The sequence below is a fragment of the Phocoena phocoena genome, chromosome X, assembly GCF_963924675.1.
Source record: "Phocoena phocoena chromosome X, mPhoPho1.1, whole genome shotgun sequence".
NCBI classification, from domain to species: Eukaryota; Metazoa; Chordata; class Mammalia; order Artiodactyla; family Phocoenidae; genus Phocoena; species Phocoena phocoena.
The window spans coordinates 114032192-114093139 of NC_089240.1; the positions used below are offsets into that span (position 1 = coordinate 114032192).

Genomic DNA, 60948 nt, shown 5'->3' on the forward strand with positions numbered 1-60948 from the left:
ACACCAGAGAACCCACACAGGTGAGCAGCCTTATACTTGTAGCATATGCAGGAGAAATTTTAGCAGGCGGTCAAGCCTTCTTAGACACCAGAAACTCCACAGGAGAAGGGAATCGTGTCCAGTGTCTCCAGTCTGAAGAAAGCCAGCAGCTAGAGCTTGACCCTAGAGGTGATAAAAGAATACAAAATGATGAGGCACCCAGTGATAGGAATCTATCATCAACAAAATTTGGGAGGGGCACATGTCATGTTTCATAAAAAGGAATCTAAACTCTCTTTTATTCAGCATTGTATCCTCAGTGCCTCCTAGCACAAGACTGATCCATAATGACTTCTTTATAAATAAAAGAGTGAAATAGTTCTCATATATCTAAAGTTACCTATCTATCTATTTCTAACTATCTGTATCTGTCTGGTTACTCAGCTTCCCCACCCTCCGTGATCTAAATTCTTCAGGTATCAGGTGCTCAGCAAATATGTGATGGCCATGAGTCCTACTCCCATTCTTTCTCAGGAGAGACGGAAAATAAGTATTCAGGTCCTCTGAAGGGAGCTCAGAGAGAATTACTAAGTTTGAGGCAGTTTCTGTGGCTACCATTCTGGCTACATGAACAACCAAACCAGGGTTCAGGGAACTTCATTCTGGAATAGGAAGAGAGGGTTCAGTGTTTGCCCTGGGAGAAGTACCCCCATTCTAGTTGCCTCTCTCCTGAGCAGCCACTACTGCTGCAGTGTTTTCTGTCAAAGGAATTCCAAGCAGCACGCAGAGGCCTGAATGCCAGCACAGACCTAGGGACCCTGGAAGCACTTGATATCTTTCTTCCTGCTGGTCCTCTCAACACTGAGGTATTCAGAATGAAATGATGAAGGAGGTAATCGGGGCCCTCATCCAGGTATCTGTAGAAGGCAGAGGGCAGTGGTGAATGGCCTTTTTTTGACTTTCACTATGTGGACTGGAAGGCTTTCAAGTTGATGCCACCCTGCTCCAGGACCTAACAGGAGGCCCATTTTTATGGCTGTTCAGCCACAGCCCCATATACATGGATGCTTTGCAGGAAGGTCTGGAGATTTTGCAAACTGATTTACTAGAGTGGTAAGGAGAGCCACGTGGCCTCATGGCCTCGTAGCCTCGGTGAACATTGGATGTGAGGAGGGAGTGTCCAGTCAGAGCAGGGTGAGGCCTGTGACTTAGAGTGATAGCTCAGTGAGAGCCAGGTCAGACAGAAACTGGTTTGTTCATGGTGGTTCCTCTTCCTTCCCCATTGGCCTGAGGTTGCGCAGTTGGCCCTCTATATCCACAGGTTCCACGTGCACAGATTCAACCAACCGCGGATCAAAAAAATTCCAGAGCTTAGGAAAGGTAAAACATGAATTTGCTGCATGCTGGCAACTGTTTGCATAGCATTTACATTGTACTAGGTATTGTAGGTAATCTAGAGGTGATTTAAAGTATATGGGAAGATGTGTGTAGGTTATATGTAAATACTGCACCATTTTACATAAGGGACTTAAGCATCCTCAGATTTTGGTAGCTGCAGGGGGTCCTAGAACCAATCCCCTGCGGGAGAGACAACTGTATCTCCTGAGAAGACGATGTGATGTCAAGGGAAGGGCAGGGAAGTTGGAAGACATGGGTTTATACCTGTGTCAGATCCTAGTTTAGGATGTTGGTCAAGCCTTCTATATACTTATTATTTCAAAATTTTTATTCAAAAATTTTACTTTTTAATGAAAGTAAATGAAAACGGCATTTTGTTTCATAAGAGATTTAAACATCAGACAAAATTCCATTGTTTCCATATTACCCAAAGATGACCAGCGTTCACTTTTTTAGAATAGGTGTCTTCAGATAATTTTTCTCTTTTTTTCTTTTTTTTTTTTTTTGGCCACACCGCACGGCATGCGTGATCTTAGTTCCCCAACCAGGGGTGGAACCCGGGGCCCGGCAGTGAGAGTGCTGAGTCTTAACCACTGGACCACCAGGGAATTCCCCAGATAATTTTTCCATGAAGAGTCCTTTCTAAGCTTGTTTACATGTTTATAAAATGGAGATAGTGATTCCTTCCTATCAGGGCTGCTGTGAGAATTAAGAGAGACTGGTGAGATTGCCTAACATTGACTGGTTACAGAAGATGGTCCATAAACATTTGGAACAGTCTATGTTCATGGTCCCTAAACCATGTTACAGAAGATGGTCCATAAACATTTGGAACATCTTTCATCTTGTTTTAAAAAATCAACTGTCTACTTATTCAGCTTTTAAGCATCCTTACTGAGTTTTCCAGCTGTTTTTTTTAATATAAATTTATTTATTTATTTATTTATTTTTGCTGTATGCGGGTCTCTCACTGTTGTGGCCTCTCCCGTTGCGGAGCACAGGCTCCGGACGCGCAGGCTCAGTGGCCATGGCTCACAGGCCCAGCCGCTCTGGGGCATGTGGGATCCTCCCGGACCGGGGCATGAACCCGTGTCCCCTGCATCGGCAGGCGGACTCTCAACCACTGCGCCACCAGGGAAGCCCTGTTTGTTTATTTTTGCCTGTGTTTGGGTCTTCGTTTCTGTGCGAGGGCTTTCTCCAGTTGCGGTGAGCGGGGGCCACTCTTCATCACAGTGCGCGGGCCTCTCACTGTCGCGGCCTCTCCCGTTGCGGAGCACAGGCTCCAGACGCGCAGGCTCAGTAGTTGTGGTGCACGGGCCTAGCCGCTCCGCGGCACGTGGGATCTTCCCGGACCGGGGCTCGAACCCGTGTCCCCTGCATTGGCAGGCGGATTCTTAACCACTGCGCCAGCAGGGAAGCCTCTCCAGCTCTTTTTAAAGCTGGCTCATGATGGTCAGAAGGGTAGCCTTCTGGTGTGACATTCCTTTCTAGAGATGCTCCTCTCTCGTCAGTGGTAAACAATAAGCTAATGTCCCCATTCAGCTAGGTACACTGCTAATGAGTAACAACCACAATATATTAGATTCCTTAAACTTGAGATGCTTGAAAAAGGAGGGCAAGTGATGGCTAGGGGTGGAAATTTTGTGGACAGTATTTACACTATTAGGTATATCCTCAAACTCATGAGAGGTGACTGTAGAATGGCCACTAAAAAGAATGAAAGAGTTAATCTCACAGGAGGAAGTGACCCGGAAGGAAAGGAGACCATTATACTGCAAAAGGCTTGGAGAAGGACTGCCCCGCCATCCCTTCCAGGTCTCTCTGTGATTGTGCCCTTGGAACTAAGGGGAAGTTCAGCTTCCTGCAGAGGGCACTTTCTGTGTGAATCCATGTTTGGTAGCACCCTAGATAGCTGGTATCATGCTGCCACGCAAAGGACATTTATTTGTGTAGCTTTTTTTTTTTTTTTTTTAGCCGCGACACGTGGCTTGCGGGATCTTAATTCCCCGACCAGGGATCGAACCTGCGTCCCCCTGCAGTGGAAGCACGGAGTCCTAACAACTGGACCGCCAGGGAATTCCCTGTTTAGCATTTAGGAAGAAGAGATGGATTCAAAAGTTGAAGGAAGTACCGCGTGGATGGAGCCCGCAGATACTGCCCCTTCATGAGATTCAGCAAAGTTCCTGAAAACGGGTCAGCAAAAGGGCACTCTGTTTTCCCAAAGCTGCCATCCCGTTACAACACCTTTTAGCTTCAGAGCTCATCTTCCAGGTCCTCGTCTATGCTGACCTTCCCAGGAGAGGTCAGAAGCATGGAACATGGGTCCTGTTTTAGAGATTATTTTTTTAAGGCAAGTGGCAGGAAGACCTTTAGATGTGAATGGGCAGAAACAGGAAAAGAATCGAGGATTCCTGGTTCCAAGTTCAAATAGTCCAGCACCCTTTGAACACAGGGGCTCCAGGAAGAATGGACATTCTTGTCCCAGCTGTTGTGGCACAGGATGTAGAAGTTGGGGCTCCTAGCTGGCTCATTAGTACCTCTTCTTCCCTATCAACCCTCTGCCACAGCCTCGCAGGGGCTCCTTGCTCATGCATCTTGACCACTCACAGCCCTCATCATCTCAGACAAAGAAGAGACGTGGGCACTAAGGAAGGAAATGGCAGGAGGGAATGGAGGGGAGATGTCATTCTGCTTCATACTCACCTGCCACCTCCCCAGCGTGTGGCTGAAAGACGAGAACTCTGATGCTTTTCTTGAGGACACAACAGGAAGACATCACACAAAAGCCCAGGGGCTGGAGACACAGGCCGGATATTCACTCAGGGGACAGAATGGAGAGGCAGAACACTCCAACTTCAGATCCCACAGGCAGAGATGGCACTGAGGAGACGAAAGCTGACCTGAGCCAGGTGTGAGGGGTGTGGGCTCCTATCCCCACCCCTGTGCTCCGGCCCTCAGCAACTGAGGGACATCAGGGAAAAGATGGGCTGAGCAAAGAGGATGAGAAAGGAGCCAGGAGAGCAGAGGCCAGCGGTCCTCTTGCACTCTGATCGGTCTGCATTTGTGATGCCTGAGGTTGGGAGTCAAGGGGTCGGGGAGCAGGGGGCCGCTGCCCGCTGTGGCCGAGACGCTAGTGCGTGTCTGCGTGTCCAGGCCAGATCTGTCCAGCTGCGTGCAGGGCCTGGCTCTTCAGCTTCTCCCTCCCAGAAAACAGCGAGGTGACTGCTACTCAAGAGCCTGTTGTGTGTGGGGGGGTCCGTTCCAGCCCTTCCCCCACTCCAGCGGCCTCTTCCTCCTTCACTGCCTGTCTCCCTCTGCCATGGCCACTGCCAATAGTGAGTGTAAACTGTCCCACTGTTCCCAGAGGAACGGCCACGGTGACTGAGAATGGGCAGGCAGGGCGGGAGAGAGAAGAAAAAAGGAATCATGGTCTCATCTTTGTCAGGAGATTTAAATGCTCTCCTTGCTACCTTCCCTCTGTGTCCTTTGAAAATCATTAAATGTTAGGTTGTCGGTCATGTAAAGGAGGGGACTCCCTGCCAAAGTCTGTCCCAGGCTCGGCAGCCGGACGTAGTCGCTTCTAAGCCCTTCCATTCCCGTGGCCGTCTTCGCCTCTCTTCCCTCCCTCTGTGCCCCCTGCTTCTTACTACCATCGTGGTGCCAGGCAAGGGATGCAGCTGTGGACAAAGTGACAGGGAGTCAGGGAAGCCCTCCCGAGGGTCAACAATCATGAGCGTATGAGGGGGAGAGGGCGGGAGGCGAGGTGAGAGGAGTGGTGGTGAGCACCCTTCACCCTCAGATCTGGACAACCCGGGGGAAGGAGGGAGGGAGGTGGCCAGGCCAGCTTCCGGAGGGAGCTCTGCTCCAGGGTTGGGATTTAGGGGGGAAGTGGAGAGGAAGAGCCACGAAACACCAAGAAACATTTCCCTCGTCCCTCCTTAGGCTCTGGTATGGCCGTGTGCGACTTGGGGTGACAAGAAGGAACTGACTCCGACCCAAGGGCTGCAGACACCTCAGAGGAACTCGAGTTTGGTAGCAGAAGATGTCATGGCTGAGAGCATTCTCTCTTCAGGTAGTACCCATATATCTGCCATCCCCAGGCCTCCCTTGGGGAGGCTCTCAGCTTTCCTAAAGGGTGTTATTCTGGGTTTTCTTCTTCACCTCGTGCCCCATTCACTGGAGTGTCAGCACCTTATTTTTTGGGCATTCCCCCTGTTGGAGCTGGTGCAGGATCTCACACAGAGTAGAGGTAGTATGGGCGTAAGCTGTCTGCAGATTTTTGTGTGTGAGAGAAATAAACCTAAAGGGATAAATGTAACCCCCTGCCAAGATTGAAAAATAATCATCTCAACTCTACACATTGTTTGCTTTTAAAATCCTTGCTACAACAGGGAAGCGGGAATGTGAGCTGAGAAAAATACAGCAGCATAGGGCAGTCTATATGGATTATACTCTGCTTTGTCCAGTCCCCACTCCCACAGATCCTGACACAGTGGGTGAAATCTTCCTGAAAATTCTCAAGAATGGAGAAAATTCTCAAGTCTTCAGGCTCAGTGGACATAGGCCTACCCAGGGCCAGGCTCCTAATGGTCCTTGTGCAAAGACTCTCCCCCTCCCCTGCCAAAGGGATCCAAAGCCTTTTCCACCCATTTTGCTGGCAAGGGCCCCTCTGGGAGCTGGGCATACCCACGGGATAGATCAGCACACAAAAAAACATTGGATTGGCCAAAAAGTTCGTTCGGGTTTTTCGTGGCATCCTATGGAAAACCCGAACGAACTTTTGGGCCAACCCAGTATATCAATATCTTTCCTTCAGTGGTCTTTGACCAACCTGGGAAGCAAGGCTTCCTCATCTGGGGGTCCATGGATGACTTCAAAGGGCCTTCAAAGTTTTGAGTATGCGGGCAATTGTCCAAAAAGCTAGCCCGTACCTTTGTGGGGTTATCAAAAGTCTTCGTGACCCCCAAGCATTTAGGTACAATTACAGCTGCAGTTACTTAAAGCTGTATCCCCAACTCCCTCAAGTCTTGTAGTGCATTAGGGTTGAAAGAGCCCTTGGAGAAGCCGTGGAGACCATGCCCCTGGTTTTACAGAGAGGCAACTGGAGCTTAGGGGGTTTCCTTTCCAGGACCTTGAGGCAGAGGGGGGATTGGAATAGAGTCTCCCAAGCCCCAGGCCTGGAGACTAAGGTCCCTCTTTCTACACATCACAATACCTTCACCTCCTGGCAGTGGCATCTCAGGAAATGTTATCACTCTCAAATTATGATCTCTTGGCTGTCTCCCAGGGGCTAGGAATTCCTTTTTAGTGATGGTCTGTTCTGTTCTAGGAGGGCTCCAAACTATTCTTTCAGGATAACCACTCAGGCAGGGATTCCACTCCTGAGCTCTTTAAGAAAGGGCTTCCCTGTTAATGGGATACTGTGTCCTTCAAAAGTACGTCTTGTCCCTGTACACAGACTGTGACCAGATAATCATCCCCATTCTAACGCCCGAAGGGGTCTGGGACTTGTGGGAGAGTCACAGGAAAAGCTGGACAAGAGGGGCATGTCCCTGGAGAGGCAGACTCTCCTCCAAATACCCCCTCCTCATTTTTATTTTTTGGCTGTGCCACGCGGCATGTGGGATCTTAGCTCCCCGATCAGGGATCGAACCCGTGCCCCCTGCAATGGAAGTGTGGAGTGTTAACCACTGGACCGCCAGGGAAGTCCCCCACCTCCTCGTTTCTGTGCTACATATTCATTAATTGTCCTCAAGCACCATGGTCACCAAGTCACTCTTCCACTCAATTTTCAACAGCTCCCATATCGTTTAAGTCCCACTCCCTGCTTTGGCTCAGTAGATCACGTGGCTTCACATGATCGCCAACCCTCTCTCCTCTCTCCCAGCTCACATATTGTTGCTGCTGAACCAGGCTGTTAGTCTGTCTTCAATTATTCTTTGCATTTAGCCCCCAGTGTTGCCTCCTGGCCTGTCCAAGTCCTTCTTTCAACATCGCATCCCCCCTTCCTCCTTCTACCTCCGCCCCAAACTCACTCCATACTGACTGTCCTTTCCACTAGAACAGTATTTAAAACCCAGATTTTGCTAAAACACTGATTGCTGGGCCTCACCCCCAGAGTTTATGCTCCAGTTAGCTGGGGGTAGGGCCAGAAAACTGGCATTTCCAGCAAGTTCCCCCGTAATGCTGATGTGCCAGCAACCCCACTTTGAGAACCTCTGCCTTAGAACCTGTCTCATGTACTTTCTCCTGAGGGCAGAGGTTGTCTTAGAAGCTTAGTAACTCTATCAGAGGCTGGCCCAGGGCTGCATAGCAATCGAAACTCCCTGAACAAATGGGCCTGACCACTTTAGGGTTAAATGTGATCTTAATCTGCGCTTTATTTCTTTCTTTTATAAATTTATTTATTTTTATTTATTTATTTTTGGCTGTGTTGGGTCTTCGTTGCTGTGTGCGGGCTTTCTCTAGTTGCAGCGAGCGAGGGCTACTCTTCGTTGCAGTGCACGGGCTTCTCATTGCGGTGGCTTCTCTTGTTGCGGAGCACAGGCTCTAGGCGCGCGGCCTTCAGTAGTTGTCGTGCGTGGGCCCAGTAGTTGTTATGCATGGGCTTAGTTGCTCTGTGGCATGTGGGATCTTCCCAGACCAGGGCTCGAACCTGTGTCCCCTGCATTGGCAGGTGGATTCTTAACCACTGAGCCACCAGGGAAGCCCTGTATTTTTTAAAGTTATTTTCTAAGTGTTTACCCTGGGGACTACACTTGACATATTAAACTTTTAACAATCTAGTTTGAATTAATAGCAACCTAGTCTCAATAGTATACAAAAGCTTTGCTCCTATACAGCTCAGTCCCCACTCTTGTACTTATTATTACAAGTTAAATTTCTATTTATTGTTTCCATTAACATAGATTTGTAAGTATTGTTTTATGTGTTTGCATCTTAAATAATGTAGGAGAAACAGAGGTATTACAAACCGTAAATATGATAAAAGTGGCTTTTATATTTACCTGTATTGTTATCTTTACCACTGTTCTTTATTTCTTCATATGACTTACATTTACTGCCTAATATCCTTTCATTTCAGCTGGAAGAATTAACTTTAGCATTTCTTCTAGGGTGGGTCTACTAGCGATGACTTTTCTCAGCTTTTTTAAAATATGGGGATGTCTTAATTTCTCTTTCCATTTTTTTTTTTTTCGGTACGGGGGCCTCTCACTGTTGTGGACTCTCCTGTTGCGGAGCACAGGCTCCGGATGTGCAGGCTCAGCGGCCATGGCTCACAGGCCTAGCTGCTCTATGGCATGTGGGATCCTCCTGGACCGGGGCACAAACCCGTATCCCCTGCATCAGCAGGCAGACTCTCAACCACTGCGCCACCAGGGAAGCCCTCTCTTTCTATTTTGAAGCATAGTTTTGCCAGATATAGAATTCTTGGTTGAGAGATCGACAGATTTTTTTTTCTGTCAGCACTTTAAATATGTTATCCCATTACCTTCTGGTCTCCATGGTTTCTTCTGAGAAATTGACTGCTAGTCTTATTGAAGATTCCTTTTACTTGATGAGTCACTTCTTTCTTGCTGCTTTCAAGATTCTATCTTTGTCTTTTTACAGCCACTGTGTCACCATGAGAGAGTTCTGAGTTGGGTGAAAAAAAACTTGCACCTTGTATCTGTCCTCAGGGAAACCCTAGACGGGTCAAAATAGACAAATACAATTCCTTGGGAACAAGGTCTATGCTGTTCCTCCAGAACAAGATACCTACATCAGGAATGAGGGCTACTGTCTTCAAGACTATCACCATGGAGGGGAGGGGAAGGGGGCAAGGCTCAGTTAAAACACCACAAAGCCCTCCTGTCGAAGGCTTCTTTTTGTTGATTCAGCATTCATTTGGTTGCTTCAAACCTTTATTTCCTAGAGTCTGACCAATTTAGTTCTGACAGTGTTTGCTCATTTTGGTGTTTCTGTGGAAGGACAGGCCCTTCAAATTCCCTACTCTACTACTTTTGTTGATGCCACTCCTCTGTATTCTACCTGTCTATTCTTGCCTGTTGTCTATTTTTTTTCCATTATAGCCCTTAACATATTAACCATAGCCATTTTTTTATTTTTTTAATTTTTTACTTCATTTTTTTATTTTTGCTGTATGCGGGCCTCTCACTGTTGTGGCCTCTCCCGTTTTGGAGCACAGGCTCCGGACGCGCAGGCTCAGCGGCCATGGTTCACGGGCCCAGCCGCTCCGCGGCATGTGGGATCTTCCCGGACCGGGGCACGAACCCACGTCCCCTGCATCGGCAGGCGGACTCTCAACCACTGCGCCACCAGGGAAGCCCGATAGCCATTTTTAATTCCCTGTTTGACCATTCTAAACTCTGTGCCATATCTGAATGTTGTTCTGATGTTTGCTTTGTCTCTTCAGACTCTGAATATTATTTCATTCTAACATGGATTGTAATTCTTTGTTGAAAGCTGTAATGATATATTAGATAACAGGAACTAAGGTAAATAGGCCTTCAGAGTGAGGTTTTATGTTAATCTGCCTAGGAGTTGGGCTTTGTTTAGTGCTTGCTCTAGCTGTAAGTGTCAGACACATCAATTTCCTCTAGCATCCTTATTTTTATCTCCCTTGTTGGCTTGGTTGTCCCTAAAAACTCCTTCTTAGAGGCTGGACCTTGCAGCCTTTTCCACTGCAGTGTAACAGTATAATAATCCCCTGTTCTTATACTAGATCCTGTTACTGTGGTGTCATTATGTGGGGGGAAGCGAAGTATTATGTTATCAATCACCAGATCCTATGGATTCTGCTTCCTTATGTTTTCCTTATCTCTTTTCCCTCTTCATTTGCTGTAGCACTATTTTTTGTGTGTGTGTGGTACGCGGGCCTCTCACTGTCGTGGCCTCTCCCGTTGTGGAGCACAGGCTCCGGACGCGCAGGCCCAGCGGCCATGGCTCACGGGCCCAGCCGCTCCATGGCATGTGGGATCTTCCCGGACCGGGGCACGAACTCGTGTCCCCTGCATCGGGAGGTGGACTCTCAACCACTGCGCCACCAGGGAAGCCCTGCAGCACTATTTTAATTCAGGCTTTCACTCTATTTTCTGTCTAGATTAATGTAGTGGACCTTATCTTAATCAGAACTCCGTGCTTTTAGTCTAAGAAATCAGACTGTGCATATTAGTGCACAGAAATCAACCACCTTGTTTTCAATGGCTGCAGTGTAGTCCATGGAATGAACTCACCATGACTCATTCAGACAGGCCCCTATCGAGAGACATTGTATCAATCCCAATTTATATGTCGCTGGCAAGGGGGACAGGCAGGTTCCAGGAGGATGGCAAGAATGAAAAAAGAGAAAGTGAACACAGTCTAGTTTTTTCATTGAAGAAAGTAAACAAGGAAAAAGCATCTCGAAGGGTAGAATTCTTACTAATGTTTTGTTGAAAGAGATAACACAGAGAGATCCTGTAACTTGGTGTTTCTAAACTATTTTCTGGGAGAGTGGGGCCCACAACACACTTGGATCAAATAAAATCTTTCTTGAAGGTCCAATATGCAAAACTAGTGGACAATAGGAGCTGCTCTGGCAGAAGGATGGGCTAAGCTTAGAGCCACCCCTACCAGCTTCCTGCAGATAGACTTCAGGTAATCTATGAGACCTAAGAGAGAGATAGGAAGTTATTGGTGCATGTGCTTTTTCACTAAGGAAATCCATAATCCCCATGGCCTATAATTTTCATTTGATTTTAACAAGGAACACTGATATGCCAAAGTTTAAGGATCTGTTCTCTAGGGGTTCAAGGGGCATATTTTGAAAACCAATACTCTAGTCCAAATCTCTACCCATTTATAAATTAGAAGGCTAATAATGCTTGCATTTGGGTTGAATGGCTTATTTCGTTCATAGCTCTTGCTGTAATTGGAAATTGCTGTTTCTTTATGTATGGTGTGTGACCCCCCGCCTCGCCCTAGCCTGTTTGTTAAGCTCACTGGAGCAGGGGTCTTGCCTATCATGTTCACTGTTAAACTCATGGAACATACAGCTGGCAGTGTGAGGGGTACATAGGAGACTTTCAATAAATATTTGAGGTAAACGTGAATGAGTAAAGGGCATTATCAAGAAAGTGAAAGAGCAACCCACAGAATGAGAGAATATATTTGCAAATCATATCTATTAATAGAAGCAAGGGTCTAGTATTCATAGCATTATTATTTGACGAGATTGGGGTGTTCCCTGGAAGGTTCCATTTGCAAACCTGATTTTATTTGTCCTGACTTGGAGTTAACCCAGGGTGAAAAGCCTTTCCTGAGGCCATTTGTCGAAAAGAAAGTTACTGGCAATTGGCTAATTTTATGGCTGCCTGAGGCTATGGTACACTTGAGAAGGCTGATGCTTTTGCTCTGGCTGATCTTGAGTTTCTGTGTAAGCAAGAATTGAGACTAAAGTAGACTTGTAACCTGTCTACATGTGCATTGAAGGTATGACCTAACATGAACACAAAAGTTGGGAGACTTATTGATTCAAGATATTTAATAAAATCTATTTCCAGTTGTTTGTTCACCACAAAGGTAACTGAGAAGAAACTTCAGTGACCGCAAGTGACAAAGAATACAAACAGTAAAAATTCATTCGGGAAAGTCACTAAACAAACAACAACAACAAAAACGATAAAACAAACTCCCAACAACAACAAACCTGGAAGAAGGGGAAAATGTGACTTCCAGAGTTGGCACATTATAGTATTTGAAATGTATAATTTAAGCAAAATGATCGAGGCATGCAAAGAAGCAGAAATGTGTAACCAATACAGAGGGGAACAAAGCAGTTCATGGGAACTGTCCCTGACAAGGCCCAGATGTTGCCTTACTAGATAAAGCCTTTCAAGAGCTGTATTGACTGTGTCCAAAGGTATAAATTAAAACATGCTTAAAAATGAAAGGAAAGTAGGAGAGCAATATCTCACCAAACAGAGAATATTAATGAAGATGGGGAAATTATTAAAAAAAAAAGAACTGAGTGAAAATTCTGAAGTTGAACAATACAGTATTGGAAATGAAAAGTCCCTAGAGAATCTCAAAAGCAGATTTTTGCAGGCTGAAGAGAGAATCAGCAAGTGTGAAGACAGCCTAATGGAGACTATCCAGTTTGAGGAATGGAAAGAAGAAAGGATGAAGAAAAATGAATAGACCCTCAGAGCACAGCAGAAGTGATGCTTTATGAATTCCAAGGTGAGGTCATGTAAGACCATGGAGTGTGCATTTTATTTTTCACTAGGTATACAGTGGAGAGATTTTGTGTCCCAATTAAAGAGTCTGTGGCTACATTAACTTAATGCCTGTTCATAATCTGTATGTTTATATTTACTTTGGAGGTAGAACCACACTGTTTTGATTACTGTAGCTTCGTAGTAAGTTCTGAAATCAGGAAGTGTGAGCCCTCCAACTTTTCTTCTTTTCAAGATTGTTTTGGCTATTCAGGGTCCCTTGAGATTCTATAGGAATCGTAGGATGACTTTTTCTATTTCTGCCCAAAAAAATGTGTTTAGGGTTTTGATAGGGAGTGCCTTGAACGTGTAGATCACTTTGGGGAGTACTGACATCTGAACAATATTAAGTCATCCAGCCCATTTACATGAAATGTCTTTCCATTTACTTCTTTAATTTCAGCAATGTTTTATAGCTTTCTGTGTACAAGTCCTTTGCCTTCTTGGTTCAGTTTATTCCTAAGTATTTTATTCTTTCTGATGATGTTGTAAATGGAATTGTTTTCCTGATTTCCTTTCTGGACTGTCCATTGTTAGTGTGTAGAAACACAATAGACTTTTGTGCTTTGGTTTTGTATCCCGCAACTTGGTGAACTCAGTTATTTGTTCTAACTGTTTTGTGGGGGAATCATTAGGGGCCTCTGCTTTTTAACTGTCTTCATATACTATACCTTCAAGAGAGATTTCTTTGACCCAAGTGAACTGCAGCCTTTACCCATCCAAAAAGTAGCTTAGAAATACCCACCTAGATATATACCCACCTATCCGTCTCTACTTATAGTTCCAACATTCCATTTGTGAACCTCCTATGCAGCAAGATATTTTCTCTATTTACTTTCTTCTTTTAAAAAAAAAGATTGTGTTCACCTGCATTTTTTCAATGGCCTAATGGCAGTCTCACTGGCACTATTTCTCTCAGATCGCTCATCCTGCTAGAACATGCAGCTGCCCACCACCCTGGCCAATGTGTTACAAATTGGAAACACTTAAGTGAATATCAACAGAGGCCTCCCTGAATAAACTATAGTGAATCCATTCCACAGACTACACTGAAGACACTGCAAACAATGTGATGGATTTCTGTGCACTAATGTGCAAAGATGGCCATATATATTAATGAATGAGAAAGCAAGTTTGGAAGACAATGTACATAAAATAATACCATTTTTCTTATACTGGAAAAATATTTTTATGTTGAAATATCTGCATAGATACCCAAGATATAAAAAGGGCCCCTCTAGAGAGTAGAATTGGCGGGGGTGGGGTTCAGCGTGTACTTTTCACTCTGTGTTCGCTGCACATTTGATATTTTTCAGAGCTACTAAAAGTTTTATGTCATGCTAAACATAGCCCATGAATATACATATATAAACCAAAAAATATAGTCAGCTAAATGTCAGAGGGGACCTTTGATGTTTTTCTCTGTAGCTCATATAGCCTTAACTTGTTAAAATCTCATTACTGAGATATTTGCTGCACTGGGATGCAGAGGATGCAGAAAGTGACTGTGAAAAGCAGACACTGCCCATTGAGAAACAAATTTGTGAAGTTTTCAAACTAGGATGGAACTGCGTCTCAAGCTCAAATAAGTGACTTTGAGCCATATGGAAGTAAACAGAGCACAGACCTACCTCCAAATTGTCAAAGACTCTCCTGTGTCTTTCCGTGGGTAAAAGGGAGGGTGGCAATTCGTGGACGCTGCAGTGAGATGTCAGCTAACAGCTCCGCAGCAGCCTCGCGTCGCAAACTTCACTAAGCCTCAGCCACCTCTGCGGGGTTCCAACTCCTCGAGCTCTGCTGGCAGAGAAGCTGCAGGGAGATTCCGGCACCTGGAAGCCGGGGCCCTGCTGAGGGAATAATGGTGCTCAAAAGCCGTCTCTGGGGGCTTCCCTGGTGGCGGAGTGGTTGAGAGTCCGCCTGCCGATGCAGGGGACACGGGTTCGTGCCCCGGTCCGGGAAGATCCCACGTGCCGCAGAGCGGCTGGGCCCGTGAGCCACGGCCGCTGAGCCTGCGCGTCCGGAGCCTGTGCTCCGCAACGGGAGAGGCCACAACAGTGAGAGGTCCGCATACCGCAAAAAAAAAAAAAAAGCCGTCTCTGGCAAACTGCCATCCTGAGCAAACGCCCGCCCGGCGCACGGACTCCCGGGCAGTAGGCGCCCGGGGCGAAGCGCAGAGGTCAGGAAGCGGCCGTGGGGCTTCGGGGCCTCGTGAGACTGGCCTGTGCCTGCCCTTCCCTGCCTGCGTCTCCCCGACCCCGCCGCCAAATGGACTCGGAAACACTGCGACTTGTCTCCGGGAGTTGCTTGAGGGTTAAAGGACGTGGATGCCTCTCAGGCCCTGAGCCCAGTGGTTGGCACAGATGAGCGCTCAGCACCCACGGAATCAATGCAACCAGAGCACGGACGCCACCCTCCCCAGCAAACCTCAATTTAACAGATGCCCGCCAAGAAAATGACGTCTTCTCCGTGTCCCCCGAGTCATCCCCTCGGTGCCAGACTCTGGGGCAGGTTTCTAGGGCAGAAAGGTGAGCAAGTTAAACACGGCCCCTGCCCTCCGACGGGGACAGATATATGATTCCTCCACTTGGCTTCAAATACGTACGCGTTTGTCAAGTAAAATCAGGGTCACCCTCAGATCGGGCCGATGCACCGTAGGGGAAATCTGGAAAGGCATCTGCTGCAGGAGCAGCTGGGGAAATGCAGGGTCGGGAAGCGCCCCCGTGGGCCTTCTCTGCGAGGGTGCTGTGGGGGGACAAGGGGACTGAGAGGTACCTGGTGGGAGCGCTGGCTGCCCGGGGCACGCCCCCTCCGCGGGGTCCCCCTCCTCCAGAAGACGGGCACCGCCCTGGTCAGAGGCCTGAGCGTGGTCACCGCAGCCTGGGCACACGCCACACGAGATGATGCACGAGGCTGACGCCGCTGCCTCGCGGATGCCCTCTGGTCACAGCGACCTCTCGGGGCCTGAGCCTCCTGCTGTCTGTCCTCAGCCTCGGTGCCCCAGCTTCCACCCTAGTAGGTGACACGGGCCCCGTGCTCCAGTGTGTGGGTTCATCACATGCAAGGCCCACCCCTGTGGCCGTCCAGCCAATGAGGGTGCAGCTGGCGGGCTCCTGTGGCGGCTGTCTGGAGCTCTCCAGATGCGGGAGCAGCCTGTGCAAAGCTTCTGAGGCCAGAGTGTGCCTGATGCGTTCAAGGAAAAGCCAAGTGCTTGGAGCAGAGTAGGTGAGAGATAGAATAGTAGGAAATGTGATCAGAAAGAGAATAAGGATTCAGGCTTCTACTGTACATGAGATCTGAAGTCCCTGGAGGGTTTGGATCCTTAGAGAGGATTCTGTCTTATGTTTTGGAAGGATACCTGTGGCTGCTTGACTGTGAAGAGGTTATAATGGGCTGAAGAGTGAAGCAGGAAGGCCAAGTAGAAGGGTACTGCTTCATGCCTGGGCACTGTGGCGGAAACTGTGCGCCCTTCATGCCCTGCAGAGGGAGACGGCAGAAGAGCTGCAAAAGGGATCATCTGATGGAGGAGATGGAAAGGGAGACGCCCGAGAACCAGGGGAGAGCAGTGTTCGGACAACGAGGGGAGGTCTATAGGGCGTGGGGGGCGTGGTGCTGAGTGCAGGGGCTAGAAATGTCTGCTGGGCTTAGGTGATCGCCAGTGGCTGTGGGACGGATTTGGGCAGCAGCAAGTCACAAGGGGAGAATAGAGTGTGGTCTGTCCTTTCAGCAAGTGTCAGCCTGAAAAAGAATGAGAGAGATGGGGAAGAATGAAGGCAAGGTTTTTCCTTAACGTGCTAGTCGTGGTTGAGCCTTTCGAGTGTGTGCTCTGTGCTCGTACTGTGCTGAGCGCTTGACGTGCAGCAACTGATTTCATCTGCCGAGTTCTTCATGGTCGGCGTTATTATTATTATCCGCACTTTATAGATGAGGGTCCTGAGGCTAAAGGAAGTGGAACAACTTGCCTGAGGGTGCCAGCCAGGGGGAAATGGGATGTGTGCCTGAGCAGTCTGGCTCCATCATTGGTGCCCATGAGCACAGGGTCACGCTCAGCGGCCAGAGCCTGGAGACACCCGTCCTTCTACTCCTTCCCCCTTCGTTCCAGAAACACTCCCCAAGAGAGTGGTAAAGACCCCGGGGAGAGGGGTTGGTTGACAGATCAGGAGGATGTCTGGGGTGTGTGCTAGCATCTTTCCCTGGCTTTCTGATCCTTGTAAGCTGTGAGTCGGTGTATTTGCTTCTTGCTCCAACTTTAGGGGCAGTGGTTTTCCTTTAACATCTGATGTATCTGAAAAGAGTTGTTGATTTTCAATTTGTTCATCTTTTTTTCTTGTTATGAGGATGAGAGTCATGACTTCCAAGCTCCTTACTTGCTGGGTAGGAAACCTGGTTTTATTTTTATGTCGGAGAATGTTCTGGTTTTTAGGAGATATGTGCTAAAAAAAATTAGGAATGAGGTGTCATGAGGTTAGAAAATGTCTTTGAAAAGGTTCAGCATGTTGGGGAGGAAGAGATTTTCCTCTACCCTTCTAGCTTTTTCTGGCTGGTCTAAGAATTAAACTTTTTAAAATTTTAATTTTATTGGAGTATAGTTGATTTACAATGTTGTGTTAGTTTCAGAAGTAATAAGACTTAAATTGACATGAGACTGATTAACAGGAGAAAATCACAGAAAAGTTTAATAATGTGTATACATGGGAGAGACCCCAGGAGAACTGAGTAACTCCCCCAAATGGACAAAACCTTCATCTTAAATACCAACTTCAGCTAAAGATAGAAAAGGATGTTGGGGGTAGGGGTTTGGAATGTAAAAGGGGAGGAAGGCATTCCACATGAAGATGGAAAAGCAAATGTTTGGTAAACAAATGTTTGCTGGGTCCTGCAGAGACAATGGGACCCGGGGTGGACTCTGATCTCTAAGAGTTGCCCCCCCCAGCCCCAGCCCATATTCTTACAGATGTCTCTGGTGATAGTTCTATTCTGAGAACAAGCCCTGTATCTAAATTCTTTAGGTGGTTAGGGGGAAAGTCAAAGTTTCTTCTTGAGTCTTTTGGGCCTAAGAGACATTTTGGAGTGGCAAATTTTGCTCTCCTATGTGCACAGTGTTCATGGCAAGAATGTTAATGACAGTTGTGTTTAGATGGTGAATATTTGGGTGTTCATGGTGCTATTCTTTCAATATCTCTGTATATTTGAAATTTTGTATATCATTTTGAATTTAAAATCGAAAGGAAAATAGGAATCTAATCATGTGAAGGAGCATGGAAGTGACTATTTCCCTAAGGGAAATTGTTAGCCTGGTGAGGTTTGACATCCTTAACTGACAAGGTGAGAGAAACCAGAGGCACACAACATGGGGATTCTAACTCTGCCAGAAATGACCTGGGCCCCCAAGTTGTTATGATCTAACGGCTGGGAGGAACAGGAAGTGGACTTAATATTGGGTGGAATTATCGATTACTTTCAAATACCCTGGTTTGTGTAGGGGCCTCAAGTTTTGCACTTGGTTTTCTTGGACCCCATGTAGAATGACCCCAGGCATCTGGCAGAAGCCAATGAAAATCCTCTCTGGAGTAAGCTGCTAGCATTCTAGGTCTCAAGTTATTCTTACCAATATATTTGAAACACAGTGGACAGCAGGAGTGCAAAAACACGTAGGCACAGATAGAAACAAGTCTCTGTGAATGCAAACCAGCAGAAACGGAGTCACTCTGCCCCGTTTGACAGGCACTTGCCAATGGGTTTGTTTTAGGCTGTTCAGGCTGCTCTAACAGAATATCATAAACTGGGTGTCTTATAAACAACAGAAATTTATTTTTCATAGTTCTGGAGGTTGGGAAGCCCAAGATCAAGATGCTGACAGATTCGGTGTCTGGTGAATGCTCACTTCCTGGTTCTTACACAGAGGTTTTCTTGCAGTGTCCTCACATGGCAGAAGAGAACTCTGGTCTTTTCAGCTCCTTATATGGGCACTAATCCCATTCATGAGGGCTCTACCCTCATGACCCAATCACATCCCAAAGGCCTCACCTCTAAATACCATCACACTGGGGGTTAGGATTTCAACATCTGAATTGGGAAGAGGGGGAACACAAACATTCAGTCCATAAGTTTGTTTTGTTTACTCTGTGAAGGTCTCTTTGCCACTAATATTTTATTTTCTCATTATCATATTCTGCTTCACAGGAAATAGTTTGCATAGTCAAAGAAGGAATTACTTTGATGATTAAAGGCTGTTTAAAAATGCAGATTTTAAGTAGGTAAACATCAGGTAGATCTGGGTGGGCCATATTCCAAGTCTGGCAAAATCCACGATTAGACAAATTGTAAAAGAGGCAGCGAAGAAAAAGACATTAGGTAATAAACTTCTAATTGCATATTAATTACATGTTGATCATATGTAATATTTACTATGCCTGGAAAGCATCTCCAAACGACTTATTCTGTAATGACTGAATAATAGAGATGTGGTTAGTGCTTTCATTTGCAAGAGCGTATCTCCAATACTGAATAAGATAAGCCTGTTCTAAACTTTTAAGGTATAAGTAATATTTTAAAAATATTATACGTGATTATACTTACCAAAGGAACATTAAGTTTTTTTAAAAAATTCTTTTTTGAATTTTAGAATTTTATTTTTTTACACAGCAGGTTCTCATTAGTCATCCATGTTATACATATTAGCGTATACATGTCGATCCCAATCTCCCAATTCATCCCACCACCACCCCACCCCACCCCCCGCCGCTTTCCCCCCTCGGTGTCCATACGTTTGTGGAACGTTAATTTTTTCCCTTTGTATTAAATATGGATTTAGTCTTTTACCTAAAAAGGAATTAATGTGATCAAAATGATTAACCTCCGGGACTTCCCTGGAGGTCCAGTGGTTAAGACTCCGCACTTCCACTGCAGGGGGCGCAGGTTCTATCCGCGGTCGGGGAACTGCAATCCCTCATGCCACGCTGCAAAAAAAAGAAAAAAAGAAAAAAGAAAGAAAGATTAATTCCAGCCATCACTGTTGATTCATACCTAGTATCCAATCAGTCTCTGAAACTTTTGCTTCTGTCCTCCTCATTGCACGGTTGCCGGAGTCAATGCGTTCAGGTGAATTTGGGGGAAGACCAGTAGGAGGCTCCACAAGAGCTACAGGATGTCCTTTCCTCAGGGTGCCCTGGTGTTCCAGAACCTCTGGGTCTGCATAATGGCTCATGGCTGGTAATTGTGTGTAAGGATGATTCCAGGGCAAGGTACACTTACGTCCTTGTACAGTTGACTTATAATTTGCACCTGACTATACTCAGCTGGCAGAAAAACACGGACACAGTGGGTTAATACTTCCACATATATGGGGGGGGGAAGTCAACCCATAACCCCCTGTTTTAATTTTTATTGGGCTGTATTAACTATTTTCTGTGGGATTGAAGGTCCAAGCGCTTCCATTTTGTAAAACCAATTGTGCCAAAGACTTTATCTTTCATTGAATCAGAGCATAGTTTTGGGTAATGGCCATTTGACTGTGGGGGAATTTATGCAAGGCAACAGTTCTGATGGTTAGGGTGAGGCATATTTTTGTCCTTTATTTTGTGTTTGATAACGCTCTCCTAAAAGTATAATTGGTACCTTTTTAAGATTTAGTGAAAATCTCCAGGTATAACTGTATTCGTGTCCTAAGTCTGATGCTGATTAAGGCTATGAAGCTTTGCCAATTGGTACATATTGAGATGCTAAAGTTAATTCAGAACCTCTCTTGTAGAAGTACAAAAGCCAGTTAGCATAATTTAATCTTTTGTTGCATAAATTCTTTTAGTAAATTTTGGATTTCCAATTGGGTAAAACTATGAACCTCTATTTTAGTTTTTTGTCCCCCTCACCATCCAGCGTTTTGCTTTTTGAGTAGTTACTGGATACTTCCAGGGTCCTCTCTGTTCTGCTTAACCCCAAATTTGGTTTAGATATCAAGACAGGTTACGCCTTACATGCATTAAAGCACTAGTAACAGGATCACTACTCACATATTGAGGCTTTCTTGGGAGACCAGGGCAGCCTCCCCAAGTAGGTCTGAAAATGGCTTGAGTGAACAGGGAAAGGAAATTGACTTTGGGTCTTTATTATGCTTAGGAGATGGAGCTGGGGTGAGGGATTTTGCTTCCACTGGGTGGGGCTGGCATGGTTTGAACTTCTGGCTTGCATCAAAGGAGGGAATATATGTACCACATCTTCTTTAAAATGATGTGGTCCATGTATACAATGGAATATTACTCAGCCATTAAAAAGAGTGAAATAATGCCATCTGCAGCAATATGGATGGACCTAGAGATTGTCACACTGAGTGAAGTAAGTCGGACAGAGAAAGACAAATATCGTATGATATCACTTATATGTGGAATCTATAAAAAATGGTACAAATGAACTTACTTACAAAACAGAAACAGACTGATACACTTAGAGAACTGAACTTATGGTTACCAGGGGGAAAGGGTGGGGGGAGGGATTGGCTGGGAGTTTGGGATGTACACACTGCTATATTTAAAATAGATAACCAACAAGGACCTGCTGTATATCACAGGAAACTCTGCTCAATATTATGTTTCTAAGTGGGAAAAGAATTTGAAAAAAAGTTGTAATAAGAGGGAGAAATTGGGAAATGTATTCCACAATGAATGCATAATCCAAGTACACAAAATGCTAAATAAAAACTAAGAAAAAACAGAGACATATAAAAAAAGGAGGGAGTACTCAGGCTCTCTTACAGCTTGCCCACATGTAGGGGAGAAGGGGAAGGGGTAGTAGTAGGGCTTAAAATCTCTCAGCAAACATTCAAACCGAAGTAAAACACGTTACTACAGACGTTTCCTTGACAAACTCTGGGGTAGGAGCAATTATGACCTTCACTTTACAGATGAAGAAATGTGGCTTAGATAAATCATATTCTCACAGTGATGGGATTTGAGCACACATTTATTTTATGTCAGTCAGTGCTTGTGTCTTTAACTGACCTACGGTAAAGTGGGGAACATTTGCACTAACAACGAGTTGATTTCCAAAGCAAGTGAGCAGAGTGTTCTTATTATGTCTGGATTCCTGTAAATTAATGAAAAATGTTGCACCAGTTATGTACAGTATACAATTACCCTTTAAATTTCAGGATGTTACTGCTGGTATATGAATCCTTATTCCAGTTGGACATGAAGTTCACCTTTACATCAGTGCCTCGTACTGCATTAATGAAAATGTTCTGGCCCGAGGACACACATGTCCCTCGCTGCCACCAGCAATGCTGTAGACAGAGGCGGTAGGTTGGTGTGTCTGTAGGCTATGGAACTTCACAGTCTTGTGCCTGACTTGGGGCAATGACTCCCTGAGCACCATTAGTATCACCAGCAGCAGTGCTTCCGGCCTAGATGCCCATACTGGCACCCATCCTGGTCACAGGCATACCTCGGGATCCCCAGTGCCAGCGGGAACTGGAATTGAGGTCATGCATGGCTGCAAGAGTAGTTGTCCTAGCTCTCTGGGAATATGGCACATGCCGAGTTATTCCAGCAATGCTTCTCAACAGCAGATGCTAGCAGAACTTTCAGGGATACAAATGGAATGTTCTCCCCTGAGAGAATACAAGTAATTGCATAGCCAAGGACCTGACCATCAGCGTGATGTGGAGACCAGCTCAAGACTCGGGAGCCCCAGCCCTTCTGATACTGCAAGGAGCATGAGTTTTGCCTCACTCCAAGACCTCTTCTTTGGAAATGGGCTGGAGAGGAGGGGAACAGTGCCACTGGGGAGATGAACTTTGAAGGGATTGGATATACAGTAGATCCAACCAAGACTGAGCCAAATCAAAGAGGTTGGCTGAGATGAGAACTCTTAAGGAAGGAAGTGTTGTCCTCTCCGTTTTACAGAGGGGGAGCCTGTGGATCAGAGAGTTTAAGGGACTTGCCCGAGATCCCACAGAACTGGGATTGGAAATTAAACGGTCTGTTTCCTGAGCTTGTACTCTTAACACTTCTGTGTGCAGCATCATTTCCCTAATGTGGACAAATGGTACTCACATAACTATTACCCAGCAGGGCTGGAGTTTATCAAAGCCAATTCATTTTGTGATGGCAGATAAAGATGCTACGTTAGCTAGATGTATCTGAGTGTTTTATCCCAGGAGTTGTTCTGATAAGCCACATTTCTCACAGCAGTAACAATTGGTCTGGAAGAGAGAGCAAAAAAGGGGAGAAAAATTCTTTTGCTCCTTCTCCCACTACCTTTCTCTAAGTCCCAGGACCTGATTCATTAGGCACCAAGAGGAGTCATGGTGACGCACAATGGCTCAGAACACTGTGGCCACATGCAATGGCAAGATCTGACAGTGGCTGCCACCACCTGAGTTACTCCACGTTCAGGGCTGAATACGCTGAATTAGAGGTGCTGGAAGGCAGGGCAGACATTACCTATGTTTGGGTACCACCTGTGTATCTGTTGCCTGGACACTCAGCTCTCTTCTCTCAGGCTTTTCCTTGACTTGAGCAAAATCTCTCCATTAAAATTTCTCCCATGGGAGGAATTACAAAAAGTGTCCTAACAGTGTTCATTGCATTTCAACAGGTCCACTGGGTACTGTCAGCGATTGTGGTCTCAAGATCCAATTACCCCGTGAAAGCTGCAAGGCAATTCAGTCCCAGGTAGGATTCTCTACACTTCCTTGATCTCTGGATCCAGCCTTGGCAATGACTCTCACATGACTGCTTTTTGTTAAACACCAATTCACGTAAATGGGGTGTTTAATTGTAGAAAATATGGTTGTGAGTGGTCAGACTTCTCACGCCATATTACCTTGTGAGTGTCTGATATAGAACAAGTATATAGTTAACATTAAAGTGTGTGACCCATGTGGATATTGTCTAGAAGTAGGACGTGGATTTTTACAGGATGTTTTTACTAACAGTGAGGACAGGGCTTTGTGTTTCTTACGGTGCTGCTGTTTAAGGAACTAAAATGACTATTACGATGAAATGTGCCTTGCCCCCATATTGGCTGTCCTACTCAGTCTCACATAACAACTGAGGAAATTGAGACACATATGTGGAAGAGGGATCCAGGTCACACACACCCTTCCTAGAGTGCAGGGAAGGCTCAGTCATCCAGGTTTCTTCTCACCCATGTAGAACCATGTAAAGGCACTAAGATACTGTTTTCAGTGTTCAAAACAAATAGAAGGAGGGGAATTGTTTCTTTGTCTTCCACGAGGATCAAGAGGAGGCAAACTGAAGGGGTGGAAGGCGGGGGCTCTGAAGCCAAACAAATTGGGTTTACACCCTGGTTCTGCTACGCACTAGCTATGTGACCTTGGGCCAATTACATGCCTTTCCCGTACCCCAGTGCCCTGCTCTGGGTAAATGGGCATGACAGTGGCACTCACCAAACCTGTTAAGACATGAAATGAGCCAGTGTATGTTAAGCCCCTTGGAGAAGTGCCTGGCGGGCAGACTCCCTGAGCAGACGTCTGCTGCTGCTGCTGTTGCTATTCTTATCATGAGTGTATTCCTGGTAAAATGGGGAGGACAAGGAAGCCTAAGAGACTGCAGAATGGGTGTCATCACCTCCACTTTCCCTCCTGAATGAGAACCTCTTAAAGCCACAGACAGGTAGAGAGTCTTCCCTGGCTAAGTCTGTGCTCTTGCCTTCAACTCCAGTTACAGGTTGGTTGACTCTTTGTTTGGGGGTTTTGATGTCATTCTTCTGAGCCCCAGTGCCCTTCCCATGGAGAAAACAGGCTGAATCTGCGTCAGTCTGCCTTGGTGTTTGTACCTGTCTGCGTCTCAAATGTATGCTTCTGAGGAATCTTGTATTATTTAAATAATTTTACAGAATTGACTTATATTTTTACATTCCTATAGAAAATACAAGTGAGAATTACATTTATAGAGATCAACTAATAATCCATCTCCCCACTCCTTTCTTATATTCCCCCATCTTACACACCTACACCAGAAGAACTGCCATTAGCAGTTTGCTGTAAAATTTTCAGATCCTATTCTTCGCATTTACTTTTATTGATATAGATGACTCTGAAGAAAGACAAATGGGATGATAAGACACATTGTTTTTCGAGTTTCTTTCTTCAACTACCATTTCTTGGAGATCTTTCCAGGTCAGTACATAGAGGACCCCTTTATCATTTTCAATAGCTGTAATTTACATCATATTATTGATATACTATAATTTATGTACATAAGGAAATTGAAAAAATTGCCTTTGTCTTCTTGAGTGTCTCTTTAGAATAACAAGTCATTCAACCAGATATTTTGCAAAAAAGTATGATTGGATACAAGTTAAACACAGAAGATATTATATACTTGAAGAATAAAATATGAAATAACAGAAATGATATGTCCATTTCACACTGGCCACAAAACACATGTGAATATCATTTTTTAAACTAGAGGGAAATATGCTTGAAACGTTTTTATGTTTCCTGTTTTGAGACTAAAAATACCATTTCTTGCAGGATAGGAAAACTAATTATTGTCATCCTATCAATTCTTCCCAAAATACATCTATGAATTCAGTGTAAACATAGTCATGAACCTCAGCAGGATCTTGCCATGAAATGAGCCGACTGAAGAGACTCTATGTGGAAACAGCCATGATAGTGAGCTGTTTCAAGATATGAAAATCTACATTATAGATTTAGCAATTAAAACAGGAATCAAAAATTTGTCCATGGAACAGAACAGAGATTCTCGACACAGACTCATGTATATGACAGAATGAAGGAAATGATAAGGTTGACATTTCAAATCAGACTATGCCCCAAAGCAAGGTCTTATGACCACTGCTGGAAACAAGTGTGTGTGGTGGGGAGGTGGCCTGGGGGCGGGGCAAGAGGCCCCAGGGTCCACTGGATTAAGTGGGTTTCATCATCTCTTTCAGGCCACCTCGGTCGGTTGTGCTCTCTTCCTGAAGCTGCCTGTGGCGTCAACCAGTCATGGATAAAGGAGCCTCTGAAGTCACTCCCAGGACGCCCCACCCATCGTCAGAAGGATGACAGATGAATACCTAAAACCCTCCCTGGCCTCCAAAAACATAATGAGTTTTTTACTCGGTAGGCAACTGGGGAGGCACAGAAATGATGTGGATTTGTCCAAATGGCTATGGATGCTGACACGAGCTGCACCAGGATGGAGTTGGCCATTGCCAAAAAGTCGTATAACCTACCTGCTTATGCCTATCTGTAATTTTGGAAAATGAAAAAAAATGTAGAGGACTTCCCTGGTGGCACAGTGGTTGAGAATCCGCCTGCCAATGCAGGGGACACGGGTTCGAGCCCTGGTCCAGGAAGATCCCACATACTGTGGGGCAGCTAAGCCCGTGCGCCACAACTACTGAGCCTGAGCTCTAGAGCCCATGAGGCACAACTACTGAGCACGCGTGCCACAACTTCTGAAGCCCGTGCACCTAGAGCCCGTGCTCCACAATAAGAGAAGCCACCGCAATGAGAAGTCCGCGCACTGCAATGAAGAGTAGCCCCCGCTCGCTGCAACTAGAGAAAGCCCGTGTGCAGCAACGAAGATCCAACACAGCCATAAATCAATAAATAATTGTAGAATAACAAACTCCTCCCTTGTTTCACCTGTTAAAATAAAAGGTGCCTGTCACTCCTTTTCATTTGATATGTTGTTATGTCGATACAGTTTTCCTGGGTTACACTGGAGAGGGGATTCTATTCCTCCTAACAGTCTATGCAGGGGCTCTCAGACACAGCGGAGATGGTGAGATCACACTGCATGTCAGATTTCTTCCATCTTTAATCTGAAAAAAAATGTAATAGTTATGTAGTTCTAGGTCACTCAAGGAAGACATCCACTGCGAAGCAAGCACACTGCTTCTCTGCTGGCCCTGAAACTGCCCTCTCCGCCCCCAAGAGACACTCTACTGCTGGGAGGCACCGGCCACAAAGAGCCCAGGCCCAGGAAACATTCCCCATTGCCCACTGGCAGGGGCTCCTGCCTCCAGAAGCATCCCTTTCTCGGAGGCAGCAGGTAGAATCCCTTCCCCCGCCTAGAATGCCAAGGTGGCCCGGCCTGGGGAAGCTCCTTCCATTTCCCCAGGCAGCATCCCCAGCAGCCTGCGGTAAACCAAGCAAACCAAAACAGCACCGCAGAGGCTTGGAAATTCATGCTGTCCTCCCAAGCACAGCTCACGGCAGGAGGCCAGGGCCTGCTCGCCAAACCTCAACAGGGGGACTGCAAGCTAGAGCAGCGGTCCCCAACCTTCTTGGCTCCAGGGTCCGGTTTCCATGGAAGACAATTTTCCCACGGACGGGGGGAGCGGGGGTGGTCCAGGCGGTAATGGGAGCCGTGGGAAGCCGCAGACAAAGCTTCGCTCCCTCGCCCGCCCCTCACCTCCTGCTGTGCGGCCGGGTTCCTAACAGGCCTCCGACCAGGATCGGCCCTCGGCCTGGGGTTTGGGGACCCCTGTGCTACAGTACCCAGCTCCAACAGAACCCAGTGTCTCCTGACACGACACCAAAATGTCCAGGACAGAATGGAAGATCATCCTTCATACAAAGAACCAGGAAATTCACAACCTGAATGAGAAAAGACAATCAAGTGACACTAACTCCAAAGTGAATTAGGTGTCAGAATGATCTGACCATGATTGTAAAGCATCGACCGTAAAAATAATTCAGCAAACAAATGTTCACATGGGCTTACTTCTAATAGCCAAAAGCTGGAAACCACCCCCCAGGTCCTTCAGTGGGTGACTGGTTCAACAAACTGTGGTACATCCATACCATGGGATGCTACCCAGCAATAAAAAGGAACAAATAATTGTTACACAGAAGGATGTGGATAAATCTCCAGTGAATTATGCTGAGTGGGACAAAAAAAGCCAATCTCAAAAGGTTACAGACTATATGATTTCATGTATAAAACATTCTTGAAATGACAAACTTCTAGAAAAGGAGAACAGATTCGTGGTTGCCAGGGGTGAGGGGTCTGGGAATGGGCAGGAGAGGGGTGGATGGGAAGGACAAGATGTGGGTGCGTCTACAAAGGGGCAGCAGGAGGGCCCCTTGCAGTGATGAACTGTTCTGTATCCAGACTGTATTCATGTCAATATCCTGGTTGTGCCTTGTGCTATAGTTTTGCAAGATGTTACCTACCACTGGGGAAAGGAGGGAGAGGGGAAAGGAGACCTCTCTATTTCTTTCAACTGCCTTCCACTCTACAATAATGTCAAGATTAAAAGTTTAATTTAAAAGAGGGACTCTACTAAGAGATATTCCCCAGCCCCCTTCCAGAAAAACCCCAAACCACCATTTCTGAGGTCTTTCTCTCTGCACTGAGGAACCTTGACTTCAGAAACTCTTTCTTGTTAGCATCCATGCTCCACCCTCTCGGTGTCAGTGAGGCCATTCCACAGCCCTGACTGCTGACCCTAATATACAGCTAACAGATTTGGCCACGCGGCTGTGGGATTTTGGTTCCCTGACCAGGGATCGAACCCGGGCTCTCGGCAGTGAGAGCGCAGAGTCCTAACCACTGGACTGCCAGGGAACTCGATGGCTAAGAGTTTTGTTTGTTTGTCAGGGCGGGGGTCTTGCTCTGTTGCCCAGGCTGGAGGGCAGTGGCTAGTCACAGGCGCCATGTGGCTACTGATCAGCAGGGCAGTTTTGACCTGCTCCATTTCAGACCTGGGCCTGTTCACCCCTCCATAGGAAAGCTGGTGGTCCCCCGCTTCCTGAAGGTTCCCAGATTGAAGCTGAACTTAGTGCAGACACCGATCACAGAGCGCCCTACAGCCCGGAAGTCCAGGGCTCAAGCGGTTCTCCCGCCTCAACCACCGGAGTAGCTGGGACCACCGGCGTGTGCCGCCGCGCCCGGCCAGCTCACAGTTTTAAGCACTGACTACGTGCCAGCAGTGTGATCAAAATGTACGCGCTGCTCTCCCTTTAATCTTCAAAACAATACCAGAAGCCATTTTACCAAAGGGGAAACTGAGGCGCAAAGAGGAAAGTAACTTGTCCCAAGCCACGGAGCCAGTGGGCAGAGGGCAGAGCCAAGATTCGAACCCCTGTGATCCAAGCTGACACTGGCTATTGCAGCAGTGACCTGCCTCCCTGTGGAAACAGGCCCTCTTCACTGTTCCCTCTGTGCGCTTGGGGGGAAATCTGGAGGATGGAAGTTCCAGACTAAACTACAAAGTCACTTGCCCGTGTAGGTCTACTCAGGGCAATCAAGAGACTCCGGGTGGGGAAGTACGACACCGTGATGTCCCAGTCGCGGCCACCAAACCGCACATAAAACATCTCTGTCTCACTCACCTATTCCCTCCCCTCCGTCTCGCAACCTCTGTCTGCGTGCGTTTTAAAAGACTCACAGCTTCTTGGCAAGCTGTGCGGGTGCAGCTTCTGCACGCTGTTGTGGATCTCCTGGGACGGGATAGTCGGCAGCTGCTCCAACACCAGCAGCGCCAGGACCTGCTTCATGGTGCACACCTCAAGCCAAAGCCACCCAGCCGTGGCAAAGCTCCAGAAGCCGCCTGAGGGTTTCTGGGGGACCAGCGGCAGAACCCATAGAAGCGCAGATGACATGCTTCCAAGCTGGGCCTCGCATGGCTCCAGGCGCAGAAACTACTCTGCTATCACAATGAGGACTACTTTTCACTCCTGGGAGTTGGGGTCAAACGCAGACCATCTTGGTCCGGAAACCAGCTGCGACAGCTGGCGAAGGCGCCTGGCGCCTCACCCAACAATACACGGAATCCGCAGGAGTCGGCGTACCCCTGGGGCCACCCAGCCCATGAGCCCAACTCCAGCCCAGGCGGAGCAGATCAAGTGCCTTGGCCTCTGTAGGCTCGCGACAGCGGGGCGCCTGCCCCAGGTCTTGCTTCCACCAGAGCCTCTGGGAGGCACAATCGCAGGCAGCTCTTTCTTCTCTGTCTTGGACCAACACTAAACTTTGGCGTCCAGCGACACACACACTCACAAACTAGCTCGGGACGAATGTGAGGACTACATCTCCAGAATGACATCATCGCCTCTGGCCTGGCCACAACTCACGGCTGACCACCCAGAAGGGAAAATTTGACTCCAGGGGCGGGACCTGCGGACGACCAATTGGAAGACAAGAGGAGGGGCCATTTGGGCTAACTTAAAGACCCAAGAGCCCTCTGGTGGCGGCCGAAAGCAGAGAGGAATGCACGGGGTAGTTTCGTCGAAGCTCGGTTCTTTACGAGAAGAAAATACAAAGGTAGCTAGGCCACTGTGACCCGGGAGCGGAAGATCAGAGTCATTATCCCCAGAAAAGTTTATTGAAATGCAAATTCTCGAGTTCATGCGAGATCCAATGAGTATGGGTGTCGGGGTAGAGCGCAGAAATCTGAATTTTTAAGATTCTCGCAAAAAAATTCTTCCTAAAAAGAGAGGTTTGAGAATCACTGATACAGTCATAACAGATTTAAGGATGTCCCCAGTCGCTCCGGTTACTCTAGGGCTGACGGGAGAGAAGCCCTCACTCGGATCTAGAACTGGAGCACGCCCCACCCAGTCCCCGGGAATCTAGAGTCGCTTAAGACCGGAAATGGGATCGCTTCCAAAAGCGGCCTCAGGCCGAGGGGAGACCAAGGAAACTCCCAGCCTCTCCCGCGTCAGCATCCTTAGGGGCCGAGATCTTTAGGCGAGTGGCGTGTAGCCTGCCGGGGGTTGTAGTCCGCAGCCTGGCCGCGCGCCTGCGCCCTGGGCAGCTGCCCCCGGTGAGCCTGGGAGAGCCGTGGGCGCTGAGGCGGTGAGTCCCGGAGCGGTCAGAGGGCGTGGCCGTCCCTGGGGCGCGGGCGCGGGGAGCGGGGCTCCCTTCCCGCTCGGGCTGCGCTAACCGGCCGCTTCCAGCCCCGGTCCGGGTGCGGGCACGGGAAGGAGCGACGGGCGGCGGGCCCCTGTCCGGCCCGGATCCCCGCCGCCGCTCCCTGCGACCCGGCCGGGCCTTCCCGGGCTTCTCCTGGGCGGGGAGCGCCCCTCCGGGCGGCGGGACATCCTCCCCGGGGAGCACGCTCGGGCCGCGCCGCGGCCCCCCGATTTTAAGCCGGCTTTTAGGCTTGTCCCCCTATCCTTTCCCCGAGTGCCCTCTCTTTACACCCTTCTTCATCCACGGGCCCTGTGGGCCGGCTTCATTCAGGAGGCTTTGAGGAGAAGCCATCAGCCCCGGGGTGGAGTGAAGTTTTCATCCGGAAGGGCCGACGGGGAGAAAGGCGGAGGGTCAAGTCCCTGGTCGGCGTGGTGGAAGGTTGGGGACCGTCCGCGGAGGGCTGCCCAGCTGTGAGGCTGGAGCGCATTCAAGGCGGGTCCATAGCACAAACCAGCACGGTCCCTGGATGCCCTCCAGCGACGGTTAGGTGCCTTGGCGGGGTGGGGTGGGAGGAAATAGAAGCTTCCTAGGAAATGAGCTTTCCTGAGCGCTTCCTCTGTGCCAGGCACACTGCTGTTCCTTTCCCTGCGCTGGGATCCGCCTCAGGAACTTCTATGAAAGAGATGCCGTGATTATCTCGTGTTAGCGACAGAAGCCCTGGGCGTCAGGGACTCAGAGCTAGCATGTTATCACGAGATGGGTCTGCCGCTGAAGCCCAGGCTGCCATCCAGATAACGGTGCTATGGGGGCAGTGCCCATCTGGCATGACTGGGTGGGATCATGAGCATATTTTTCCTTGTCCCACCACTCCAAGGAAGAGGACAGGTACATGAGGCGTCCTGGCAAATGCAGACAGAGTGCGGCCACAGCACACGGGGCGGTGGGGGGATTGGGCACCGGTGCTGAGACCTGTGGGGACATGTACGTGACGGCCTCTGTGACCTCAGAGGCTGCACTCAGAGAACATGTGGATGTTTGGGACGTGAGCAGTGCGGGAGTCTGTAGATTCCAGCCTCCTCCCCACTTCCCTCTGACGTTTACTGTGTGACTTGGGACAAAGTTATTCCGTCCTCCTCAGGTTCACCTCAGTCTCCTCATCTGTATTCAGGGCACGGTACTAGAACCCACCTCCTAACGTTGGGTGAGGGCTAAATGAACCGATGCCTGTGGGAGGCTTAGAACAGTAGCTGGCACAAGGCGTGATGAATGTGACAGATGTTCTTGGTTATTAATGTAGAACTGATTCCTGCTGGCCTGCCCTGTTGCCATGTGTTTTGCTCATGAGAAAGTCACTTAGAATACTGTTTCAGGATGAGGGTCACAGTGATGTTGCCTGAACTATGCATAACCTCCAGTGGAGAGGAATGATTGGTGGTTTGCTGTCTTTGCAAGGCATGGCCCTAGCCAAGATGCCCATGGTTGAAGGTGACTAAGGGTTACTCAAAGGTAGATGGACTTTCATGGTTCTTCACCATTGTAAGTGTTGCTCCTGCATTTCTTCTGTGGCCTAGCTATATTCAGAAACACAAGACATTTGAAATTAGGCTGGGACTGGGTTTAAAGGCCACTAAATCTGTAGGGGTTCACTGGGTCCATGGAATTCTAGAGCAGAGCTGTCCAATAGAACTTTCTGCAAAGATGTCTCTTTTTTAAAATTTTTATTGGGGTATAGTCGATTAACCATGTTGTGTTAGTTTCATGTGTACAGCAAAGTGAATCTGTTATACATATACGTATATCCACTCTTTCTTTAGATTCTTTTCCCACATAGACCGTTACAGAGTACTGAGTAGAGTTCTCTGTGCTATACAGTAGGTCCTTATTAGTTATCTATTTTACATATAGTAGTGTGTATGTGTCAATCCCAATCTTCCAGTTTATCCCTCCCCCACCCCTTACCCCCTGGTAACCATAAGTTTATTTTCTACATCTGTAACTGTATTTCTGTTTTGTCCATAAGTTCATTTGTAGCCTTTTTTTAGATTCCACATATAAGCGATATCATATATTTGTCTTTGTCTGACTTACTTCACTCAGTATGACAACCTCTAGGTCCATCAATGTTGCTGCAAATGGCATTATTTCATCCTTTTTTATAGCTGAGTAATATTCCATTGTATATATGTACCATACAAAGATGTCTCTTGAGCACTTGAAATGTGGCTAGTATGAATGAGAAATTGAATTTTTAGTTTTAATTAATTTAAACTTCCACATGGGACTATTTTATTTTTACTGAGGTGTAGTTAATTTACAGTGTTGTATTAGTTTCAAATATACAGCAAAGTGGTTCAGATATATATGTATTGGGTCAGCCAAAAAGTTTGTTCGGTTTTAAGTGAAAATAAAGGACACATTTTTCATTTTCATGAGAAACCTTATGGAACAACGTATTCACTAACCAAACGAACTTTTTGGCCAACCCAATATGTACATATATGTGTGTGTGTGTGTGTGTGTGTGTGTGTGTGTATGTTCTTTTTCAGATTCTTTTTCCATTATAGGTTATTATAAGATATTGAGTATAGTTCCCTGTGCTGTACAGTAGGTCCTTGTTGTCTACTTATTTTATATATAGTAGTGTGTATCTGTTAATCCCAAACTCCTAATTTATCTCTCCCCCGACCCACATGGGACTATTGAATACCATATTGGATAGCACAGTTCTAGAGAATCCGTAGATGGTCTTGAAGATTTTGTGAACTTTTTGAAATTGAATGCAGAATTTGCTGTGTAGTGTATCTTTCTAGAAATTGTCCATGACTTTCATCAGATTCTCAAAACCCCCCAAAAGATTATGATCTGCTTCTTTAGGGCTTTGGAGAAAAGTAAGCAAGTTAAGGGAGGTTAGTCTGCCCTCTGGTAACCACTGCTGTTTCTCCTTCCTCATTTTGTCCCGTCCTCAGCTTGTAGGTGGCTCTGCCCGGAGGATAACACAAAGAAAGAAATTGGAATCTGCCGCTTCGGGACCCAGATAAATTGTACAGTGCTGGAAGTTGGCGATGGCTGTGGCCCTGGGTTGTGCAATCCAGGCCTCCTTGAATCAGGGCTCGGTGTTTCAAGAGTATGATACCGACTGTGAGGTCTTCCGCCAGCGCTTCCGGCAGTTCCAGTACAAAGAAGCATCTGGGCCTCATGAAGCTTTCAACAAACTCTGGGAGCTCTGCTGTCAATGGCTGAAGCCAAAGATGCGTTCTAAGGAGCAAATCTTGGAGCTGCTGGTGTTGGAGCAATTCCTAACGATTCTGCCCACAGAGATAGAGACCTGGGTGAGGGAACATTGCCCGGAGAACAGAGAAAGAGTTGTGTCACTGATAGAAGACTTACAGAGAGAACTTGAGATACCAGAGCAGCAGGTGAGAAAAGAGGTTGGGATCTTGGGAATTAGACCAAAAGAAGTAGCAGAGGCAGCTGGGACCGGATCAGACATTCTGTCTGGTGCCTCAGGATTTCCTTGCAGGGCTTTCCATTTTTTCCTTCTGCTGGAATTGGCATATGTTTCAGTGATTCTCAACTATTAAACCCAACTCCACTTCTATAACAGATATTTGGTAATGTCCCCTTTACTGTGCTAAAATGAAATTTATAGATAATATAACCTCCTTATATACACCGAATTAGAAAAAAAAATCAACATAATAAGTGCTCTATGGGCCAAATATTGGACAAAGCCTGTTTTTATACAACCCATGAGCTAGTAATGGTTATTACCTTTTTGAAGAGTGGTTTAAAAAAGAAGAGGCAACAGACCAATACTACCCACAAAGCCTAGAATATTTACTGTCTGTCTCTTTACAAGAAAATTTTGCCAACCCTGAGTCAAGTAGAGTCTAGAAGGAATATAAAGGAAAAGGAATGTGATTTCTTATGAATTAATAAGCATGTGAGCGTGCACATATTTGGACTTGACTGCACCAAAACTTCAGGAGGTTGTCATTTGCTTGAATCTATGCACAGATACATTGGGAAGGCGACAGGCAGAACTTCTGACTGATGTGATACAGCTCAAACACTGTGAGCGGTGTTGCTGTTGGTCATATGATTTCTCAAAGTGGCAAACAACTCTTGGTCAGTCCAAACAATAAGTAGTATAGTCTTCATTTGATTTCCAAAGTAATGCTTTCCTAGAGCATTCAAGTCATGCTAAAATATGCAAAAATATTTTGTGTTTATATGACCAACAGGGTGAGGTCCTTGAAAGGTTCTTTTTACCTACATGAATGTTTGAGGGAACATTCCTAAATTGTTTGGGAGGTGGAACAATTCTGCCCTGTGAATTGTTGGGTTGGCCAAAGAGTTTGTTCTGGTTTTTCCGTAAGACGTTACAGCAAAACCCGAACGAACATTTTGGCCAGCCGAGTACATAGACTCCCACCTCTGGCTCGTTACATTCTGATAGCCACCACCTGCCATCATAGGCAAACTGCCCCATGGGGGCGGTGGCGCTGGCCTCTGTTCAGAACCATCCAGTGAAAGCCATAGCTGAGCACGGACAGAATCTTTGGGAGAAGAAAGTGTTTGTTGGTGGGCATTAGGGGCACTTCTGCCTGGTGTGTTGATGGGGTCAACTCTCCTTGGAGTCATCCAAGGGTCCCTGTCCCCCTAGGATAGAATGAATTTATGGTTTCCCTTCCTTTCTCCATCTTCTCGGTTTAGCTTACCACATAGATTTTATCTTTGTATGGTCTAGTCGCGCACCACCCAGAACAGTAGCCACTAGCCAGGGGTGGCTCTGGGGCACTTGCAATGTGGCTAGTCCAAATCGAGATGTGCTGTAAGTGTAACATGCACAGCACATTCCAAAAACTTAGTATGAAAGAAAAGTCGGTGTAATATCTCGTAACAATTGTTTATATTGATTACATTCTGAAATTATGATATTTTAGATATTTTGGGTTAAATACTGTGTGTTATTAAGATCAACTTTACCTATTTCATTTTTTGTTTCATATGGCTGCTGGTACATTTAAAAGGACATGGGTGGCTTGCATTATATTGCTACTGGGCAGGGCTGGTCTGGACTTCAGTGACGGTTCTGGCATTTCCCCCAGCTCGATAGGCAGGAAATGCTCTTGGAAGAACTGGCACCAGTGGGAATGGCACACATACCGCCAAACATCCACCTGGAGTCACCCCCACTCCAAGTAATGGGACCTGCCCCGGAGGTCCCAGTGGCAGAGGCGTGGATCCCACAGGCAGGGCCGCAGGAGCTGAGCTTCGGTGCTGCTGGGGAAGGCCAGCCCTTTCTGGACCCTGGTAAGGCAAGGGTTTTATTTCCTTTCTTTGGTTTCCATTTTGAGAGCTCAAGAGCTCTCCAGGGTTGAGGTTGCTTAGAATACCGATAACCTGATGGAAACAGGCCACTCTGATCAAGAGTAGAAGGAGGAGGGACTTCCCTGGCGGTCCAGTGGTTAAGACTTTGCCTTCCAAATGCAGGGAGTGTGGGTTTGATCCCTGGTCAGGGAGCTAAGATCCAAATGCAGGGAGTGTGGGTTCGATCCCTGGTCAGGGAGCTAAGATCCCACTGGCCCCGTGGACAAAAAAACCAAAACATAAAACAGAAGCAACATTGTAACAAATTCAGTAAAGACTTTAAAAATGGTCCACATCAAAAAAATCAAAAAATAAAAAAAGAGCAGAAGGAGGAAATATCTCTCTGAGAATAGCTGGGCACAAAGCACCTTCAATCGAATGGGATTGAAAACCCCTTAAGCTGATGACCCTGCTCAGGAAGCCTATTTTTCTCTTTTCAATTTTTTTTATTGTGGTAAAATACCCACGACCTAAGATTTGCCACCTTAACCATTTTTATGTGTACAGTTCAGTGGTATTGAATACATTTATAATTTTGTGGAGCCATTACCAATATCCATCTCCATAACTATATTCATCTTGTAAAACTGAAACTCTAGATCCATTTAAACAATAACTCCCCATTTTTACATTCCACCACTGCCCCCCACCCCCGGCAACCACCATTCACCTTTCTGGCTTATTTCACTTAGCATAATGTCCTCAGGGTTCAGAATTTCCATCCTTTTAATGGCTGAATAGTAATCCTTTGTATGTATATATCACATTTAGCTTATCCATTTTCCATAAACGTATACTTGGGTTGCTTCTACATCTTAGCTATTGTGAATAATGCTTCTGTGAACATGGGTGTAAAAATATCTGTTTGAGACCCTGCTTTTACTTCTTTTGGGTATATAACCAGAAGTGAAATTGCTGGATCATACGGCATTTCTAGTTTTAATTTTTTGAGGTACTTCCATTCTGTTTTCCACAGAGACTGTACCATTTTATGTTCCCACCAACTGTGCACAAGGTTTCCAATTTCTCCACATCTTCACCAACACCTGTTTTTTTTTTTTTGATAGTAGCATTCCTAATGGGTGTGAGGTGGTATCTCATTGTAGTTTTGATTTGCATTTTCCAAATGATTAGTGATATTGAGCATCTTTTCATGTGCTTATTGACCATTTGTAAATCTTCCTTGGAGAATGTCTAATCAGGTCCTTTGCACATTTTTGATTTTTTTTTTGGTGTTGTTGAATTTTAGAGTTCTCAATATATGCTGGATATCCATCCTTTATCAGGTATATGATTTGCAAATATTTTCCTCATTCAGTGGGTTGCCACCCTGGGGTCTCTAGTACACAAGACAGAAAATCAGTCCCAGGCACCTTGGAGCTTCAGCTCCTATGGATGATTCAGATATGAAAATAGGACTGTTAAATGATGTATTGGAGGGAGTAGGATGTTATGGGAGCTCATAGGATTGCCACCTAACCAGCTTTTTGGCAGAGAGGGAAGGCATCCCTGAGGAAGGGGGATCTGGGTAGACACCTACAAGATGAATTGCAGTAAGCCTGCTGAGTGGTGGAAGTGGGGAGGGGAGAGGGCTTTGGACAGAATGGGCAGCCTATGCAAAGGCTCAGAGGGGTAGAGAGCATGGCATACCTGAAGACTTCCTGCTGCAGTGTGAGGGCGCAGAGGAGAAGCAGAGGAGCCAGAGTTGCACTGAGGAGGCTGGAGAGAGAAAGCAGGGTCCTGGATCTTGAAGAACTTTGTCAGCCTTGTTGAGAAGATATACTTTATTACCAGGACATTGGGGAACCACTGGATGTTCTTAAGTAAGGCAGGGATATACACAGATTTGCATTTAGAAGGTCACTCTGGCTACAATAAGAGAGGGAAGACTGGAAACAGCTATCCTGCAATCATCCACCTTAGAGAGCATGATTTTCTGGTCTAAGATTGTGTCGGTGGTGGTAGAGAGAAAAAGACCAATTTGAAAGATAGGTAGGAAATAGAAATTATGGGACTTGGTGATTGACTGGGTGTTGGATGAAGAAGAAAAAGAGGTTAAGGATGGTATCCAGGATTCTGGCCAATGAACTGGGAAGATTGATAATATTATTGACTGACACAGGGAACAGAAGAGAGGATCAATGTGAGTTTAGATTTGACCATGTTGACCATGTGGAGTTTGAGTTTGAGGTGTTTGTGGGTCTCTAGATATTTTAAAATAAAGGTGACAAAAAAGAAAAACCGACAACTACATATGTATGTATATTATGGTCAAAGCAGAACTATATAATATTGTCATTTACGTTCCAATCTTTACATTACCTATAGTCTATAGTCTGTTTAAAAGTTCTAAAAAATCTGTAATTTTGTATGTATGCCAGCAACAAGTAGTGAAACTTAGCTAGAAATATTTAATGATAAATGTTTTTGCACATGCACTCTCATTCCCCACGTTAATCTGCTCCTCTTAGCAACAGTCCCAGGTACAAAGATCACAGATGATGCAGAACAGCAATGTTGCTCTTGATTTTAATACTTTACTCTTTAAAGCACGGGAATGTCCAGTGTGTTCAACAAGGAAGAGATAGAATGAATTAACCAAGTGAAATATACCAATTTGGAGGAGAGGAAACGACCCCTTTTTCATCACTGTTAAAGTGATATATTATGCTTTGCAAAATGACGCAAGACTTAGTGTTCTATAATTTAAAGGTTGCTTATACTTTTACTGGTTTTTTTTTAAATGAAAACATCTTCGGTATATTACATGAAGCACATCATATTGTAGGCTGAGTGAGTGAAAAGCACAGGATGCTGGCAGAATAGAAGAAATTTCAAAGTAATGGAAGAGGTCAGTTGATTTTATATTAAAGTTTGGAATGTATTCCCTGTTAGCAAAACATTAAGTTGTTGGGTATATATAAAATGGAAAAAAATATATGTATATACACACATATATTCACCTAATGATATTCATTTAATGTGAATACAGAGGGGGGTGGGAAGAGAGAATAAGAGAGAAAGAGGGAAAAGAACTTAAGTAGAAAATATAAAGAAATCTAAGAAATACATAAGCTTTAAAAAATCCCTTATTTAAAAAAAAAAATCCCTTATTTGAATTCAAGCCAGACACGCCAGATGTTAAGAGATAGGCAAAAATATTAGAATGTCTGCAATAAGAAAGAAAAGATGTGCTGGTCCTAAAAATATAAAGTATACCATGCTTATCTTTGAAAGTCTGGAGTTCAAAATTAGTACACCAAATTTGGAACAATTTTCATTTGCCAAAGCCTCAGGTTTTTAAAATTTAACTGCATGAGCTTACACTAGGAAATTGTATACAAAATGTCAAAGGTCACATCTTTTTGGTGATGCAGGATATGAGAGATGAAAATTTAAAGTAAAATGTAGGGCAAAAAATGCTGTCTGTAAAGCAACAAAAGAGTCTTGTAACTTAAATTTCTTCAGATTATTCTTATACTAAATGATGTATCATTAACTAATATCCAGCCCTAACAATAGTAATGATATTTCTTGGTACAGTGGAGACTTTATGACACAATGTTTGATAATGGGGCTTAATGAAGTCATTCCCTGAGCCTGGGATGGGGGGAACATTCATCAATCAAGCACCTTCTTTGTTAACCTCAAGTTGCTTTTTCCCTCTTTGTATTAGGTAGCTTTTGCTGAATAACAAATTACCCCCCAAAATTTAGTAGCTTAAAAGAAAAAGCACTTATCACTTCACAGTTTCTGAGAGTCAGGAATTTGGGAGTGGTTGACAGGGTGTTTCTGGCTCAGAGCTGCTCATGTAGTTGCTGTCAAGATGTCAGCAGGGGCTGGCAGGAGACCTCAGTTCCTTGCTAAGCAATCTTCTCCATAGGCTGCCTGAGTGTCCTCACAACACAGCAGCAGATTTCCCCCAGAGCAAACGAATCAAGAGAAAGCAAGGAGGATGCCACAATGTTTTTGATGAACTAGTCACACACCATCACTTCTACCATATTCTATTCATTAGAAGAAAGTCACTAAATCCAACCCACACTTAAGGGGAAGAAAATCAAACTCCACCACTTGAAGGGAAAAATATCAAAGAATTTGGAGCTATATTTTAAAACAAGTATGCACCTATGCTTCCCTGTCGCTACTAGCCTTTTACTTTATACTTCAGTTTTTTTAGGTCAGAAAGTAGTTTTTAAATTGAAGTGTAGTTGATTTACAATATTGTGTTAGTTTCAGATGTACAACTTAGTGATTCAGTATTTTTATAGACTATACTCCATTTAAAGTTATTATAAAATATTGGCTATATTCCCTGTGCTGTACATTATATCCTTGTATCTTTTTTTTCTTTTTCTGCAGTCAATTTTTCTTGAGTAAATTTCTTCAGTTAATTAGGTCAAATAAAATATACCCATGATGAGTCTCTTGGCTATAACCATGAGGTGAGTTTAACATCCTGGACAACACATTATCATCACTTGGAAACTAAGGTCTAAGGTTCTAGACTATAGTCTAAAAGACAGAAGCAATGGTTGAATTTAAGGTAATAGGCTTTGGTTTCTATTTGTAGGACCCTCTTATTTTATACCAACTGAATAGCAATTGATGTTTCTTCTTCTATTGCTGTAAAACCACTCATCCAATGGTAATAATAGCAGCTACACAGACTAGTCTGCATTGAGGGTGAAGAGAAGAGCCCCCTGACAGAAGTAGAAATTAGAGCCTGCTTTCTGACTGCCATTCAACATTGATTCAAAGCCCTGGAGCCAAGCTATAAAATATACAGTGAGCATCCTTGTGTATATGCAGGTGTCAATAGGCTAAATTTCTAGAAGTGGGGTTGATTGGTTAATGGGTATTTAAAACTTTAATAGATATTGTCAAATTGTCCTCCAAAATTGTTGTTCTCCCACCACAGCATATGAGAGTGCCAAATTCTCCTTGCCTTCACTTATTCTGTATCATCAAAGTATTTGATCTTTGCTGTATAAAAGTCATAACTGTTATCACCATGTTAGCAAATAGAAGGAGGGCTGATATCTGTGAAAACCTTTTCAATAAGCGTCCAATTCATTCAGCATCTGTGATGGTATACTATGGAGTGTGTAAGAGTAGAGGACAGGAACTAACATCAGAAGGGTAGAAGATGGGTCAAGGAATGGTCAGTAGCCTCCGCTGACATGGGTCATGAGCATAGGTTGGGAAATGCAAACTGGTTATAGTGTCAGGAGCAGGGCTCTGAGAGTCCAGGAAGTGGAGGCTGAGTGCGCCAGAGGCACAAGGATCTGAATGTTATGTAGGATGTAGGACGACAAGGTAAGTGGGGGGCGAGGTTGGTAGATAATTAAGAAGTTCATCCAAGAAGAAGCTCAAGTATGAGCACATGTTCTCTGTATCCAGAGATGGTGTAAGGTGCAAAGTTAGGTTATTGAGATTTTTCTTCCTTTCTAATATAGGCATTCATAGCTATAAATTTCCCTCTAAGCACTGGTTTTACAGTCCTAAGTTATCATTTTCATTTCGTTTCCATTTACCTCAAAATACTTCTAATTTCCCTTTTGATTTCTTCTTTGACTGATTGGTTACTTAGGAGTATGTTGTTCAATTTTGAAATATTTGTGAAGTTCCCAGTTTTCTTTCTGTTATTTATTTATAATTTCATTCCATTTTGGTGGGAGAATATACTTTGTAATTGTGATCCTTTAACATTTTTTATAAATTTTTATTCACTTATCTATTTTTATCTTGGGGCTGCATTGGGTCTTCTTTGCTGTGCGCGGGCTTTCTCTAGTTGTGGCGAGTGGGGGCAACTCTTCATTGTGGTGGTTTCTCTTGTTGTGGAGCACGGGCTCTAGGTGCATGGGCTTCAGTAGTTGTGGCACGTGGGCTTCAGTAGTGGTGGCACGCAGGCTCTAGAGTGCAGGCTCAGTAGTTGTGGCGCACGGGCTTAGTTGCTCTGCAGCATGTGCGGTCTTCCCGGACCAGGGCTTGAACCCGTGTCCCCTGCACTGGCAGGCGGATTCTTAACCACTGCGCCACCAAAGAAGTCCCCTTTAACATTTTTGAACATTTGTTTTACAGTATAGTATCTCAACTGTCCTGTAGAATTTTCTCTGTGCACTTGAGAAGCATGTATATTCTGCTGTTGTTGGTTGGAGTGTTCTATAAATGTCTGTGATGTTTAGTTGGTTTATGGTAATTTTTAAGTCTTCTGTTGTTGATCATCTGCCTAAATTTCCTATGCAAGGAGATATTGAAGTCTCCAGCTATTACTATTCAATTGCCTATTTCTTTTACTATTTCTGTCCATTTTTTCTTCATGTATTTTGGTATTATGTTATTAAGTGCACGTATGGTTATAATTGTTACATCTTCCTGATGGATTGATTCTTTTATCATTATAAAATGATTCTATTTATCTCTAATAACTTTTTTGTTTTAATGTCTATTTTGTATGATATTAATGTAGTCATTCTAGCTGTCTTGTGGTTACTACTTGCATGATATATCTTTTTCCATTCTTTTACATTCAATCTATTTGTATATTTGAATCTGAAATGTGTCTCCTTAGACAGCATATAGTTGGATTTTTAAAAATCCAGTCTGACAATCTCTGCCTTTTGATCAAGTTGTTTAATTCATACCATTTAACCTTATTTTTCATATGGTTGGATTTATATCTGCTATTTCACTTTTTGTTTTTGTATGTGTCTCATATCTGTTTTGCTCCTCTATCCCTCACTTACTGCTTTCTTTGACACTAAGTAAATATTTTCAATGTAAAATTTATGTACTTTAATGAATTTTCACTATTTTTAAAGTTATTTCCTTAGTGGTTACTCTAGGATTTATTATGTACATCTTATCATAATCAGCTTCGGATTTATACTAACAATGTCAGTGAGCTATAGAAATATTTCTCCTATGTAACTCTATTCCCTTTTTCCCCTTTTGGGGTGTTACTGTCATACATATTATATCAAAAATGTTACAAACTCAACAATATCTTGTTATAGTTATCACTTTATATAATTTTAAGACTTTTAAAGGAGCTGGGAGAAGAAAGGAAAACAAGTATATGTTATAGCTTTTGTTATATTAACATTATTTATCATTTCTGATTTTCTTCATTTTTCCCGTGGATTCAAGTTACTAACTGGTCATTCCTTTAGCCCAGTACAGCTTTCTCCTACCCACTTCATTTGTGCTGTTATTGGCAAATAGAATACATTTCTATATGTTATTTGCCCAACAATATACTACATACATACTGTTTTACATAATTGCTTTTAAAATCTTTTAAGACAAGAAACAGAAATTTGTATTTGTACTATCTTTTATAATTAAATAATTACCCTTACTTGTGCCCTTTGTTTTTCCATGTAGATTCAGGTACTGTTTGGGATCACTTGCTTTCAGACTAAGGAACTTCCTTTAGTGTTTCATGTTAGGCAAGTCTGCTACCAATGAATTCTCATCAGTTTTTGTTTATCAGAAATGTTATTTCATATTCATTTTTGAAAGATAGCATTTCTGGATATAAGATTCTTGGTTGACAGTTTTTATTTTTCTTTGAACACTTTGAATATATTATCCCACTCTCTTCTGGCCTCTGTTGTTTCTGATGAGAACTCAGCTTTTATTCTTGCTAGGGTTCCCGTGTAAGTGGCAAGTCATTTTTCATTTGCTGTCTTTCAAGGTTTTTTCTTCTTATTTGGCTTTTAGGATTTTTACTCTGATATGTCTGTTTGTAGATCTCTTTGTAGTTATTGTACATGGAATTTATTGAGCTTCCTAGGTGTGTATATTGATATTTTTAAATACATTTGGGGAGTTTGGGGCCATCATTTCTTCAAATATTTTTTCGGCTCCTTTCTCTCACTCCTCTCCTTCTGGTTCTCTCATTATATATCTGTTGGTGCACTTAATGGTGCCCCACTTTTCTCTGAGACTCCATTCATGTTTCTTCACTCTTTTCTGCCTCTGTTCTTTTCATAGCATAACCTTTATTGATCTGTCTTCGAGCTCAGCAATTCTTCTGACAGTTCAGATGTACTCTTGAGCCACTGTAGTGAAGTTTTCATTTCAGTCATTGTACTTTTCAACTCCAGAATTACCACTTGATTCTGTTGTCAGACCCAAGTTTTTGTGCCTGGCACACAGTGAGGCCAAACAAACAGAAATGTCGGAGTTTGGAGCAAGGGAAGGTTTATTGCAGGGCCAAGCAAGGAGAACAGATGGCTCATACCTAAAAGACCTGAACTCCCTGATGGGTTTCAGGGAAGAGTTTTTAAAGGCAGCATTCGGAGTGAGGGCTGCAGGGTGCATGACTTTCTTCGGATTGGTTGATAGTGAGGTAGCAGAGTGATGTTTCAGGAATCTCAGTCATCAAGTTTCTGACCAGTCTGGGGTCTCAGAAGGTAGTTACCATCCTCCACCTGGGTGGGGAACCTTAGCTCCTGCAGAACAACTCAAAGATATGTATCAGATTATTTTATACACACACACACACACACACACACACACACACACAAACACGTATATCTCCCTCCCTTGAGGAGGAACTAGGACTCTGTTTACTGAACTATTGTTTCTTGACTGCTTTTCCTTTGTTTCTGCATTCCCTCACTTCCCTAATTAGTAACTGCTTGAATTTGCTCTTTGGAAGTCAGGGAAGGCCTAGGAGACTAAAGCCTTTTTCTACAAACAAGAAATGGAGGACACAGAGAGTCCTGCTTGGTTCCAATCCCCCCTTTGCATTGAGACTCCTCATTCCTGAGGGGAACAGGTGCCAGACAAGAAAGGGAATAAAATTTTGGATAGAGGGGTTAATCATAAACTCAGCAGAGGAACTCAGTTTTAGGGGGACTCGATTTCAATTATTTTTTTAATAATTTCTATTTATCAATATTTTTAAATTTTAATTATTTATTTATCTTTGGGCTGCGTTGGGTCTTCATTGCTGCGCACGGGCTTTCTCTAGTTGTAGCGAGCAGGTCCTACTCTTTGTTGCGGTGTGCAGGCTTCTCATTGCACTGGCTTCTCTTGTTGTGGAGCACGGGCTCTAGGCGTGCAGGCTTCAGTAGTTGTGGCACGCAGGCTCAGTAGTTGTGACTCACGGACTCTAGAGCACAGGCTCAGTAGTTGCGGCGCACGGGCTTAGTTGCTCCACAGCATGTGGGATCTTCCTGGACCAGGGCTTGAACCCGTGTCCCCTGCATTAGCAGGCAGATTCTTAACTACTGTGCCACCAGGGAAGTCCCTGTTTATCAATATTCTCTATTTGATGTGATGTAATGCCATCATAATTTACTGTACTTCTTTAATCATGGTTTCCTTTAGTCCTTGAAACATATTCATAATGCCTACTTTGAAGTCTGTTAAATTAGATAGCTAGTCAATTTCATAGGCAGATTCTGTTGCCTGCTCTTTTTTTTTTTTTCCAGTGTAGGGGTCATACTTTCCTGTTCACATACATGTCTTGTTTTTTGTTGGAAACTGGACATTTTAGATTACATACTGTAGCAACTGTGTGTCCTTCTTCCCACTCTCCAGAGTTTATTTATTTGTTTGGTGAGTGGCTGGATTATTTTAGTGAACTCTAGTTCACCCTGCAATATTAAGCATTTGGTATTGCCCTCATGGAGCACAGCCTTGGGTGTGCGCATAGTCGCCCTGGAATGACAGTAGTTTTTGCAGGGCTTTCTTTGGCTGTCTCTTGCCGTGACCAGCCCCAGCTATTAATTGTCAGCTAATTGCTCTATTGCGTTCAACAATGCCCTGGAGCATAAATTGCTCTGTAGACTAATTCAATCAAATTCAGACACCTTAGATGGGCTAGTTCCTGAGGTCAGTTTTTGAGATTTGTTCTGATCCCAGGAGGGCTCCTCCCAGCTGTCTCTTTCCCCAGTTCTCTTCTGCAAACTAGTCAGCCTACAGTTTAGTGTGTATATGCAATAAATCTATCACTCTTTCCAATTGCCTTTCATTACAGCCTCCACTCTTTTTGAGAGTATCCTTAGGCTTGAACGTCTCCTCTCTCTCTTGGAAGTGAAGTCAGTTTCTTTGAGAAGACTTTAGGAGCTACCTCTTTTAAGGCCTGCTTGTCCTCTCAGGCCAAATCTCAGATGCATTGCTCTGGAGCTGGAGGTGGGGACAATAATGTGCTTATCTCTGAGTCACATTGCCACTTTAGGAGCTGAGCACTAAATCTGAGCCTCAGGTCTCCTTGACTTGCCTTTCCAGGCAAGAAACCACTGCCTTACAATCACAGTTGCCTTACAAAACCACAACTGCCTTGCAAGGGCAGTCAGGGCCCTAGTATTCTCAGCAATACTACACCCAAGGTAGATAGATCCTCTATCCCACCAGTGGAGACTGGGTAGATGAAAGGAGCCCTCACCTCTCAGCCACAGTGGCCTGGAATTTAGACTCAACTGTAGATAGCTAAGGGCAGGGTGACAAATGCTGGGGTCCTGCCCCTCCCAGGAAGATATCCCTCTGAATGGAAGCTGGGGGAAAGAGTGCCCCAGGCTCTTGGCTATGCCAGTCTGTAGTGAAGCTGGGAGAGGGACCAAAGAGAACAGTTTTGGTTTAAATGTGTAAGACTCTTGCTGTTCTCTGTAAATTTTAGCAGATTTTTAAAAATATTGGGCTGGCCAAGAAGTTTGTTCAGGTTCTTCTAGAACATCTTATGGAAAAACCCGAACGAACTTCTTGGCCAACCCAATAGATGTTTCCTAATTTTCTAGACTTTGAACGTTTCTTTGTTATTTTTAGTAATTTTCACCAGTTTCACTAGGAAATAGGTCTGCAAAGCTCCTCATGGTATCGTGTTGGAAGTCTGTCTGTCTCCCTCCCTGCATTTAGATTATAAATTAGTGTTTCACACCTAGGACTTTGCTACTCTCTCTGCTTATTTCAAGTTTCAGTTTGCTCCTACTTTTATGTAATTGCAGCTTTCCTTTGATCTATGACCTCCATTTTTATTTGACCTCGGTCTCATTACCCTCTCATCCTATTCTTAGCTTTGAAACCCAAACAAAAGCAATATAGTGAATTTAAACAGAATTTTATTTGCAACGCATTTTTGCTTCTTAATCTTAAAAGGTCCTTTTTTCCATGAAAATATAAAATAAGGTATTTTAGTCCACTTCCTCTGTTTTGACATGTCTTAAATTTTAAAGTTTCATCAAATTAACTTGCTGATATTATTTTAATGATGCTAATATTTAAACATCATGCCGCATTTTGATCTCAGATGAGCCACTTGCAACCCAAACTTGATGGCGGACCGGTTAACTTGATCAGAGCAGAGGAAGGCGAGGAAGGGGCGTGGAGAGCGGATGGGAGTCAGAGTGGCTCTCCTCAGTGAGGAGAGGGTGGTAGGACACAGCAGAGCACTGAATGTAGAAACTTCTCTGGTTGTCCTTAGCTTGACAGTGAGAAACACCCTTTGATGGTTACTTGGGTTAATTTCAAGAGGATCCACTTCTAGTCTTCAGCTGAAACAAGCATAAAGACTGCTTTTCTGGTTGCTAACCCAGTCCGTTTCCATTATAATTTGAAAATCTCAACTGAAATTATTCCAGTAAGCAGTTGTATAACTTCTGGCTTTACCTCTCTCTCTTTACGTAGTACTCAGTATCAGCATTTCTCAGTTTTAATGTGCCAAAACTTTATGAAGATTTACTTCATATTTTGGCTCTAACCTAAATAAATCTATTATCAAAATAGATACAGTAGCAGTTTATTGTATTGATTTCTGCACAGAATTGATTTACTCCCTTTCCATAGGTTAGAAGAGAACAGCCTTGTTTTGTTCTTGTCTTAAAGAAAAATAAGACTCCCGCAAGAGATTCCAGATGACATAATAATAGTTGAGGAGGACGTAGATATTAAGGGCCATATGTCCAAGATATCAGCCTCAACTCTGGAAAAATCTTTGGTGACCTAAACTATTATGCTTCTCATCTTTCTTCTGGCCAGGATATCCAATACCAAAACTCGACGTGAGCTTTCCATTGGAGCATAGAGAAGAGGCATGGGTGAAGGAACTACAAGATTCCAAAGAAATTAAGCAATTACTCGATTCCAAGTTAGGTAAGTAATCATTCGTTGATAACACAGAAGAAAGAAAAGAAAAAACTCAACTTTGAACAAGGTAAAGAGTTTTGGATTCTATTGTACTTAAGAATGTCTCTATTTCTACCAGTGGTTTAATATAACTCATTTTCCTTCATGTTCTTTTCAATGTGGGACACAGTGACATCTGCATTCTGTTTCTTCTCTCAGGTTTTGAGATCGGGATAGAAAATGAAGAAGCCACTTCAGAAAAACAGAAAAAAATGGAGAATATGTATCCATTTATTGTTACTTTAGAGGGGAATGCTCTTCATGGCCCCATTTTGCAAAAAGACTATGTACAGTTAGAAAATCAATGGGAAACCCCCCCAGAGGATTTACAGAGAGATTTAACAAAACTTGTAGAGCATCAGAACCCCTCAGCAGGAGAGAAACCTGAGAGCTCCAACTTGGAAGAACCCCTCAACGCTAGACCCCATAAGAAAAAGAGTCCAGGAGACAAACCTCACCGATGTTCTCAGTGTGGGAAATGTTTTGCTCGGAAGTCACAGCTTACAGGGCACCAGAGAATTCATTCAGGAGAGGAACCTCATAAGTGCCCTGAATGTGGAAAAAGATTCCTTCGTAGTTCAGACCTTTACAGACACCAACGACTTCATACCGGGGAGAGACCCTATGAATGCACGGTGTGTAAAAAGCGATTCACTCGGCGGTCACACCTTATAGGGCACCAGAGAACCCACTCTGAAGAAGAAACATATAAATGCCTTGAGTGTGGGAAAAGCTTTTGTCATGGATCAAGTCTTAAAAGACATCTGAAAACTCATTCAGGTGAGAAACCTCATAGATGTCATAATTGTGGGAAAAGTTTTAGTAGGCTGACAGCTCTTACTTTGCACCAGAGAACTCACACTGAAGAGAGACCATTTAAATGTAATTACTGTGGGAAAAGCTTTAGACAGAGACCAAGCCTTGTTATTCATTTAAGAATTCATACAGGGGAGAAGCCATACAAGTGTAGTCATTGTTCTAAAAGCTTCAGACAGAGAGCAGGCCTTATTATGCATCAAGTCACTCACTTTAGAGGTCTTCTTTAAGGATTGTTAAAGGAAACAAGTCCTACAGAGATTGACAGTAACTCAAAAAACAAAATCTTAAACCTGCAGCATCCTGTTTGTCTTGGAAGAATTTTTTTGTTTGAGCTTATTAAAAGAACAGCTTTTTTTTTTCTACTTTAAAAACCCATCTTCCAAGTCATATGAATTCTAGAGTATCTATCTACTCTTGCAGTTTTCCTAGATTTGATTTATTCTGTCTCTACAACTTTTATTTTTTTATTACATTGAAAAATTTTGTGAACTAAGCCAACCGTATCATAGATGTAAGCATAAAAATAATGGCAATCCTTTTCAGGGTAGGGTCAACATAATGGATAATCATATTTATCTGACATATCTATTATAGCAGCACTATAATTATTCTGCTGTCATTATTAAAGGTGATTATATTAGTTTAAAGCTTTATATGTGTCCCAAGTGGCAAGAAAGGAGACAGTGTATTTTATGAAATAATGAAAATGTGTTAGGAACACGTGGATGAAGACGATTTCATTTGCCTGGTATGAACTGGGTTCTTTCCATTGAAAATTTTATTTTTGAGGAAATTAGAATTTTAATCTTTACTTTTGAATTTTGCAAAGGTGGCTAGTGTGCTTAGCTGCAGCCTGGGGTGACGCCGCTTCGAGCTGAGTATTGATTTGATGATTTATTTTGTTCCCAGAATAAGTCAGCTCTTTGTGGAAGAACCCATTTGACAGTTGAAGCTATACAAGTGGAATCTAATTTAATTTAGATTGACTGAGGAACCAGTGTCCATTGCTTTTCACTCTCCTTTGCTATCCAGCTATGTATCTCTCAGTGCTTTTAAATTTTACCCATCCTTTAATTCAGTGTCTCCCTAAGTGTATGTCATAGAACACCTAGTTATACAAGATAGTCTGCAAATAAGTTTGGGAATCACTTCCTGCTGTTTCTGCTTTGTAGATTCACAGCACACATCAGCATATAAGAATTCTGAGAGGTCCTCTGGTAAAGGCGGAAAAAGCACCTCTTTTGGCTCAGTGTTTTACAATCCTGTTTGAGCCCAGAACCCTTTTTCACGTATACCCAGTAATGACCCGCAAAGCTAGTATTCTGCAAATATGCTTTGGAACACACTGCCTTTAACAGATATTTCTATAGCTATCTGTATAGTCTGATTGTTCCCAAGCCTAGTTATCTCCAGTTGTCTCAAGGGTGTTATGAAAAACTCTTTAAACTTATATGTTTTTTATGTAACACACACACACATTATTTAAGGAGGTGAAGGTCACTAATTCAGATATTTATACGTTGCTCAGTGATTCACAGCCTCTTTGAATTTTACTTATAATCTCACACACACACATTGCTACTTATATAAATGTTCTCATATAATAGTGGTAATGACTCAAGTTCCTGTAGCAAGGGAAGAACTCTCTTTGTCAGTTAAAGCTGTTAATACATGAAAATATTCATTCAGCCTAGTTCCTTGTAAAATACAAGAAATAGGACATTCAAGTATTTCCCCTTTATGAGGATACCAGTCATCCTTTCCTTAAACTAGAATTACGGAAAGTATATTTTTTTCTATTCCATTGAAGTTCTTGGAAGTGATATTTAATAGAAGCATTTTGGGGGTATCTACTATGTGCCTAACTAGTCCTGTTCTAGGCTTAATGAAAACTAGTAAAGAAATTAATCCATAAAGAGTTTATAATATCTTTAGTTAAACAAGAGTTGGGAAACAAATGGAGAGCAATGCAAGAGAGTTTGTAGTTAAGTGCCAAATCATATCAAGTGCTAGAGCCAGGATGTGTCTTTCATTTTTGTCATCTAGGTCCCAGTATGATGCTGCTATAAGTTTGGGGTTAAAATTGAGATCCCAGTAGCAATAAACATGGAACATGGGAGGAGTCTGAATGTAGAGGTGAATAATACCGAATGTAATGGCTTCTCTTTTCTCTCTTGTGGAATTGCATTCAAACCAGGACAGTGCCTTAGAATGGATGTGCCCAACTGCTCTGTATCTATGCAATATTTTAATAAAGTGGAAATGTATGTGCCCTTCCCGCTTCAATCACATTAACTCATTGTTTGAACAACTTAGAGATGCTTCCCTGAGCAGTGGCAGCAAGCACCACGATGGACTCCTGCCCCCAACCTCAGTTGGAATCACTTTACTCCCTGCAACCATGGTGCTGGGTTTATGTACCAGTTTTAGCATTTAATACAATCAATTTAGCTAGTAGTGTTCGTTGCAATCATAATATGAGCTGTATCATCTATATCATAAACACACATGACTGGATCTTACAGGGTAGAGAACATCTATTATTCATTTCTTTGTCATAGTGTCTTGTATATAATAAGCACTAATAAATATGTGTGGCATTGAATCAAGAATTATGTGAAATAGTCCTTGGAAACATATCATAGTTAAAACATTGTGTGGATGTGCCTAATTATACTTCTGAGCATTTCAAAAAGATAAGGGCAAAATATAGTACGTACCTCCTGAGTATTACGAATAGCAAAACGCAGCACCCACCTCATAAGTACTATGGAGGTTAAATGAAATATATTTTCTTCAGGCCTCACACAGTGTACACTTTCAATAAATATCCAGCATATCGTATCTTAAGTATTTGTTGTTTAATGAGAAAAGCATTTAAGGCTATGGATTTTCCTCTAAATATGTCTTTAGTCACATTCCATACTTTTTATATATAATGCTTCTATTAGCCAGGATTCTCCAGAGAAACAGGTAGGATGGGTAGGTGGATATATATATATATATATATATATATATATATATATATATATACACACACACATACATATACATATGTGTATGTATTTATATATATACACACATATACATATGTGTATGTATTTATATATATATATAAAATTCGATTTATTATAGAACTTCACTCATACAGTTATGAAGATTGATACATCCCATAATCTGCTGTCTGCAAGCTGGGGGACCAGGAAAGCTGGTGGTGTAATTCAGTCCAGGTCCGAAGATGTAAGAACCAGGGGAGCCAACGGTTTAGCTCCCAGTCCAAGTCCAAAAGCCTGAGAATGGGGGATGGAGGGAGAGCTGCAGGTGTAGGTCCCTGAGTCTAAAAGCCAGAGATAGATAACTAATGAGAACCTACTGTATAGCACAGGGAACTCTACTCAGTGGTCTGTGGTGACCTAAATGGGAAGGAAATCCAAAAAAGAGGGGATATATGTATACGTATAGCTGATTCACTTTGCTGTACAGCAGAAACTAACAACATTGTAAAGCAACTATACTCCAATAAAAATTTAAAAAATAAATAAAAGCCAGAGAACCAGGAGCTCCAATGTTCAAGGGCAGGAAAAGGTGGACATCCCAGCTGAAGAAGAGAGCGAGGGAATTCGCCCTTCCTCTGCCTTTTTGTTCTATTCAGGCTCTCAACAGATTGGGTGATGCCCACCCACATCGGTGAGGGCGGAACTCTTTACTCAGTCACGGAATGAATGCACATCTCTTCTGAAAACACTCGCACAGACATGCCCAGAAATAATGTTTTACCAGCTATCTGGGAATCCTTTAGCCCAGTCAAGTTGGCACATAAAATTAACCATCACAGTGTTATTATTGATGACTTCAAAATTATTTATTATCACAGTTTTCATTATAATTCCCCTTTGACCCAAGAACTGTACAATATTGCCATTTTCCTCTTAATTTTTGGTTCTCCTGCCCTGTGATCAGAAAATGAGGTTCACTCTATTTCTACATTTAAAGTTCTTTTAGGTTTTTTTTTGTTTTTTTTTTTGTTTTGTTTTGCGGTACACGGGCCTCTCACTGTTGTGGCCTCTCCCGCCGTGGAGCACAGGCTCCGGACACACAGGCCCAGCGGCCATGGCTCACGGGCCCAGCCGCTCCGCGGCATGTGGGATCTTCCAGGACCGGGGCACAAACCCGTGTCCCCTGCATCGGCAGGCGGACTCTCAACCACTGCGCCACCAGGGAAGCCCTCTTTTAGGTTTTTTAAAAAGACACATATTTGGGGCTTCCCTGGTGGCACAGTGGTTGAGAGTCTGCCTGCGGATGCAGGGGACACGGGTTCGTGTCCTGGTCCGGGAAAATCCCACGTGCCGTGGAGCAGCTAGGCTAGGCCCATGAGCCATGGCCACTGAGCCTGCGCGTCCAGAGCCTGTGCTCCGCAACGGGAGAGGCCACAATAGTGAGAGGCCCGCGTAACGTAAAAAAAAAAAAAAAAAAAGACACATATTTGACAAAATTTGCTAAGTATCCGAAAAACCCTAGAGAATCAGGATTCTATTTGTAAGGCACAAATTTAGAATACAGTCTTGGACCTCTAAATTACTTTAATGCCTTTGGCAATGCCCTTGGTGTGTGTGAAGAGGCAGTAACTTAGAGGAGATTGCCTTGCTCCCCGTTCGGCCCCCCTGCAATTTTGTACTCCCCATTCCCTTGGTAAGAGTTTTATTGGGTCCATTTTATGGATGTTATATGGCGATTCTTAACAGCTGTGCAGCTATCAAGGCTGGCCCTAAAAGCAGGAGGCTAAAAGACCTCGGAGAGACTTACCCTTTCCCAGCCAGGCTGAGAAAGCTCTCCCTCGGGATTCCACAGTGGTCTGTCCTGAAAGCAGCAAGAACCTGCGATGGGCACTTTGAGGTTTTTGCAACAGTGGCCCTGCTGAATCAGCAGGGATTGTTTCCCAGTGTGCTGGCGAGGTTGTCTAGGGAACAACTGGCTCACCATCTGCAACCCTCTCTCATTTCTAGCCCAGCGTATAAACCGAACATTCTTAAAAAGAACCAAAGCTTACACTTAAGCCTTGGGCAGCTCCTGCTTCTTTTTGAGTCCTCTGTAACAGATATGGAACAGATGAGAAGACAGCTCATCTCCTAGTCTTTCTTCAGCATTAATAATCAGCTTAGTCCCCCCATTTCTGGAAATTCAACTACTGGGATTGGGGGCGGGGGGGTTAAGGTCTCTCCTCACCAAAGTGATGTGTAAGTCAGTCACTATCTAGTCTTTTTCAGCTTGCATTGTCAAACAGGACTTCTCAGAGGTCTAGCATGGCCTAGATTCACATTTTTTAAGGATCAGAAGGTATTAAAATGTCATCTTTCCTCTGAGCGAGTGAAGCCCATCACAATCTCCAACATGATACACTGATTTTCAAAAACAAAATTTTATTTCCAAGGATTACCTGGAAACCTGATTCGTATATTAGAGAACCAGTTTACATTCAAAATATATATAACTCCTGAGTCACTGAAGAATTCCTCTAGATATTTATTAGAAATAAACAACGTTAGTCCGGGTTGATTGTATGCAACCACTTACTGCTGCACTCAGAGTCTCCTTTCAACACAACAATGATGAGTCCGTTCGTGGTCTTCCCTCTCCTGGATACTCCTACTGCTGTCTTAACCTTTCACTGTGGCCTGCATTTTGAAGTGCTTAGTGCTAAAGGGAATGTTACCGAACTCAGGTTCGGCTGTTCACCACTTGAAAAGTCAATATTAAAGAGACAAGAGTTGTTTGGAAAGGAAATGTTGCTTTAATCAGGAAACCGGCTACCCAGGGAGAAGGTGGAATCCCAAAACCAACCCCAAAGACTCTGCTCAGTCATGAAAGTTTTTAAAGGGAAAAAGGGGAAATAATCTCAGTTAATCATTAAGGTAGAGGGTCAGATTCTTCGTCATTTTTCTGTTGCGTGCAGATCTGCTGACTCGTGATCTTCCTTTGGATGCTATCTTGTCCACGTGGTTCACCTGCAAATTTGCTAACGGGGAAATTAGGAGTAGAGGGTCAGTCATTCTTCAACTATTTAATTCTTCATTCTTACTCCTTAGAATCCGGGAAATGACTCAACGCGTTAGGGAAGGCATGGTGTACATTCAGAAGAGCATAAGTCAGGAGTTAGGTTAAACGTTACCTAGTGATCTCATTTTTATAACTAAGGTCTGAGGGGAAACAGAGATAGACAAACAGAAAAGGGGCAAAAGAGCTGCTTACAGGAAGATTGTGCAGGATGAATAATATTCTGTACTTCGCACCACACTTTATATCCCTTAAACCACTTGCTTCTTCATACTCCCTTTCAAAACACAATACCTTTCGGCTCAGTCTTACCAAAGCCCCTGCTCTGACTCCTACATACACTGACCCAGATTGGATGCCCCTAGAGAAGTCAAAAGCATGAAATAGAGAAGCCGGACCACCCTTCTTCATGCAACTTCACGCTTATCCTTCAACTACTCCAGCTGCTGAAGAGCTATAGAAGTTAAAGAAATCTCCCTGTGTTGTGTGTGCACCTTGCCTGAGAGCGATTAAGTCAAGCCAGGCTGCTTCCCCTGTCCAGCTCAGCAAGCTTCGGGTTCCATTCAGACCTCCTTCTTCACACACTGAACTCTGAACAATAGAATCTCCAAGCTTCCGGAATTCCCTGGCTATCCAGGGGTTAGGACTCTGCGCTTCCACTGCAGGGGTCACAGGTTCGATCCCTGGTTGGGGAACTAAGATCCCGCAAGCTGCGGAGCGCGGCCAGGAAAAGAAAGAAAAAGAAATGAATCTCCAAGCTTTGGAGTCTGGTTTTGCACTTAGAGAGCGTTATCTTAACTTTCCCACACCACTACATTCCGATTCACCTCTCTAAAGGCCACTGAGATTAAGAGCATCAGCTAGCTCTTGGATTAATATATATAGCTGTACCAAGACCCATATACAAGGGGAGAGGTCACCCATATTGGTAAAGGTGGGACTGAAAGTTCAATTCTATGTGATGCCAGGAAACCTCTTAGTAGAAGTCATTTGGTCATAGTGAAGGTGCACGTCGCTACTAGATTTAGCTGCCTAACAGCTTTCATATGGAGAAGTTGAATTACCCTCAAGAAAATGGCTCACTCTCCTTTCTTCTCTGCTAAAAGCCATTGGCTGTTGGTCGTCTGAACACAGTTGTCAGTTTGACCTTCTTGGAGGGGCACCAGCTTTGCCTCAAAAGGGCGTTGTTTACCACTCTGCATTCCACTCTACAAAATGAATTGCAAGGTTTCCCCTTGTCCGCACCTTATAGTGTGATGACGTTGCTCCCCTAAGGAGTAAACAATACATGCTTTAAAGTGGACTTGTAGGATTTGAGTGTCTTTCTTTTGATTTGAAACTACATCAGATAAACTTGTACAGAGGTGGTCTGCTTCTGAGTCATAGCTTATGGTTTCTGGGATAATTATATTTGATGGGGGCTCTACGTGGTTCAGGGTTTGGTAGTTGTCCTGATCCCAAGCCTGTGCCATCTTTGTTATTGTTTTTTTCTTTAATTGGAGTATAGTTGCCTGTGCCATCTTTGTAACCTAACCTTTTCCTGCCTTTGAGGCAGCCCACGGGTATGTGCCCTCTTAGGCACTGAGGAATAGTAGGGGTTTAGCAGCCAGTCTGGAGACCTGATCTGGGAGAGAGCCAGGCATTCAGTTTCATCTACAAATGCCCGTTAGGATTCAAAGTCGACCATCCTGAAAAAGGGTAAGGTTCACAGTAAGACAGCATGAAGCTGGCCTTGGGATAAGTTCAAGTTAAAAATGAGATAAGTATAAGGGCGTTCAGTGGAGTAAGTTTAAGGTTTATTGGGAGACAATGAGAATGATGATAATACCTGGAACTGTTACTGGTCAGGAGACAAAAACATTAAGACAAAGATTTGAATAATGTTAATGTCGTGTGTGACAACAGCATAAAAATGACTGCTGGGGTCCTGGCTCAGCGGGGAAGCACGGTTGCACGTCAGAGCTGAGTGCGGCCGACACAGGGCCGCCTTCACCGGGTTGCTGGGCAGTGGCGCGCCTCCCAAGGGGCAGTGGGTTCCTCATCTCCACACCCTCCCGTCCGTAATCAGTGACCAGGGCCACTGCAGAAATCACATCGCGGCAGGATAAATGAAGAAAGAAACGGGGAAGGGGCAAAGCATTGATTGCAAATGGCAAATGTCTTAATAATGAATAAATGTGGCAGGAAAAAAAAATAGAAGACAACTGACCATGGAAACAGTTGAATCCCAGCAGGATGGATCAGATTCTGTGTGACAGAGAGTGAATCTGCTCATATGCAGACTCAGACTGGTCAAAATTCAATCCCTGGTTTAGCTCATGTTTCTGTAGCTGCATCAGGCACCAGAAGAGGCTCCCCAGCTGTCACTCTAGTGCTGTCACCTTCTGGCCAAACGGTACATGCCCAGGGAATAATAAATGAGACACCACAGCCATCGGTTATTCAGTCACCACGAGTACAAACTGTTCAGACAGCAGCGATTGCAGAGACAGGTGAGTCTGCAGAATCAGAAGGTGTGATTGAATCTCGCAGAGAAATCATTTCACGAAGACCCTTTATAGAAAAGTACTGAATGAACTTTTCTCTGATGTGCCTAGTGTTCCCAAGATTGAGGAATAAAATGCAGAGGACCAAGGAATGTCCCCTAGCCTGACTACCATGGCAGTACCAGCTACCATATATCAGACTAGCCAGCGCAATACAGTGTGTAAGATACAGTGTTAGGTTAGGCATCATTAATACCTAACCTGTGTCTATAAAATTAAAAGTGAATGTTAAAGTGAGACATTTGCACTGGTAGCTGTCATATACTATTGAAAAGTAAAAAAAAAAAATTATTACTGAATATAGAAGAAAACTGGGGGTAAAAATAAACAAGGGACAGTTTTTCCTATTTATATGTTATATCTACCTCTCATGAAAGTTTTAAACACGTTTTATGTTGTCTTTATGTGCACGCAAACATGATAAGATGTAAATGTCTGTATTTCATTCTTGTTGGTTTTGTTACCAACAATTACATATCATACATACTAACCTAAAATAAGCACATTTGATTTCAAAATTATGTTTTAAATGTAATTCTGTTTTCACTACTTTCTACTGAGTTACTTTGTGCTGTACTTTTTTCCTAAAAGAGAATGGAAAAATGATCTACTTTTTAAAACTATAGCAATTGGACAGATCATTTTATTTTAAATGTTAAGCACCAGACAGATACAGTCACATTTACTTTTCAAATGACTTACATGAATATATTAAGGTTCAGAGTGAGACAACAAGCATAAGTGACACCTGGAATAAAGTTAAGGTTCAGTATTTGATAACAGGAATATAGATCTTCTATGGTTCGGCATGAAACAACACACATAAAGGGGACCGCTGGAATAAAGTTTAAGATTCGGGCTGAAACCACAAGCACAAAGACAACTATTTGTTCAGTGTGAGACAAAAACAGGAAATTTTCACTGGGAAAAGGTTATGGTTCAGTGTGAAAAAAACAATCCTGAAGATTGGATTGGAATCTTCAATCCTCATTCTGCTGCAATGAGGTCAAGGTTCACTAGGCAACGCAAGCAATTAGATGACCGCTCAAATAAGATCACGTTTCAGTTTAGTGCAGGAAGCATAACAATGAATGGCAGAATTTATTCTTCAGTGTGAGACCAAAAGCATCCAGCTGACTGCTGAATGAGGTGAGTTTGGTGTGCGACGAGGAAGAAGATCACCAGGGAAATAAGTATAAAGCTCGGTGTGCCACAGCGTTCCTGAACATGACGCTGGAATTAGGTAAAGGCTTAGAGGATGACAAGCTGGAAGGTCACTGCAGCAATAGGATAACGTCCAGTGTGACACAACCACCACGAAAATGATGGATTATTGTTAAGGATAAGAGTGAGACAAGAGCGTGAAGATGACTCCTGGCAGAAGGTTAAGGCCCAGTGTGAGATGCAATCGGAAAGGTAAACACTGGACGAAGGTTATTCTTCAGTGTGGGACAAAAAGCTAGAAGATAAGTGCTGGAATAAACTTAGAGTCAATGGGAGAAAACAGGCCTGTTGCTGACTGCTAGAATAAAGGTACACACGGTTCAGTGTGACCTGACAGACATGTTGGTGACTGCTTCAATAAAGGTTCAGGATGAGACCACCAACCTGAAAATGACTGTGGAAATATGGTTAGGATTGAAAGGGTGACGATGTGTATGAAGATGGCTGCTGGAATAAGGTTAAGGTTCAGTATGCAACAATAAGCAAGTGGATGGATTACAAAAATAATTAGGCTTCAGTGTGAGGCAACAGGCAAGAAGATGGCCTCTGGAATAAAGGTCAGTTCAGTGTGAGACTATAATTATGAGGAAGACCACTGGAATACAGATAAGGTTTATTGAAAAACATCAAGCATGAAGCTGAGCACTGCTATTCCGTTACTGTTCAGTATGAGTCAACCAACGTGAAGATGACCACTGATATAAGGTTAAGGTTAAGTGTCAAACATTGTCAGAAACATGATAGCTTGAATGAGGTTAAGGTTGAGTGTGGGAAGGCAAGCATGGTATGACCGCTGGAACCAGCTCAAGATTCAGTACGAGACAAAATGCGTGAAGATGGCTGGTAGACTCATGTCTTGCTATGACGTGTGATCAAGCATTCAGTTGACTGCTGGAAGAAAGTTAAGGTTCACCAAGCCAACACAAACAAGATGAGTCGTGGAAAAGTTAACGTTCAATGTGACACCAACAAACATTAGCACAGCCACTGGAATAAGATTAAGATTTAAAGAGTGTCAACAATCTAGAATATTACTGATGGAACAAGTTAAGGTTCAGTGTGACACAACTACCAAGAGGATGCCTGTTGGAATAAGGGCAGCATTCAGGTGAGTTAAGAAGCATAAAAACAACAAGGTCCTACTGTATAGCTCAGGGAACTATATTCCATATCTTCTGATAAACCATAGTGGAAAAGAATATGAAAAAGAATGTATATATCTATAACTGAATCACTTTGCTATACAGTAGAAATTAACACAAAATATTGTAAATTAACTATACTTCAATTTAAAAAAAGATGCATGAAGATGACTACTGGAATAAAAGTTTAAGTTTCAGCATATGTCTGACCACAAGCATGATGATGAATGCTGATAGAAGGCAATTATTCAGGGTTTCCCTGGTGGTGCAGTGGTTGAGAATCCGCCTGCCAATGCAGGGGACACGGGTTCGAGCCCTGGTCCGGGAAGATCCCACATGCCGCAGAGCAGCTAAGCCCATGAGCCTACAACTACTGAGCCTGCGCTCTAGAGCCCGCAAGCCACAACTACTGAAGCCCACGCACCTAGCGCCCGTGCTCCGCAGCAAGAGAAGCCACTGCAATGAGAAGCCCGCTCACCGCATCGCACACTGCAACAAAGAGTAGCCCCCGCTCACCGCAACTAGAGAAAGCCCGCGTGCAGCAACAAAGACCCAATGCAGCCATAAATAAATAAATTTATGTTAAAAAAACCAAAAAACAAACGGTTCAATTAGAACATGACAAAAGACATTTCACTAAAGAAGACATACAGATAGAAAATAAGCACATAAAATGATTTTCACCATTATTAGCCATTAGAGAAATATAAATTAAAACCACAATGAGATATCACTATACACCTATCAGAATGTCAAGAATAAAAAATAGTGATAATACCAAATGTTGATGAGTATGAAGAGAAACTGGATCTGTTCATAAATTGCTGATGGGAATGTAAAATGTTACAGCCACGATGGAAAAGTTTGGCTGAGTCTTATGAAACTAAACACGCACTTACCATACAACCCAGCAATTGCACTCTTGGGCATTTATCCCAGATAAATAGAAATTTTTGTTCACACAGTAACCCGTGAACAAATATTCACAGCAGCGTTATTCCTAATAGCCAAAAACTGGAAACTCTGGTGTGCTTCCTGGGTAAGTGGTATACAAACTATGGTACAACCATACCAAGGAATACTAACTCAGCAATAAAAGCAGTGAACTATTGACACTTGACATTCCCAGCAAATTGGATGACTCTCCAAAGAATGATGTTGAGTGACAAAGCCAATCCCCAAAGGTTAC

General features: G+C 43.9%; 2 protein-coding genes and 1 pseudogene across 4 annotated transcripts in view; all 3 read left to right on the top strand.

Moving 5' to 3' along the window:
- The window catches only part of LOC136142365 (zinc finger protein 75D-like), an 11507-nt gene extending 11136 nt beyond the window's left edge, over nucleotides 1-371 (top strand). For all 3 annotated transcript variants that reach the window (XM_065900385.1, XM_065900384.1, XM_065900383.1), the window contains one exon: nucleotides 1-371. This exon is cut by the window's left edge and continues 574 nt beyond it. In XM_065900385.1, coding sequence (XP_065756457.1) covers nucleotides 1-136 — 136 coding nt within the window. In that variant the 3' untranslated portion in view covers nucleotides 137-371.
- A 33112-nt stretch (nucleotides 372-33483) lies between these two features.
- On the top strand, nucleotides 33484-49023 carry ZNF449 (zinc finger protein 449). Its single transcript, XM_065900386.1, has 4 exons — nucleotides 33484-33882; nucleotides 35578-35782; nucleotides 47831-47944; nucleotides 48137-49023. Exons 1-4 carry the CDS (start codon nucleotides 33529-33531, stop codon nucleotides 49021-49023), a joined length of 1560 nt encoding a protein of 519 aa, XP_065756458.1. The 5' UTR covers nucleotides 33484-33528.
- Nucleotides 49024-52467: 3444 nt separating this feature from the next.
- Nucleotides 52468-57366, top strand: LOC136142259 (cAMP-responsive element modulator-like; annotated as a pseudogene).
- Nucleotides 57367-60948: the final 3582 nt, after the last annotated feature.

Coding starts and splice junctions, on each gene's coding strand:
- ZNF449 (XM_065900386.1), top strand. CDS start 33,529: ATGGCTGTGGCCCTGGGTTGTGCAATCCAGGCCTCCTTGAATCAGGGC. Junction 33,883..35,577: donor TTGAGATACCAGAGCAGCAG/GTGAGAAAAGAG, acceptor CATTTCCCCCAG/CTCGATAGGCAGGAAATGCT. Junction 35,783..47,830: donor CCAGCCCTTTCTGGACCCTG/GTAAGGCAAGGG, acceptor TCTTCTGGCCAG/GATATCCAATACCAAAACTC.